The sequence below is a fragment of the Pongo abelii genome, chromosome 7 (assembly GCF_028885655.2).
Source record: "Pongo abelii isolate AG06213 chromosome 7, NHGRI_mPonAbe1-v2.0_pri, whole genome shotgun sequence".
Lineage (NCBI taxonomy): Eukaryota > Metazoa > Chordata > Mammalia > Primates > Hominidae > Pongo > Pongo abelii.
This window is the reverse complement of record NC_071992.2, coordinates 126,945,248-127,004,769: the sequence shown is the minus strand read 5'-3', so window position 1 is coordinate 127,004,769 and position 59,522 is coordinate 126,945,248. Positions and strand designations below refer to the sequence as shown.

Below are 59,522 nucleotides of genomic sequence, written 5' to 3'. Positions count from 1 at the left end.
GATCAGGGAAATGCAAATCAAAACCACAATATGATATCACTTCACTCCTGCAAGAATAAAAAAATGAATAATGAAAAAAATAAAAATAATAATAATAGATGTTGGTGTGGATGTGGTGAAAATGGAACACTTTTAACACTGTTGGTGGGAATGTAAACTAGTATAACCACAATGGAAAACAGTATGGAGATTCCTTAAAGAACTAAAAGTAGACCGATTGTTTAATCCAGTAACCCCACTACTAGGCTATCTACCCAGAGGAAATGAAGTCATTATACGACAAAGACACTTGCACATACATGTTTATAGCAGCACCATTTGCAATTGCAAAAAATGGGACCAGCCCAAATCCCATCAATCAACAAGTGAATGAGGAAAATGTGGTATATATAGACATGATATACTACTCAGCCATAAAAAGGAATGAAATAATGACATTCGCAGCAACCTGGATGGAATTGGAGACTATTATTCTAAGTGAAGTAACTCGGGAACAAGAAACCCAACATTGTACATCCACACTCTCATGTGGGGGCTAAGCTGTGAGGATGCAAAGGTGTAAGAATGATACATTGGACTTTGGGAACTCAGTGGGGCGGGGTTGGGGGTGGTGAGGGATAAAAGACTGCACATTTGGTACAGTGTACACTGGTAGGGTAATAGGTGAACCATAATTCCATAAATCACCACTAAATAACTTATTCATGTAACCAAACACCACCCGTTCCCCAAAAACCTATTGAAATTTAAAAAATTAAAACAATAATAATTATTATTATGACAACTGATTTTAGTGTGTAATAACCAATGTAAAATGAACATATTTGAAAGGGCACACAAAAATATATTATTATATTAAAAGTTTTATTCAAAAACAATCTATTTTAGATGGCTACAAAAATGTTATGTGCAAAAATGTAACAATTTTATTTTAGAATGGCACAATAGCAATTCAATGACAGAAGTAAATCTCCCTACCTTTCAGTATTTAAGTTGAAAAATGATTGTTACTTGCCGGCAACTGAGCTGGCAGAGGGAAAAGGTAAAGCCTTTGAGACATACAGACATGGAAGTAAGAAGTAAAAATAAATAGACCAGCAATGACAAAACACAGACTTAATGTCATACTCTGAGTTTGAAGAATGGCTAAGCAGATATTGTCTACTTTAAAATCAAGAAGAACAAAATATTTCAAAACAGAATATATACATACAATATTTCTACTATCTTTATAACTTTTAAAAATGTTTTGATTACTTAATCTCAATTAAAGTGTAAACACCTGTTGCTGGTGTTTCTTAAGTTTCATTAAATTATCTCCTTTACACACTTCTCTTTGGTATGGAAATTCCAGAGCCTGTGTGATCTGCTTGATTACTCTGTTGCTCTTTCTGAGTCAGTAATGATAATGAGTATGATGACTTAAAGTGGTTCTACATTCACAAAGTAGTGCACAATAATGCAGAAATTGAAAATAATTTGGCTGGGTAATTATCTATCTTCACCATGATAATTTAACATGATTCTGTCACAATGCTCATTAAGCAACTGAGGAATCTAAATCTCAATATTCAGCTGAATTATCTATGCAATATGCTTTGGGTCATTGTCATAAGGCTGAGGCTGAACTTTTGTTCTTTGAGTCAGATTTTCAAAATGACTCATTCATGATACTGCTTTTAGCAAGGCTCTTATTCCTTCTAAAACTCATGGATCAGTGTTGCTAGGAGTTGTTAGAAAATTTATTCACTTGAAGCTTTCAATGTGTCAAATGTCATGCTTCTGTGCATTGTTTCAATTTTTCATTAAATTATAAGAGGGTTAAGAACATTATTGTGTGTAATATTGTCATGCTTTATAAAAAGGGCTGGAGATAGCGATTCTCCATTTACCTCTTCAGCTAACCTGGTACAGAAAAATGATGCAGTAAGGGAGGTAGCTCACCACAGAATCATGGTTCCAGCAGATATTACTAAAAAAGAGAGACAGAGAGAAAAAAAAAAAACTCCATACATATTCCTAAAGCTCTTCCACTGCCACTTTGTTATTGTCTTCCTCATTAAACATGGCTGCCCTGCTTTTCATTTTAGACTGATTTGATCTGTATAATAATGCTCCTACTGAATGCAAAGAAGGTGTTTGAGTCACTGATACACAGTGATGCCTATTCAGGATCTGAAAACCATCTCTAGTAAGAGCTGATAGCTTTGATTATTGATTAAAAGATCGTACACACATTTTCCTCGTATAGCCAAGCTGTATAATGAGTCCAGTGTGAAAGAGTCAAGAATTCTCTTCATGGTTTATTTTATTTGGGATGCATATTTTCATAAAGTTTAATTGAAATGAAAGATCACATAAACAGTGGAAAACTGCCAGTCTGACTCAGACTTTTTAGTTACTGTGTTCTAGAAGGATATACCAACCTGATTAAACTTTGAAAATAAAGATAAAATAAGGTGGGTATAGCATATTTACATTTCAAGAATAAACAAAATTAGACATGTTTTAATATGCCTGGAAAACTGAAAGAGCAGGTCACCAAATCTGATTTACATCAGGGTTAATAAGGCTACTGTGATTCAAGTACACTACATGACCCAGTAAAAATGTCTGGTTGTTAGAGGAGAAGAGAAGATGCTGAGTTTGGTATAGTGCTTGCTGTCCACATTGTAACTTGTTCCCCTCCACTGGGCTCATTCATGCTTTATACGAGGCCCTGTGGTATGTATTCAAGGAAGGAAGAAGTAGACCAACAACAAAAAGGGCACACACCAAAAGCAAGACTCTTGAGTTTGATCTATAGCTAAATAGATATCAACTGTAGAATTAAGATAAAATGTTTCATATCAGAATGTGTACAAGTAGCATTTAAAACATATTTATGCAGCCTGGGTAAGAGAGGGAAACCCTCTCTCTTAAAAAATTTAAAAAATTACCCAGGCCCATGGGGTGAGTACCTGTAATCCTAGCTACTTGAGAGGCTGAGGCAGGAGAATTGCTTGAGCCTGGGAAATTGAGGCTGCTGTGAGCTGTGTTGATGCCACTGTATTCCAGCCTGAGCAACAGAGTGAGACAATGTCTCAAAGAAAAAATAACCGTTTTTAAAATTTTGATTATTTATTCTTAATTATGGGTTAGCATTTACTGTTGAGGTTTCTTAAGTCTTAAATAATGTGCTTTAAATATTATTAGTACAGAAATTATTGAACTTGTAAGAACTGGGGAATAGAAAAAAAGAAAGAAAAGGAATTTTAAAGAGTTATAAAGAATCTGTAATGTATAGGTATTCTAAAATACCTACTTTAATAACCAAGGGAAAGAAAGAAGGAGAGAGAAAGAAAAGTAAAAGAAAGAAAGGAACAGAAAAGGAAAGGGAAAGAAAAATAATCTAAAGGAAAGAGCTTTGTTATCCTGGAAACTCTTCAGCTAGTGCTTGAGCAGAAGATGAGATGCTTGTTGGATAAGACTATCTTTAGCTCCTGCTTTTAGGGATAGCTATGACTGGCAGGAGAAGCCATTCTCAAGAGCACATAAAAGATGCCCCAGAAATATTTAGAAGGATTAGTGTGACAGATGGCAGTTTTTATATCTGAGGTTATAGGAAAGAAGCTATGACATTCTGGTTAATCCTATTATAAAATCCTGTCTGTAGAGACAGTTGAGGAGGCCTGAAAAATGTGGATTGTACTTAATCATTGTGGGAAAAAAAAAAGAAATAGGTGTTTCTCTTTTGGGTCTACAGAATATCTCATATTAAAAACAAAACAAAACAAACTCCCAAAACCCTGATTTTTTTTAAAGTGTTTATTATCAACAGCAACAGCTGGTGGGTCAGATAATGGTTGGTCCATTTAGTCCTTCGTTAGTTTTCACTGTCCTAATTTAACTATTCCTAAACACATTGTTTGGGCGTATTTCAAAGCATATAGAAACCTGTTTTAGAAACAGTTTTAGAAACGTTTTACATATATTTATACCTCTTTTATAAATAAACAGCGTTTCTTCTAGGCTGTTATCATCCAGAATTTAAAGGAAAATCAGAAATTAATGGTAGGGCCAACTATAAATAGCCTAACCCGAATTTTTTTTACAAAGGTAAGGCTAGATTATGATTAATTTACCTGCTTTATTCTTTTCACCACACTGCAATACTCACTGTTTGTCAGTGTCTGCTGATTTTCTGATTTTATAGGTGTAGGGCCTTCGTTTGTTTTTTGGAAACTCTGGAGTACTCAGCACGCTACCGAGACCTCAAGCTCTTATCACCACAAGCAATACTGTCAGTTCTGAAATACTGCTGAGAAGAAGACTCTCAGGCAAAAAGGAATGCAAAACAAGCACTTCACAGGGAAGAGGGGTAGGAGCTGCTTCAAGACTTATTAATGAAAGATTAAATGTGTAAAAATAATGCTATGAGTTCCTAAAGTTTATTTACCACTCAAAAATATGGGATTAAAAATAATCATGTTAGCACAGTTTGCAAAAGTTTGGAGGAGTGCTTTGTGTTAGCTCAGCTAATAAATATTATCATTTTGTTCATTTTTCCTTCATCATATAAGAACAATATAAGCAAATATAATGCACATATTTTTAGCACTTTATATTCCTTTTGTATATATATGGGCAAAGTGAAAAAAATTAAATGTTGCCTTAAAACTTTAGGCAGAAAATAAATGCAAAAATGAGGAATATTACTCTATGAAAAAGATTTAGAAATCTAAAGTAGACTCCAATATACCACTTAAATTTTTGAAACTTCCATCTCATTCATTTTTAAATATCAAGACGTGAATAGAATTTGTCACTGAGGATTTAGAGGACTTACATGCATAGAGTTTTTGGTACCCCAGAGTAGAGCAATCTACGCCTATTTTTGTACAAAATCTCATTTTCTCTGATAGCTTTAGTTATCCGCTTTTAACGTGGGAAAGCGGAGGTCCAAAAATCAAGATTGAGTTTTGCCAGCCCTTGTGGCTTTTTATGGCAGGGTTGCTGTTGTATAAGAAGGAGGACAGGGAAACTCCAATGATAGAAAAAAAAAGGAACAGAAAATTTAGGGTAAAACCACTCTCTCCTTTTCCCCTTACCTCTATGTAATACTTTTTTTTAAATCAGATACACTGACTTTTGTATATTTTCACTCTGGGCACTGATATTCTTCTAAAACTATAATGTCCCATTCCTCAGAGTGTAGTAACAGAGTGATTAGCAGGGAGTTCTCACTGATGAGAAGTCTGCCTAGACCTCTTCATCTGCTTCTCATCCCGTCTTAACATTGCTGTGTTGAAACTCCGGCAGACTTTATACTCCTGGACCAGTGTTGCTGTTTGTCCTTTTTATGTTTTTAGGGAGGGGAAGACTTTCACCTAAACTATCCCCACACTGTGGCATTCAGACCTTCTTTACTCTGGGCTGGGATATTCTCATTTGACAACCTTCCTTCAATTTTCCATGGATTTCTTTGCCTTTTTTATTTGGTTTGAAGATCCACATACTCTCATCTTTCATGGTATCTCTTGAGTTGGGGCAAGATGGGGAAATGGAAGTCGGCATTCTTCGCTAGTTCTTTACATCCTTATTGATTCATCCTTCATATTAATGAAATATATAACACTGTCTTAGACATTGTTTTACAATTAATTTTACATCATGATTACTTTTCAATTTCAGGAAATATTCTTTGATAACAGCATCTTAATGTCTTATAATATTTCACCTATTCTTGTTTGACAATCTTTTCAAGATCTCATGTAAATAACAATGGAGAGAATAGCTTTGCCAAGGAACAGTACTTTGAGCCTCTCATTATCTGAATCTATATACGGTTTTTCAATGATATACCTTTCCTAGACAAAGACCAAAAATGAAATTAGAAACCTACTTTACTTTAAAAATGCAGATAAATGAGCTAATCTCAGATGTGCCTTTACATAGTAAACTGAAATTATTTCAGCTTCTCCAAGAAGTTTACTGTGACTTGACTCACTGTCAAACTTGGATAGATTCCCTGTTCTTACTACAATGTTATTTTCTTTTTCTGTTACTGATGTTTATCTCAACTATATGATAATCTGAAGGGAAACAGCTTTTTTAAAAAAAAATCTGTTCTCTTATAAGTATACATCATGTATTATTCATCTAGGTATTATTAGAGACTGGAATATAAATATACAGTGTGTATTTGTAGAATGAATGAAACTGGCACCCGTACTGTCAACCAGTCAACCTAAAAAAGGAACATCAGAGAAAATTATATCCAAATATGTTAAGTTTACTCACAAATGAGAAATAAGGATTATAATCTGGAATGCATGGAATTACCAGCAGTACATCTGGAGAATAATAAATAGATGCTTTTATTAGCAAAATGGGAAAGTTTCACATAAGCAAGAAACTAAGTTAACTGGTTCCAGAGACTCAAAGATAGAGTTGTTGTCAGTTTATTGATGGAGATGCCATTATTGGAAAAGTATTCTTGTGAGAGCAGCATCTTATTTGAATTACTGCAGTCCCAAAGAATGTCTAGTGATGGACCTTGTCAAAGCAGAAGATGTGTGAAGGGTGTAAAAGGGTTTTCTGGGACATTTTTAAAAAGTCCTTGGAAGCAGTTCTTATCTCAGACATATAAGCACAACACTCCTTTTTGTGACTTCCTGGCTCTATTTTGTCTGGGTGTAACAAAAGTGTTTTCATCCTCGTACCTTTACATTTTACAACATCTCACACATTATGGAAATCTAAATAGTTTATTTAAACTTGAGAGTGTCAATTTCATTATATGTAATATTATTAAACTTCCTTCCAAGTGTGTTCTATTAGTCAGTGTCCCAACAAAATAATAGACAAATAAATCTAAAATTCTGAAGATAATTTAATGAAGATATTATTTACAGAGTAGTAGGAAGAGTTAAGAGAACAGACAACAGGTATTGAATTATCCAAGGACTATCTACAGCCAAATGCCATTTCCTTCACTAGACCTGAAGAAGTAGTAGGAGAAGATGGTGTTACTGGATCCAGAAGTAGCTGGAATCTTAAAACGGAACAGAATAAGTCCATCACCAAGATCCAAAGTGAAGAAACATCACAATATCTCACCCCTCCAATCCAGTCTTTCACTTGCATATTTCCTTTTAATTAAACCAGAAGCTAGAGGGTAATGGCTACTAGTAATGAAATATATGAATATCAACCTTGTAGACAACAGAGGAATGAAACTAAACCACAAGCATTTATTATTAACTACATTAAAAAATCATGCTTGTTATGAAAGAGATTTTTGTAATATTACTTATGAAAAAGTATACCGTCATTAAAAATATAATATAAGATAATGTTTTTATTTTTGCATGTATATATGTGTGTGTGTTTATAAACACATACATATACATTAAAAACAGGTTGAAAGAAGATTGAAATATGCCAGACCCACAGTGCCACAGTGCTCTTGATATTTTTTATATTTTAAAAATATTTGTTTGAAAATGATTCAAATTAGTATCTATTCCATCATTATCATCATAATTATTAGGTTCTGACCATGATATTAACAGCTTTTTAATGTTAATGAGTACCTTAAGTATGTATTTCTATGATTTGTAATCACCCTATATTTTTTATTTTTACCTAAATATTATAATATTCTAAAATCTATATAGAAAATTATATAGAAATGTGAAAGATCTAGAATAACCAAAACGACTTTTTAGAAATAAAAATAGTGGAATACTAACACAATATAATGTCAAGGCTTATTGTAAAGAAACAGTAGTCAAGGCAGTGCAATGTTATATTTCTACACGACACAATAGAGGGTCTCGAAATATACCCACACATTTATGGAGCCTGATTGTTGTTAAAGGAACAAAAGCAAATCAGTTGAGAAAGAATAACCTTTTCAGCAAAGGGTGCTAGATATCCCTATTTCAACAACAGCAACAAAAACATTGGTTTATAACTCTCACCATTTCCAAAATGTAACTCAAAATGGATCACTGACCTAAATATAAAACTTAAACCTATAAGCCTTCTAAATTGGCCTTCTAAATTTGACATTAAATTACTCAAGGATTTCTTTGATTTCTTGAACACGATCACCCATAAATCAATAAATTAATAGATTAAATTTTATTGCAGTGTTAATAGAATTAAGTGAAAAGCCTTAGACTGGAAAAAATCCTCACAAAGCATCAATACAGTAAAGGACTTACATCCAAAATATTTGAATAACTCTCAAATACAACAATAAGAAAACAAACAAATTAATTGTTTTTAACTAGCAAAAGTTTTGAATACACATTTCACTCAATAAGATGTATATCTGACAAACATAAAAAAAAATTCAACATCACTAGTCATTTGGAAATGCAAGTTAAAAACTACAATATGATGCCACTATATAACTATGAGAATGCCTAAAATTAAAATGGCTGGCCATACCAAGTGTTGTCGAGGATGTGGAAAAAGTGGAACTCTCACATACTGTGGGTAAGAATGTAAGATGCTACCATCATTTTGGGAAACTTTTTGGTAGTTTCTTAAACAGTTAAAGATAACAGAAAAAAAAATGAGTGTGTAATGTATTATTTCATCTATTTGAAATCCTAGAAATTGCAAATTTATATGACCTAAAAAATATCAGTGATTGTCCAGGTGCTAGTACATAAAAGAAGAGAGGGATGGGTCACAGGCTTATCAAAATATACATTTGAGATATGTGCAAATGACAGCATGTCCATTATATATCAATAAATATATTAGAAGGACAGTAAGACTACTTTTATGTAAATGACAAATTTTAAGTTCACACATGCAAAGTTTTTCTGATATCACCACTCTATAAATCATAGGACACGTACTTAATTGTGGTGTATTCTGATTTCAAATCTCATTCTCATTCATTATTTCAACAAATTTATTGAGCACATATTATGCTAAGCCACTAATTTAAGTATCAAGGATACAACAAATTTTTGAAGCAAAAAAAGATGAATCCATATTACAGCTGTTATGTATAATACATACTTTTATGAAAAGACATACAATAAGCAGCATAAATAATCAACAAAAATATTACACAGTGATTAGTGCTGAAGGATGAAAAATCAAGCAGTGAAGGTAAGAAAATGTATGTGATATTCAATTAAAATAATTAAGAAAGTCCTTTAGAAATTTGAAATTTTAATAGCATTCACGAATGTAATGAAAGAGACAATCCTGTAGATACCTATAGGAAGAACATTCTGGAAGGCATATGAGAAGAGCAAGTACAAAGACCCACGCATGAGTTTTTCTAATGTGTTGTACACATAGAAAGGAGGCCAGTGTGGCTGGAACAGAATAAGAAAGTGAGAGGGATACAAAGTATGAAGTCGGAGATACAGGAAAATATATAAGAAGGATGGATAAAAGTGTAGAAAGTCATAGTTTTACTTCACGATGGAAGATTTTGAGCAGAGAAATAAACATCTGACTTACATTTTACAAAACTCATAGTCTTCAAAACACACTGGAAGACTCTCTCTCTACTTAAACTTATGATCTCTCACCCATAAATTGTCACCTCGCTGGATACTGTGATCATGTCAGTACACCTAGATCATGATGTTCTGTAAATGTTTGCTGTATCTTTAGCAATTTCTTAAAAAATTTCAGCCTATTTCCTACTCATGAAATGCTTTCTTGATGTGAAGTGTGTATTCATTAAGAACCACTTTAGTGCCATGGGTAATTAAAGCTCAACTCAAGCTGTGTTAAGAATAGAAGGGGGCAGGGTGCAGTGGCTCACGCCTGTAATCCCAGCACTTTGGGAGGATGAGACGGGAGGATCACAAGGTCAGTGGATGGAGACTATCCTGGGTAACACGGTGAAACCCCATCTCTACTAAAAATACAAAACAATTAGCCAGGGGTGGTGGCAGGCACCTGTAGTCCCAGCTACTCGGGAGGCTGAGGCAGGAGAAAGCCTTGAACCCAGGAGGCAGAGGTTGCAGCGAGCCAAGATCGCACGACTGCGTTCCAGCCTGGATGACAGAGTGAGGCTCCATCTCAAAAAAAAAAAAAAAAAAATTGAAGGGGATGTGGCATTATTGAATCATATAAATATGACTAGCTTCATACTTAGATCTAACAGTTCAAAGGAAGGTACCAGTGCTTTCTCTATCTTCTCCTGTAGGTATGTTTGGCTCTGTTTACTGACTTCTTTTTTTTTTTTTTTGACGGAATCTTGCTCTATCACCCAGGCTGGAGTGCAGTGGCACAATCTCGGCTCACTGCAATCTCTGCCTCCCGGGTTCAAGCAATTCTCTGCCTCAGCCTACCGAGTAGCTGGGATTACAGGCGCCTGCCACCACGCCCAGCTAATTTTCACATTTTTAGTAGAGACAGGGTTTCACCATCTTGGCCAGGCTGGTCTTGAACTCCTGACCTCGTGATCCACCTGCCTCGGCCTCCCAAAGTGCTGGGACTACAGGCGTAAGTCCCTGCACCCAGCCTGACTTCATTCTTTAAGAGGTTCTGAATGCCTGGGGAAAATGGCAACTATTTGCAACCCCAAGTCACATTCCAATGGCTTACTAATTCAACTACTTAAAATGTCTTATCTTTCTCAGAGAATATAAATTGAACACATCAAATGGTTTTCACTGGACATACCCAGTTAATTTATCTAACCCCAAGCCCAATACCTTGGCCAAGAGGATACATTGTGTAACAGACATGATCTACTCCTATGGTCTAGGAAAGGCAGGTCACTGTTATTTACAGCAACTTGTCTTGGTCACATACCTTACTCCTGTGGCCTGAGAAGGGCATGCCACTGTGACTTTTAGCCATCGGGCATGAAGAGATGTCAGGTTATGAAAAAACTGCACTTCTGTAAATGAAGACTGGAGTAGTGATATCAAAGAAGATATACGGTAAAGTTTTATGAGCAGAGAAAAACTATCAGTACCATACTCCAAAATGGACAGTGCTCAGGAAATTCAAAGGCAGGTAGGGTTAAGAGGAATTCAAGAAATAGATAATACACAATGTTTTATGTTATATAAAACAATCTTACACATGGTTGGAGTAGCACTTTAAATCTGTCAAAGCTTAACTTACTGTGCCTTCCGACAGTTCACTTCATGTAGGAAGCTTACCTGACCAACTCCATTGAGTTAAGTAAAAAGAGAAGCATGTGGATGTGCATATGTGCATGTAAAATGTATGTTTGTATGTAAATGTAGGCTAAAATATATCAATATGGATATGTATATAGGTGTATACACATTAGTAGAGACAGTGACTTTGTTTTTGAACCTCTAACACCAAGGACATTAAAAAAATAATAAATTTCCAGTGATATATTACTGAAACAAGTAATAAATTATATAAATGTTTCACATGTGACGTAAACTGCAAATATTGTTTTCAATGTAGTCATTCTTATATGCAATACCTTCTTATATGCAGTAAGGCTCTCTTTTTTAAATAAAAGAAGCTAAATACTAAAATGATATACTCTAAAATTCCTCTTTATAATTATTCTGTTTTATTAAAATTTACTTTTAAACTTGGAATTAAAATAAGAATTATTTATATGTTAAATTATGAATACTGAATCAAAAACAAAATTGTAAAGCATGTATGCATGTGTATATTTTAATTAACTTTTTCTTTTATTTAGTTTCTTTTTCATTTTCTTGGAAGAAGTAAAACTAGGTTTTGTATTGCTTTTTTTTTAGTACTATTACATTTAGAATGAATGAGATTTGTACTATTTTATTAAACACATTCACATTCATTTATGTTATATAAACATATTGTGACAATTGTTTCACCACCTTAAATTGTTTTGTACAGACAGAAAACACATCTGCTGAACTTGATGATCCCATCTCTACCAAAACATTTGGCAGCCATGACAGGTTGCAATTTGTTTTGTCCACCTAACAAAGACTAAGATGTGCTGATGTTACATCAGCTTTCTAATGTTCTACTATCTGACGCATTCATTTTACACAAACTATCAAATATAGGTCACTGGCTATTTCTGAGTACATGAAATTGAAAAACAAAATCTTAGTTTCTTTATACTGGGTAGTGTGAAATTACAGTAGTACATTTTATATTTTCCAGTGAAGAAGTCATGGGAATCAGCCTGCACATTAAAATACAGAATTTTTATTGTCAAGGGATTCAGCGGAAATTAAATTATTAATTTCATGGGCTGAACATGTGACAATGTTGCCCTGAAAGATGTGTCTCTATTGATTTATTGATTGCACATTATAATTAAAACAGAAGAAAAAGCAACACACACACACACACACACACACACACACGAATCTTGTTTAAAAACTGTCCTTTCATGCAATAATTCTCTAGAAGTCAAATTAACATTTTTTGTGTTTTATAATTACCTGACATTGTAATAAACCATGTTAGATATGCTTCTGTTTGTGAAGCAAAAATTTATGACCAGTTTTCTTTAAGGTGAATAAAAAAGAGGCTATTTATTCTGTTAACAGATTTCCCCCACTGACTATCGTCTCCCTTCAAAATGTAACATTTTGATTTCTATGTGCTTGCTATATATCTGTCACTAATACATACACACGTGCATTGCTTGTTGTGTGACCTTGTTCTAAAGAATTCATTTGCAGATACTGTCTGTCAGGTATCCTTTCTCAGCAATCTCAAGATACGAACTCAATTGGCAAAAGGCTTTATTGTGAGGAACTTCGTACATTGTTCTCATCACTCTTAAGGCATTTCAGAGTCTGCACAGCTGTAAGATTGTTTTATCTCCTCTTCTTTTTCCCAGTAAGGATTAGCCAAGGTCCAAGGAGTGTTACAAGCCTGATAAAGCCTTGAGTGCTTTTACCCTGAACTTGGAATGAGCCCAAATATTTCTAATTTCAATTTATCAAACTTAAAGTATCACAGAAAGCTCAAGTGGTTCAGAAATCCTCACTGCCTTCAGGGCTGAAGTACTCATTCCTCCAGCTGCTGGGACTATAATCTCTCAGCTGAGTCCCTCTGAGGAAATGATCAGTTTTAGAGAGACACCTCACCAAGGTTATGTTTCCTTTTGGTGATATAGCCCACATCAGATAACTGGCCGACACAGAAACAAGGAGGTGGTTTGGAGCTGAGGAACTCATATAAGGCCTAGTCCTGTCCTTCCATTCGGGACAACCCTGCAGAGCCACCTGGGCTCTAGTTGTATCAGCTGAAGTCTTTGTGGCAACGACACGCAGTTCTAATTATCCCTCTGCCCAATTCTGTTGTTCTGCTCTCCCATAGATGTTACTCCCAAAAGCAATACACTTTTTGTATGCAAGTCTCTGGAGCACAGCCTATTTCCTAGAGACACTGACTTACAACACAACTCATTTAAAGTAAGAAAATGCAAATCTAACTTGTTAACAAACCTGGAAATTAATACAGAAAATCTTCCTTCACTAGCCTCACTATATGAAATTACAGTGAACAGAATGACAATGATGTGGCACTGTGGGATGACATTTTTACAGGGTCTGAATATACTTTTGTTTCCTTGATTTGCCTGTAAATTATAATTCAATGTCTAAAGTACAAGATAGTTGTTATTGAGGTTTATTCTTTGCACTCCTGTATATTGTTTCAGAGCTGACTCTCTTTAACAAAAAAAAAAGTACGATCCCTCTGTCTGTATGTATGTGGATGGGGAGGGGCTGTGGAAGGTGGGAGGTTTAAAATCACAGTTTTACATCATACAACGTTAGACTCAATTATAATATACACTTTTAGAATATGCCTAAAAATTGTTTCTTTGATTTTTATCCATTTCTCATTTACATTTTCAAAGTTCAAGACATGTTAAAAAATATCCTGTGGCCTGTTTTCTCCCTTCCCCTGGGTCACTTGTGGTCTTTTTTGACCTATCTTTTCTGTGTTTCTCCCTGTAAAGTCTCCTGCCAGGTATTAATAAGTAGGCTGCCTCCCATGAGCAGTATAGGAGAGTACCATTTTACAATGTTAATTGTACTCCATATTATCTTGTTTGTTATTTTTTCATTTGTCAACATAATAGATGAAATGCAATATAGCTTATTGTTTGTTTTTCCTGTACAAAATAACTACCAGAATTAAAAATATTTATATACTGACTTTCAACAACACAGTAGAATAACTTGTGGGTCCCTATCACAATATGAATTAATTTAAAAATTATTCCTAAGCTATTGTCCCTAAAATTATTTCTAATCCAGGTGGGTTAGTGTCTTGTGGTTGCCCTATGAAAGGCAGGATAAAATCTTCACCCAAAATATAGTTTCATTATTCGGAGTGATAATGTTACTCAAGCATCAAGAGGATATAGAATATTAATTACTCACACTGTACAGTTTTCTTAGGAAAGAAAAGCAAGATTTTACCGAGGTCCAAAAATGGCTTACTAGAGAAAGGAGAGAAAAATGGATTGGAGTTTTAGAGTGGTTGGAGTGGCTATGCGGTTACAGTTCTTACAGGCATGACTGGATTATGCATGGTTTGAACTTTCCACCAGAGCCAAGGGAGAGAGACTGTGGACTTTTAAATTATCTTGCTGAGATTTGAGACAAGAGGTGTGTAGGGAGGCCTTGGGCTTGGAAGATGTTAGAAGTCGAATATACAAAATGGAATTAGATTCTGTATTACAGTTAGGAATAAATAAAGTGAAGTACCAGCAAGTGCTAGAAATAGAGAACAAACTAAAACAATCAAGGGAAGAGCAGGCTGAAATCCTGGGAAGAGCACATATGTTATGAACCTGGTTATTGTCTATGGAATCTGATTGACTGAGATGATGGGATGGCTTTGTGTCTTTCCCTAAAGGAATTGGGAATTGCCATTTCTCAATAAAAGCATAAACTTTTAAGTGCTGTCTTGTGCCTTAAAAATAAACTAGCAAACCACCCTGCATCCTTCCTAACCTTAGCTAGAAATATGAAATGATGTTTGTCATCTGTCTATGACTTTAAGTTTTAAGAACTTACTTTTTTCAGAGAAACTGAAGCCTTTAATATGAAATAGATATGGATTTTATAACCAGAGATAAACATTTTTATCACACACTCAAGTGTAGGAATTTACATAAAAGACTTACTGTAAAAACTGATTCAGAACGTGGGAAATATATTGGACTCTGGCAGAACAAGCAAAATACCAACTTGTAGAAATATCATGAGATACTTGTGGTGTCACTTTGCCAGCCAGAAACGTTTGTGGATGATGGCGCCTTTGCCCACGTTTTGCTTAGGCTCTCTGGGCTTGTTCTGCCTACTCGGCCTGGCAGGCGGCACTCAACTCATGCTACAAGCCTGGATCTCACACCTGCTAAGGGCAAGCCAGGTGCAGAGCAGTGAGTGGTGCCTGTGCAAATGAGCACAGGATCCAGTCACTGGGCACAGCCAGGCATGCTGGTTTCAGCTAGGTGGGCAGCTCCAGGTTCCTGCATGGGCACTGGCTCCCTGTGAGGCTGAAGCTGGAACAGATGTACTGCAAGCAGCTTCCACTGCTCTCACCAGGGAATACAGTGGTGCCCCAAAACTTGGAGATGCCAGGAACTGCCGAGCCCCAAAAAGGGTGTCACATCCCTAGCCTGGGGAGCTCCCAGATATGGACTTTCCAAAGAGCTTCAGCTCTTCTCTTCTCTCCTTCTAGTGTCCAGCAATGTAGAGAGCATGAGGGCGTGTTTTAGCCCAGTTTGTGTTACAGCTCTTTCAGTCCTGCCATTTGGCAGTTCCCAAGTTTTTGCCCCTCGTCCAAGAAGAATGAGGTACAAAAACAACTGGAGGGTGAGCAAGGTGAAGAGATGCTTTTATTCAGTTACAGTACAGCTCTCAGGAGACCCGAAGTGGATAGTTCCTTTCCACAAGCAGTACATCTTGACATCTGCAAATCTCAGGGGAAACAAGACCATAGTGGTAGCTCCTACCTGTGGACAAGTCATCCCAATGAGTATACAGCTTTCAGCAGAGAGGAGACCCACAGTGGGTAGCTCCTCACTGCAGGCAGGTTGTCCTGACTTCTGCTCAGATCTCAGCTGAGAGGAGATACTCAGTGGATAGCTCTTCTCTGCAGGCAGGTCATTTCGACATCTGCTCAGCTCTTGGCTGAGAGAAACCCACAGTGGGTAGCTCCTTCCTGCAGGCAGGTCATCCCAATGTCTGCCCAAGTCTGGCTGAGTCTGGGGTTGTTATGGGCTTCACAAGGGAGGAAGTGCATGCTGATTGGTCCATAGTCAGTCATGGTCAGGCCTGGAAAACGTACCATAATTTATCACTCCTGTCCACAGAACTGTCCCTCAGGCTTCAGGCCATCCTGGCCTGAAAGTGGGGCTTCACTGGGGACCTGCCCCTTTTGGCCCAGGAGCCTATCTGCCTCCTGCTGCCATCAACATCCTGTCCACAGTTTCCAGGCTGTTGATGCCAAGGAGTGTCTGAAGGCCTACACCAAACTGCCCTCAGCTCCCCTTTGGCCTCCTTCTCATGATCATTGGCATCCAAAGTTTGGAGGGGGCAGACACAGCAGGGGGCTGATGTAAGTGCCACCCTGAGCATATGCACACATAGCGAGGTCATGACAACACCTGGGTTTGGCCATGACTTTGCTCCAAATTCAGAGCAGTTGCTGAGAGTAGGTAGAGGTCAGGCAGCAAGAGCAGGCACTTTCAAGCCTGTAGGGGCAAAGGGCTTCCTGGGCCCCTGAGAGATGCCTAGGTCTGCAGCTGTGGCTGGGTGGCAGCAGCTGCACCCAGGAGTGTGGGGTGCCCCTTCCCACTAACTCAGAAGAGGGTGGGGCCCCCGCCTGTTCCTGGATCCCCCTGGCTCCACTAAGCCTGCAGTCCCAGCCACACCTCCCCTGCTGCAACTGGTATCTTTGCAGCAGCCACTCCAAACAGGCCACTGCTGCCATCAGAAACACATCTACAACTGAGAGAAGGAATAATAAATGAATAAAATGACATCTGATTATGACAAGATTACCTTAAAAATGAAAAACAATCTCAAGAAATGAACCTAACAAAAAAGCTAGAAGAAAACCCCAAAGAATTAGCACCCATTGAACAACTTAGATAAGTATAACATGAGCATGTTTAAAAATACAGAAATAGCTGGGCAGAGTGGTACAAGCCTGTAATCCCATTTATTCAGATGGCTGAGGCAGGAGGATCACTTAAGCCTAGTAGTTTAAGGCTGCAGTGTGCTATAAGAGTGCTATTGCACTCCTTCCTGGGCAACAGAGTGAGATCCTATGCCTAAAAAAATATACTGATAAAATAAAAGTCTTGAAAAAATAAATAAAAATAAAAATACATACAAATAAAACTCAAAAATTATACAATTTCATGAAAAGCACAATATTGAATAACATTGAAGAGAAATTATAAAACAACATATGATTATCAAAATGTAAAACGTAATGAATAGCCATGTTAAATAGAGTGTAAGAAAGTCTCAATGATGAAGAGACTTCAAAAACATTGACCCCCAAATACCTTACAGATACATATCTCAAAGTGACACAGAGGCCATTGAAAGGGCTCCCAGTGGCCAAAGATAGAACAATAAAATTAGTAGGGTAGGAATTATGGCTGAAAGTAGAACACAATTATATAAATATATATTTAAATAAATAAACCAATGAGAGAAAGAGACAAATCTCTGATGCAGAGTAATTTCAAATAATGTATGTAGATATTCTGCCCTTAGGCAGGGAGAATATAAATTCACACTCTTTATGTATGAACTGTGCCCACTGACTTTTTTCCAAAAAGTACATTATGGAAAAGTGGTCAAAAGCCTAACTTTAGAGAACTCTGGCAAATCCTACTTCAGACAAGTCACACTTTGGGTAATCTAGATCAATATCTACAGTGATAAATCCTGTTGATAGCACGCACCCTTGATTTGATGTGCTAAAAACCTCACTTTACCTTTATGGTCTTTCTCCCAAAAACCCTGAGCACCGGTCTAACCATGAGAAAATGCCAGAAAATTTTCAATAGAGGAGCACCCTACAAAATACTTGACCAACATCCTTTAAGGCTATCAAGGTAATTAAAAACAAGAAAAGGCTAAAAAATTGTCATAGCCAAGGGGAATCTGTGGAGACATGATGATGCAAATTAGTATAGAATCCTAGACGAGATCCTAAAACAGAAAGAGGCCTTACTTAAAACTAATAAAATTTCAATAAACTACGAACTTAGTAATAATATATTCATATTGACACATTAATTTTGAGAATTGCATCGTACTAATAATAATGTAAGGTGTTAATGAGAGGGGAGACAGTTTAAAATATTACTCTATATATGAATTATCTGTACTATGTTCCTAATTTTTCTGTAAATCTAGAACTGTTACATAAAATAAAGTCTATTAAAAATAATTTACTGATTTCCACCTTAAGGAAGATGAAGTGTATGCATTTTTCTTAATCTTCCCACTAAATACAACTGAAAATCCAGGATATTATACATAAAATAAACAAGATTCTGAAAGATACAAAGAAGAAGACAACCCTGTACAAACTCCAAGGTCTGAAGGTTGACATGGTGATGAGTTGCCCAGGTATATATCACATTTGGAGCTGAAGAAGCCAAGAGCCCAGAAATGCTCATGATTGAAGACAAAAAAAAAAAAAAAGAAAGGAAGAAAGAAAAAAAAAGAAAAAAAACAGCCCAAATAAAAACTTGCTCTCTCTTACCAAGGATCAAAAAAGAGAAGGTTCAGTAAGACACAATAATTTTAAGCAATAACTTCTCTACCAGCCAAATCTCATAAAATAATTGTTTGGGCACATTCTTACCAACAAACGCTGAGTAGGGAGCATATACAACCATCTTTGCAAGGCATCCCAAATCTCCCACATGAGGGGTGTCAGAGAAAGCCAATTAGGAAGTAAGGAGCAGGACTGAAATCTCAAAAAGTCTGTAATGATCTCTCCCTGACACCCCAGCATCAGTAAAGAACATGGGAGTAACTCAGATCTCCAACTATTAGCAAGAATTAGATGCTTATGTCTCTCCCACTATAGTGGCATGCCATAGGCAACCTAGTGAAGGGTCAGGACTTTCATGTAACCCAAAGGTAAAGAGGCCACACTACCACAATGTCAGTGAAGACTCCATGGAGAGTCATAATTACAATCCCTGCATAGCAGTAATACAAAGTTTCCCCAATATCAGATGTCAAGGTAGGCCTAGTAGAAAACCTAGAATTCCACTTCCATCTGTCAGTAATAAGGCCCACTCCCCTTGCCCTGCCAAAGTGGTTTTAGACAAAATCCATGAACATAGAAATTTTAAGTAAAATCCTGAGACACATAATACTAAAAGGTCCAGGTTAAAATTCAAAATCATTTATCAAATTGAGAACCAGTAAGATTTCAAAGTGAATGACAAAAGACAATTAGTAAATTCTAGCACTGAGATAAAAGCTGTGTTAGAATTATCTATGTCAAAGATTTCAAAGCAGCCATTATAAAAAATGCTTTAAGAAACAATAATTAACACAAATGAAACAAATGAAAAAAAATCTTCAGGTGAAGAAAAAGAATGTCAGCAAACTAACAAGATATAAAGGAGAACTAAACTGAAATTTTTGGACTGCAAAATACAATAACCAAAATAAAAGGCACAGAGGATTGACTCAAAAGAACACATAAGGGTACAGAAGAAAAAATATCAATAAATACAAAGAAAGAACAATAGAAAGCACCTAATCTGAAAATAGAGACAATTGATAGGAAAAAAATGAACTCAGTTTAAGGTACCTGTGGAACAATAATAAGAGATCTAATATTTTCAGTCCTAAAAAACTACTAGAAGAAAATACGTCTGAAGACTGTAAATTTGTAAATAAACATGAACTTTCAAGTTCAAGAAGTCAAGTGAAACTTAAACACAATAAACATAAAGAAATCCACTCTAAGGAGCATTATCATTAAACTTCTTTTAACCTTTATTTTAGGTTCTAGGGTACATGTAGGTAAATTAAATGTCACAGAGGTTTGGGATACAGTTTATTTTATCACCCTAGTAATAAGCAGAGTATCTGATAGGTAGTTTTTTGACCCTCACTCTCCTTCCACCCTCTGCCCTCATGTAGGCCCTTTGTGTCTATTGTTCCCTATTTAAAAAGAATACTCTAGAGACAGTATGATATTGGCATCCAAATAAGACAACTAGATCAAAATAACAAAATAGAGAGTACGGAAATAGATACAAATATATATTTTGATTTTTGACAAACTGATATTTGGCAAAGAACAAAGCCATTCAGTAGAGAAAGGATAGTATTTTTAACAGATTATGTTGGAAAAATTAGGTACATATATGCAAAAAATGATCCATACCTCACACCATATAAAAAACATACACAAATTTGTCCAGTGTATAAATGTTAAATTTGAAACTACAAAACTTTAACATTCAATATGATTTACCACTACTGAAGATTATTTACAGTGGTACTTAACACTTTAATATCTCCAAAAAGCGGACATTAGTTTTGATTTACTATATTGGTAGATACAGGCAATTCTAGGGGCTTCTACTAGGTCTTTCATGTAACGATAACCCTCACTTCACAGGTTAGGGAAAAAATGTGCAGGTTGTGTTTGGGTCTGAGTATGTCTGAAAAACAGACACAGAGAAGACATGGAGACTAATGAGTTCACTGAGAGACAAACCACAACCAAAATTCAATTAATCTTCTGACTTTGGCAGTTTTCTAATTGGTTAATCCCAATGACTTTTGAGGTTTCAGGAATTAGTGTTAATTCTGAACCACTGCCCACAGTTCCATAAAATCATGTTTCCCTTTTTCCCAGTGCTTAGTTATACTAGTAAATGATTTCAGGTCACTTGGAAAAGACCAAAAGAAACACTTAAATACAAATTTCAGCATCATAGCAGGATTATTCTTCAGATTACTGTATTCTTCTTCACTAAAGAGGCTTTGAGTCTGAATTTAAGAACTGATGGTTGGGCATGGTAGCTCTCACCTATAGTCCCAGCATCTTGAGTGGATAAGGTGGAAACGTCACGTAAAGCCAAGGAGTTTGAGATCAGCCTGGGCAACATAGCAAGCCCTGCTCTCTACAAATAATAATAATTATAATAATAATAATTTAAAAATAATTAGATGGTCATGGTGGTATGCACATTTAGTTCCAACTATTTAGGAGGCTGAGGCCAGAGGACTTCTTGAGCCCCAGGAATTCCAGTCTACAGTAATCTATGATTGCACCACTGCACTCCAGCCTGTGTCACAGAGCAAGGTCCTATTAAAACAAAACACAACAAAACAAAACAAACAATTGGTTAATGTCATGTGATCACCTGTTAAAAATACCTGAAGATTTTCCACTTATACAGATCAAGTAACACTACTTTCAGAGAGAGATTGTCCATCATTTTAGCCCTCAGGTGACCAAGAATGATTAGTCAATAACATTAAACATATCTGCTTATCAAACCATTCTGCTTTGTTTTTCAACTCTACTGCCCATTATGGTTATCACAACTGCCTTGTCTGTCACATGTACTTCCTCTATGCATCCAAATTTCTAACAAAATTCCAATCTATCTCTTTATTTGCCCTTGAAAAATTTCAAGTTAAAAAACACTCATCATATTAAATACTGGCCAATTATTATTTTCTTCTTTATGAAATGGCTTCATCTTTTACGTTGTCTGCATCTTGAAATACTTTTTCCAGTACCTATCACTAGGATGTCTTTGGAGAATATTTTATGTCTGATTTCTGTATATTTTATGTCTTATTTCTGTACTGTGTTTAGATGATTTCTAACATCATTTCTAACAATTTCTACTGAATTGTGCTGTGATTTTCTTTTCTAATCTATTCCAAAGTAATTTATATTTGTTGTCATTTTAACTTCAATGTTTTCTTCTGAGTCTTTGATGTAATTGATTGAGTTTATTATTCTGTTTTATAACTTGTTAAGAAAACAACTCAAATTTAAATTTGTAAATTTAATCTTGCCTACCTCAGTGATCTCTAATAAAACTAACATTTTATTTTTATGTCTTCAACATAAATCATTAAAACAGCAGTTATTCTCATATGATAATGTCTTCTACATATTAGAAGACTCAATGCTTATTTTTCAGTAGATCTATAACATTAGTGTGCCATGTTTTAAAAAATAAAACTTTTTCTTTCAAATTTCTATAAAGAACTATACCTTTCTAAACAGGTCCTTGAGTTAGATTTGTTGAAAACTTGCAACATATATTTATGCTTATTGACCATCATTGCAAATATTAAAAAAAAGTCATCTTTGATATTTCATAAAGGTTTTCTTGATACTAAGTCATCATTTTTCCTCATACAGTGAATACCATACCTTTAGATCTTGGGGGCAGGGAGAGAACAATAAAAATAATAAAATAGAACAAAGTAAAAGTAACATTATATTTGGCATTATTGAATTTTCTCTTTATTATCATTGTATCTATTTGATTAGTTATACTTGGTATATTATAGCATTTAGAAACATTTACATTTCCTCCCATAAACTGAAATTCTACATTTTTATTTCATATTCAAATGAATAAAATATGACTATTGGACTTATTGTCTATCGAATATGTATTACAGGTTTATGTAAGTATTCTATTTTCTCAAATTGTGTTATCTTGACATTTTAATGTATCTGAAAAGATGACATTTTTCTTTTTCACGTCTCCTGTCTTGCTCTAAAAACTTGTGATTTCATAAAATTTACTTTCTCTTTTTGTTGCTTTTGTAAGTTGCTATGCAACTAAAATAGGGGCTTTGCTATAATTTTTTTCATTTGAACTATTTTCTGTTACTTCCTTTACATTTTTAAGCTTTCAGTATTTATGAGAGATAATAAAACCTATAATGTCAGCCAAATAACAAAATTACTCTTATCATGCATTTAATGTACCAATAATTAAAATTAACCCATATATTGTTTACTCTATGGATATTCATTTCGGTTTCAGAATTATAAACTATTGAAATTTAATTACTGTGAGAACGTTGTGATTTTATTATAAAATTACAAGAAAGTAAAGTTTTTCAGAGTACTAAAAATGCACAACAGACTAAAATCGAAATCATTCGTTTGTTAATTTTTGCTTCATTTAGCTAGTCTTCCAGGGTCTCATTTTTTTTTCTAATATACAAGCTTTAAGCATATTTGTAATATTATTAAATTAGTGAAAAATTCTAAACGTTAATCTTGTAGACTAATAATCCAAAGGAAGATCAATATATTTTTCACATGGTGAAATTATTGGACTAGCAATTTGGATTCAAAAATAGTTACTACATTTTGATTTAAACACAGACCATGAAAAAAGACAAAAAATAAGTTGAGCATGAGGAACAGTGGAAGGAAACACGAAAAGGGGAAAAGGAAAGAGGCCAGAAAGAGAGCTGAATTTGTAGGTTGCACTAAGCTATTTGATATTTTTTAACACAAACCTGCCCATATGAGTGTGATATGTATAGATCAAACATAGATGCTGCATAGCGCTTACATTATTAAGCCTTCTACAAAAGTGTCATGTAGCAGTAGACCCTTGATTTTATTTTAAAACAATCTGAACATCAGACCTGTAGATTATTAGGATAAAACACCAGACCTTCACAGTGAATATATTAGTAAATGGAGAAATAGCTCTCCATAGCCAGTGGATGGAAGGGACACAGAGAGGCAAACACTATTTAGCTATGACTATATATAAATAGGTCATCTATTCACATAGCATAGAAAAAAGTAGTTTTACCATCTCAAAAGCAAACAGAAAAGCAAATATATTTGCTAACTTTAAAAAACATACACGAATAAGGTAGAAATTGTGTGGGAGCATCTATCTCTTTCTAATTTAGGCAGGTATATTTATAAATATGTCAACACTAGCCCCAAACAGATTGGTTCTCACTGTCAGCAGTTGACTACATCAATGTGAAACTGATTAAGAAGTAACGAAAACACTTTCTGTGTCTCAAAAATAAAGTTTGAGAAGATACATTTTTTTAGCCCTTGTTTTGCACTGTTTATTGTGGTATTAAGCTTCTTTCTTCCTAATGGAGATTAAAGGAAAAAAAACACCAGCATGATAAGAATGCATGTGTAAGGGAGAAAAATGAGAACAACAACAACAAAAACATACAGTGAAAGAATTACTGACCTCTGCTCTCCACAAATATTTTTATGCTACAATTTAATGATTGAGCATAAAAAGTCTCCAAATTTTTACAATTTAATGATTGAGCATAAAAAGTCTCATAATGATGAGAATAAAAAGTCTCCAAAGCATGATTAATTATTCACTTAGCCAACGGTCTTCCTGGTTAATTTTAAGGACCTTTAGTTAGAAGGAAATATAGATATTTCTTGGGCATTTTAAATATGCACCATTCATGCCCAAAACAGGATTAAAATTTAGAACCTTGTAAGTGGAAGCTAAACCATGAGGATGCAAAGGCATAGAAACAATACAACAGACTTTGGGGTCTTTGAGGGAAGGGTGGGAGCAGGGTGAGAGATAAAAGACTACGTATTGTGTACCGTGTACATTGCTCGAGTGATGAGTGCACCAAAATCTCAGAAATCCCCACTAAAAAACTTATCCGTGTTAACAAAATACCACCTGTTTCCCCAAAAATCAATCGAAATATTAATAATAAAAAAACAAATTTAGAACCTGAGACGTACATATCAGCCAACTTGAAGCCATTCAATAGGCAATGTCAAACTGGCTTATAGATTTTCTTTGCCATTTTCCTCCAGCCTCCCTTTAGTCCTCTTGGCTCTACTGTCATTCAGAATTAATGCCACGATTTGATCATATAGATGACATAATGAAAGCAAAACTAAAATTAACCAAAAGGACCAGTATTTAAAAATAAATAAATCTTCAGCTTTTTGTCGTCCCCATACTTAGCACTTTCAAATCATTATAAAAGGACAGTGGGAGTCAGAGAGGGAAAACAAACGATTCATAAAGCAATGTTAACATTTGTTACACATAGTTCCAATTTTCTCTGACTGCAATCATACAGTAGATACCAAACAAAACGCTTGGCAGTGGATGATCCACTGAAATAATCACTCCTGCTCTGAGGACTGCCCTCTCTCAAGACTGGGTGAAAACAACCATGTTTGTACTCCTTGATCTGTCCCACTCTGGCTATGGCTTATGATAACAGGAGGGGATACCTGTTGAAAACGGCAATAGTGATTCATGTTCTAGTGATTTGAAATTGGGAGAGATTCTAGTTTCTTCTGAGTATATTTTTAAAGCATGATTATTTAAACGTGGCAGGTAGTTTTTCACCATGTGAAAAGTTCAGACTACTGGCCGGGTGTAGTGGCTCACGCTTGTAATCCCAGCACTCTGGGAGGCCGAGTCGGGCAGATCACAAGGTCAGGAGTTCGAGACCAGCCTGACCAACATGGTGAAATCCCGTCTCTACTAAAAATACAAAAAAATTAGCCAGGAGTGGTGGCACATGCCTGTAATCTCAGCTACTCAGGAGGCTGAGGCAGGAGAATCGCTTGAACCCAGGAGGCGGAGGTTACAGTGAGCCGAGATTGCACCACTGCACTCCAGCCTGGGCGACAGAGCAAGACTCTGTCTCAAAAAAAAAAAAAAAAAAAATGTTCAGACTACTGAGAAAGACATGGAGAATGAAATTTTGGCACCAGACTGCAGAAGAAAGAGCCTGAAAAAGTGGCTTTCTGCAATCAAGACCAGGTTCCTCATTTCCATATTTTTGGTGGTCAGAATACTCTCTTACATTTAGCCTGGTAAACTTCTAATGATTTTTTTTCTTGCTTAATGAATCTCAAGTTTGTTTCTTGGGACAAACAAATAAAAAATAAAATATATTTGACTTTGTAACTTATTTTGATCACTACTTACTTTTAATAAGTATTAATTGTGGTAGGGAAAATTAATAACCTTAAGTTGATTTGTAAGCTGCTTTTATATTTTAAAATTTCAAAAATAACATATTTCATGTTCAGATGCATCTGAGCAAATACTCTCATATGCAAATACACATAATTAAGAAAATGGCTGTTAATTAAATGCAGGATCACATATAAAACACAATCATTGTCCTGACAATAAATAGGAATTTAACTATAGTCATTAAAATTTCTGCTTAAAGATTTATATAAATGGAAATGTATTCAGATCTTGCCTAAGCTGAACAAATAATAATGTTTCATCCTATTCACTTACAAAACAGGTTTATTCATGTGTTTGTTTTAAGGGGGTAATTGGACATTAAGGGGGGATTTTTTTTCCTGTTAGGCAGCCAAGGTAATAATTTATTTAACAAGAGAAATATTATTTGACTAACTTAGAATTACGTTTCAAATGCCTGAGATTCCAGACTGAGATGGAGCCATCAAGCAGAATGTTCCAAATGACCTGATGCATCCCATGAGAAATAAGGACTTAACTTGATTGGTAAAAAATCAATGGTGTCTTAATTGCTTTTTGCCCAAGAACCTTTTATCGTCATATTAAAACACTATCCAAGAAGCAACGTAGAAAAGTAACAACATGACAGAGTAAAGTTGGGCTATGGAAATCTATTGTACATCTTCTATAAATTAAGCTGAACACTTGGTTCTGTAAGATGAAACACAATGTGGTGATTTCCCTTTTCTGAAGAAATGTTGCACCAATGTAGATTTCCGTGTCTGAAGAAATGTTGCAGCAACGTAGATTTCCATGAAATTTTTTGTGAAAATGTCCATGTGTTCCCTCTTAAATGAAACCTGGCTTCGTGTTTCAGCTTATTCAAGTTTCATTGCATTTTCATTTTACAATAGTGTATTATAATATGCTTCATTATTTTACTTAAAATTTTTATTTCAGTCATTATAAGTGAGGATAAATGTGTTTCTGTGCTTATTTCCTGAAACATACTAGAGACTCAGTAGACGTTTGCTGAGCAAGTGGCTTAATAACTGGACTGGCAGAAGTGGATGAATGGATAATTACTGATCATATTCTTATGTCAACTTTTGAAAATTGCCTACTTAAATCCTTTTATATCTGGACTTTTTTTAATTAATGATGTTTAAAAGTACACTAACTGTGTGAATTTTAACATTCTGACTTTCAATTTTGTTTATATTTATATTATGTGGAATTTTAAAGTATTTTCTTATCATATTTAATCATTTTATTTATTATCACTTTGTTCTTACACTTGAAATGTCCTGCTTTCACTGAGAATAATTATAACCCGAACTATTTGTGTCCTTTAATTAATTTAAAGAATTCATTTACTTCAAATCATATTATTAGGTCAAACAAATTTTTAAGAAACATTAATTAATTAATTCCTAGGGCTCTATCTGGTCATAGTTCCAAACACAGTTAGATAAGTGTACTTTCTATTATACACATATTTGAATTACCACTTTGAGTTAAATATCAAGTTTTTGAAAAGCAATAGCCTGCTACCAGAGAAATTACTTTCCTATGTTGTAAATTAATTTATTTCATGTGGCAATGTGAGAAAGTTTCGTGATATCAAAGGACAGAAATCAAACAATATTACAAGCAATCTTCTTATACATTCTACAGAAAGTGATTTTTTAAGGGAAAATTAGACATTACCTCCACTGAATTTTTTAGGCCTTTGCTGGTGAATTTTCTCTTACTTTCAGATAGCTGAAAAGTAAAGACTAGAGGCAGATGGAATGAAGCTCACTGATAGACAATCTTGCACAGTACACTTTTTCCAGGGTGATATGTCATGGCCACTACCTCAGTAAGCAAGGTGATTGATAGCAATAACACTTGATTCATTTCTCATTAGGGGTATGAAGATCACGCTTCCTTAATGTTCCAATACATTTTTTTCATAAAACCTATGCACAATATCTTAAATTATAAAGCAAGATTGAATCATCTATTCAGAATGGGCCTATACAGTTGAAACACTGAAGAGTATTGTGTCTTTGACAAGCACAGATAATTCCCATGTGGCTTCCAGCCACACCAATTAAACATCATTTTTAGTTTCTTTTGAAAAACCTCCAGCTATCTTCTGAGTTGTTAAAGATACACTGGGTGATTTGAGGCTGAAATTGTTTCCCTACTTATGTTGCACATTTTATATACCTCTCTGCTGCAATGTTCAAGTTATATAACCATTCCCCTTAGTGTTTTTAGAAGATTATGCTAATGTCAATTATTAAAAGTTACCTTATATAGAAAAAAAGAAGGTTGTTACTTTTCAGCAGCATATTTCTTAGCTGTATAGCACAAAACAAAGTTGCAGATTATAGGCTTTCATGTTGTAGCTGAAAATACAGGTAGATTCAGGGTAAAAGAGTAATGTAGTTGAGTCTTTTTCTACTAGTGACAGCAAACAATCTCCTGGGGAGATTTTTATTTTTTCTCTCAATAACTTTGATCTTTGTCCTCTCATTTATTTCTTTCTGAGTCATTTCTGCTCCCGATAGTGATATATCCATCCCTGTTGCATGAATCATCAATGACTGAAATAGAGCAGTAGATGCAGATACTGTGAGTGTACAGTGACAGGAAAGCATAACTGAATTTGGAGTAAAATGTATTTTATTAACAGTCCCTTTAAACCAAGCTTTTCTCCTTCCTTAAAGTAGATGAATACACTTACCTCATATGGCTTTAATTGATATTCATTTAAAACACTTAACCAACTCCACGGCACATAGTAGAAAAAGTGAAAATCAGTTTCCATTTCTTCACTTTCCTATACATTGTATATAAAATTTATTATCAAAATGATGAATAATAGATTGTCCGGTTTCCTACGGAGACATAAATTGGCAACTAAAACTGAAATACAGAACATAGTAGTAATACTGTTGGAGGTTGTACTAATTAATGAAAATTCACATTAAATATTCATAAAATATTTGCTATAGGGGTTGTGGTGCTATATTTGATAATATTCTGTCTTTGATTGCCTACATTCAATGTATTACTATTTTTGAATTTGTTTATTTTATATTGTCACCAATTTTTCTCCTTATAATTTTTCTATTTTTAATTTTTATACATACATAATATTTGGACATATTTATGGGTACATGTGATATTTTGATACAAACATACAATGTGCAATAATTAAATCTGGGTAATTGTGATGTTCATTATCTCAAACATTTATCATTCCTTTGTATTAGGAGCATGCTAAATCTTCTTCTCTAGCTATTTTGAATTATACAATAAATTATTGTTGACTGTGGTCACCCTATTGATCTATCAAACACTATGACTTATTTCTTCTATCTAATAGTATTTTTGTACCCATCAGCCAACTCCTTCATCCACCCCACCCCACTGCTATTTCCAGCTCTGGTAACCACCATTCTACACACAGCCTTCATGAGATCAAATATTTTAGCTCCCACGCATGAATGAAAACATGTGATTTTTGTCTTTCTATGCTCTGATTATGTCATTATGTCTAGTTTCATTAATGTTGCTTCAAATTGCAGGATTTGTTTCTTTTGTAAGGCTGAATAGTATTCCATTGTATGTATATATACCATATTTTTTTTATCCAGTCATCCATTGATGGACACAGGTTGACTCCATATCTTGGATTTTGTGAATAGTGCTGCAATAAACGTGGGAGTGCAGGTATGTCCTTGATATACTGATTTTCTTACTTTTGGATATATACCCAGCAGTAGAATTGCTGGATCATATGGTAGTTCTATTTTTTAGTTTCCTGATGAACCTCCATACTGTTTTCCATGGTCGCTATACTAATTTATATTCCCACTAACAGTGTACAAGAATTCTTTCACTGCATCCTTGCCAGCATTTGTTATTTTCTGTCTTTCTGATGATAGCCAATTTAACCAGGTTGGGATAATACCTCATTGTAGTTTTGATTTGCATTTCCAAGATGATTAGTGATGTTGAGCATTTTTTTATATACTGCTTGTCCCTTTGTACGTCTTGTTTTGAGAAATATCTGTTCAATTATTTTGCCCATTTTTAATTGGATTATTTGTTTTATTATTGAGTTGTTCAAGCTTCTTATATAGTCAAGTTATCAATCCCTTGTTGGATGAATAGTCTGTAAATATCTTCTCTCTTCCTGTAGGTTGTTTCTTCATTTCTTCGATTGTTTCCTTTACTGTGAAGAAGCTTTCTAGCTGGAAACCCCTGTCTCCCACCATATGAAAAAAAAAAAAAATCAAAATGGATTAAATACCTAAATTTAAGACCTGCTACTTTTAACTACTAGAATAAGACATTCAGAAAACACTACTGGACGATGGTCTGGGCAAAGATTTCTAGAATAAGACCTCAAAAGTACGAGCAAGCAAAGCAAAAATTGACAAATAGGATTACATCAAGCTAAAAAACTCTGCACAGCCTCTTAGAATTTATTTCTACTTTTTCTAAAGTAAATTTTTCACTATTGGTTCAAACGTGGTTTTTGTTCAACTTCCAAATTGATACATTTGAAGACAGCATCTTTTCACAATTTTAATTTTTGAACTGCCAGATAATATTTCTAATGCATTTTCATAATGCAGTTTGTGCCTTGCCTACCACATTTATTCCAAATTACTTGGCCTAATACTAACACTTTCCAAATATGGTAACATCTCCTTACCCAAACTCTATCTCACTCTCTCTAATAATATGTTAATCTAAAAAGAAAGTTTTTCACTTCTACATGAAAAATCAATAAAAATTTATATCTTTGGAAATTTGTTTTATTAACATTCTTATCAAGAGATAGCTTTTTCTAAATTACCTAATTCATTCTAGTAATTTTCTTTGTTTCTATCATATTTAGTATCAGTATCATAAAAGTTATATATCACTTTTTATGTTCATTAATGTTGTCTCAAATTTACCTTTGTATATTACATTACATTTTAATTTTGTTTGTATTTATTTATTTTTTTTGAGATGGAGTCTCGCACTGTCTCCTGGGCTGGAGTGCAATGGCAGGATCTCGGCTCACTGCAATCTCTGCCTCCCGGGTTCAAGCGATTCTTCTGCCTCAGCCTCCCAAGTAGTTGGGATTATGGGCGCCAGCTACCACGCCCGGCTAATCTTTTGTATTTTTAGTAGAGACGGGGTTTCATTATGTTGGCCAGACTTGTCTTGAACTCCTGACCTTGTGATCCGCCCCCCTCAGCCTCCCAAAGTGCAGGATTACAGGTGTGGGCCACTACACCTGGCCCACACTATGTTTTAAAATGAGAGAGGCACAATAAATACCTATTGAGTCTATGGATTAATGTAAAATTAATTACTTAATAAATGGCCAGGTGAGCCATGAATAAACAAATGTAATAATTTGTGATTACTCAAACATAATTTCAGTGATAATATTATTAAAAAGATACTAATAATTTGAATGCATATATTTTTTGACCACTTACTTAAGACTAATGATCAAATCACTCCCCAAAGAAACTATATTAAATCATCATAGTAGCTGCTCAGAAATGTGAGCACTTCAATAATAGACAATAAAAGTCATATATAATATTAGAATTATTGTCAATTTCTTTGGTTATGAAGTTCAGAAAAATTACAAGATATTAGTACTACATTTTAAAATTTAAATATACTATTTTTTGTTATTGTTTTACTTATTTTGTGAATTATGATCATTGTAATTCCTTCTAATAGATTTAGCTTATAATATTTTTAAGTATTCTATTTAGCTCTATTACAGATATCTTAAGATTTGCATTTAATATGTAGAAATACACATTGATATATTTATTTTTATATTGTTAATATTATTTTCTTAAGTTTTACAATTATAAAACATAATACCCAAGCATAATCTGAAAATATCACATCAGAATGAAGAGAAACAGAAAAAATTTCATTAATAAAATTAAATTCAATAATTATTATTGAGCATCAAATTCCTTCAATATTGCCTCTGCTTATTTCAACTTCAACCTCACTTTATATCACAAAATATATTATTCAATATGCCTTCTACATAGGTCACTTTTAATTACATTTTTATGGCCTTTTACAACCACTTAGAGTAGAACTATCTGAAGATTTTTAGGCATATATGTTTTTGTTTGTATAAAGGTAAATGTATGTATATTTGTATAAGAGTTTGTATTTTATTTCATGTAAATTTTTGTTATAAAATGTGAAATTAACATATGAAATCTAAATGTATGATCCAACATTCATCATGTGATAATAGGTCTTTGAAACTATCAGATATTGCTGAAGTACGTAATACTATCCCTAACACAATGAAGCTGCTTATCTGGACCAAGATTATCAGACATAAATGTATTTGACAAGCCATTGAAGCAAGTTCAGAATTTCAGCTGTGTTTCTTTTATTTCTTTCTCTTCTCCTTCTATTTATCTTTTCATTCACTCTAAGCAAAGTGTAAAATTTATCTTGACCTCTTTATCTCTCACCTATCATTGCTACATAATGAGACAAAATTATTTGCTTAGTAAATTCATAATGTATCCTTCATGTTGCAAAATCAAAATTTTGAGACAAAGGTCTTCAACTCTTCACATATTTTTACCAGTTCTGTGGTGTGTTTCCATTTACTTAATTTAAAACATGTATTATATGATTAATGGAAGGTAATACATTTACATTTCAGTTTTTTAAATTTTAAGTTACTTAATGACACTGCTTACTGTAAACACAGAGCTCACATACATATGAGAGAACGTTAATTTGAAATGAAGCATTACATTGGGACATAATATTAACTACACAGGTAGTTATAAATATTGATTTATGTATTACTTAAATAAATAAAAATTGTGCTATTTCTAAGATTGTCAGTCATAAAATGTTCTAGTTGATATCTTGCTAAGACATCTAAAATTATTCCATAGCGACATTAATAGAGTAATATTATTCCACAAGTAACATTAAACTTTTTCAGAAATATAATAATTTTTTAATAATGTCAATTTACATAACAGAATAGCTAAAAGATACTGGAATTCCTCTGGTCTATGAGTCTTTATACATTCAAAACTTCATCTTAGAAGAAGAAAGAAACTTCTAATTTTTTATGTCTCTTCTGGTATATGTTTGAAAAATTTCTCTTTCAAGTGTCAAATGTTGGAGTTGACATGGTGACTCAGGACTATAATCCCAGCTACTCTGGAGGCTGAGGCAGGAAAATCTCTTGAGACCATCATGGACTACATGGGAAGACCTTGTATATACAAAAAGCTTAAAAAATTAGCTGGGCATGGTGGCACATGCCTGTAGCCTCCACTACTCAGGAGACTGAGGTGGTCGGACCACTTGCACTTAGAAGTTCAAGGCTGCAGTGAGCTGTTATCATACTATGCATTCCAGCCTGGATGACAGTGAGACGTCATCTCTAAATAAATAAACAAAGACATAAATATCAAACGTTATACATACAGCCTTGTTCAGTAAAATAGAACAGCCTATTTTATTTCAAGTTTGTATGTATTTTACTTTACTCTTGCACATCAAATACTGTGATTTATTATCGGCTCTTCTTGTGCAAACATGCAGCATTATCAGCCAATATCTAGAGGTTAATGGCATGTCCAAGATAAAAAACGACTTTGAATTTTTACATGTATTGGTATAAGAGTTGCAGTACTATACGGAAGTTGTATGTAGAGCTCTTTAATAGATAAATAAAAATATATTCAGAGTTAATTCCCATGGTCACATAACAGAAAGCTATCAATGACTAGACCCAAGGCTGCTCATATAGTACGGTCTTGTTAAACTACAGCATTATAAAGCACATATTGTTTTGTAATCTACTTTTCCATTTTATTTTACCTAATCTTACTTTTTGGAACTATCTTTATAAAAAAATGCATATGCTTCTCATTGTGTCACTCTTACCATTCCATGCTTTAGAAAAGGTCAAATTAAGGACATACATTTTTAAATTTGAGGAAGAACTCACATAAAAGTAACCATTTGTAAAGCCTACAATTTAGTGGCACTTAGTACATTCACAATATTCTGCAACAATCATTTCTATCTGCTTCCCTGTGTATTAAGTATTTCCCATTTCTTTTTCCCCCATCTCTAGTTGTCACAAACTTATTTCTACCTCTATAGGTTTAGTATTCTGGATATATCATATAAATGAAATCATACAGTATGCAATCTTTGTGTTTGAGGTTTTTTCACCTACCATAATATTGCATTTTCAAGGTTCTCTCATATTGTAACAGGTATCAGTCCTTCATTCCTTATTGTGGCTGAACAGTATTCTATCGTGTGGATATACCACATTTTGTTTATTCATTCATCAGTTGATGGATATTAGAGTGTTTCTAAATTGTGAATAGTTCTGCTGTGAAAATTCATGTACAAATGTTTGGGAAATGCCTGTTTTCTGGTTGTTGTTGTTTTTTTTCCCATATAGCTAGGAGTGGAATTGCCAGGTCATGTGGTAATTTTATGTTGGACTTTAATCATCAGGGACATGCAAATTAGAATCACAATGAGATAACAGCTCACATATGTTAGGATGGCTATTATCAAAAACAAAAACAAGACAAGAGTTAGTGAGAACATGCATACATTGAAACCCTTTCATGATGTTGGTAGAAATGCAAAATCATGCAGCCACCATGGAAAATAGCATTGAGGTTCTCAAAAAAAATAAACATAGAACTACCATATGAGCCAGCAATCCCACTTCTGGCTATTTATCCAGAAGAATTAAAATCAGGATCACAAAGAAATATTAGCATTTCCATCATCACCATCTATTCACAATAGCCAAGATGTGTAAGTAATTTAAATGTCTATTGACAGATAAATTGATTTTTTATATGTAGTATTTACATACAATGAAATATTATTCACCATTAATAAAGAAGAAAAAAACTTTTCCTCAGACAGATTCCTTTTTTCCCACTGTTTCAATATTAGTGTCTTGTGTTATTAAGGAAATTGAGTTCATAAATGCTTTGATGGTGATCAGGAAATAAAGTTAAATCAATTGTCCATAAGCAGCAGCTCATCCATGGGAGCGAATTCAACAAACTTTCCATTATATGTTTTTGGTGGCAAGGAAATTTTTCTCAGTTTCATAGCTGTTAGCACACAGATTATGGCTGGAATCTGTAAAGGAAGACATACCATAGAACTTATACATGTATCAAGAGGCTTCACCTAATATACCTATAAAACAGAGGGTGACTTTTCTTCTCCCTTCCCATTATTGTATGATTGCATCTCACTTTCACCCAAAGATTGTTAGTTTATACATGTTATATGTCTATCTATATGCATCTATGTTTCATATCTATGTAAGGAATAGATGTTCATTTTAAGAAAAAATATATAAACAGTTAACACAGGGAAGAAAAGGCATCCAAATTAAAAGAATAATCAGCAAACAAGATATCAGTATTCATATGTTGCTCTATGTCCTTTCAAGCTTTTATATGATTCTGTTTGTGTTACTTTTTCATAAGGATGAAATTAGAAGATATTCTTTAAGAGTGTTTTTTTTTCCACTACAAGAACATGGTCTTTATAGATGTTTTGATTGACTTAGTTACAGTAGATTTTGTGGACAGACTAGAATTTCTTTAACCAGTCTTCCATATTTGGACATTAAGGTAAAATTCATTTTTGTTAAAAGTATATTTGCAATGAATGTCATATTAGAACACAAAAAGGCAAGATCTGCACATGTTATGTTTATTGGTTGCTCCTCAGTGTCTACCTTAGAGTCTGCCTGACATATATTCTTCTGGCATGACAGAATAAATAAATATTTAAGGTATCCTTTTCTACTTGTTTGAACATTTCTTTAGAATTGATTCCTAGAGATGAGGAAATGCATCTATTTTAATGGTTTTGGGAACCATATGTATAACACTGCTAGCCTCTATGTGCTTTGGTTAGCCACAATTCAATTGACAATTAGTAGTATCTTTCTTGCACAGATTTTTGGAAAATTTTATATAATATTGGTAAAATGTTTAGTGACATACTTGCACTCAGTCAATTGCAGCTATTTTGACAGTATTACTAATAGTCTCCTAAATTGTCTTCATGATGCCTGTCTTCTGCAACTCTCCTTATCATTTTCATTTCTGCCAGAATTTTCTTCCTAAAAATAAATTGACTCATGTCAAATTGTTTCATAGTTATCTTTAGGATAGGTATACAAAGGGAAAGAAACTAACATAAATATAATGAATTCGTTTTTGTCAGGTAATACCCCAAACATATCATGTAAGATATCATGTAAGTTATCTAATTTGGTCCTTACAACAACACTCCAATGGAGGTAATTGTTTTCCCAATTTTAACTGTTGAGATGAAGAAATGGAAAGAAGTAAGATGAATCATGTTCTTCTAGCAACATTACTATCTTATTTACTAAGACTTATTCTTATGAAAAATCCCTTAGAGATTCTTTCCTCCTTGCAACTAACATTTTAATTTTATGCATTGAAAATAAATATTTAAAAATGGAAACTATTACAAATATCATTTGTTCAATAAGGGTATGGCACAATAAGAATTTCCTAGTATCAGTCAGCAGCCTGACAAAATGAGAAATTAATGTTAGTATTTCCATCAATATATCTGGGGATAATATCATAAAAAATGATGTGAGGTGCTTAAAAAGGTTATAAAACTTTACAGAGATACAGAAATCTAATATTATATTGTTCTTTGAGGTAAAGCAAATACTCTGAATATGTTAAATTCTAAGACAATTTTCAGAATTAATGCATAAAGTATGATAGTATTAAAATAATTTTAATTTAATAAAAATTATTTATGTGGGATAAATGAGCATCAGCAAGCATAGCTAAACATATCAAGGACAGCTGAACAATACATGGATAACATTAATGAGAAAAGTTCTACCAAATGTTTAAATGCATCATAATAATACAACAAGTAAAAGTGCTATGTACAGGCAGAAAACAACAGCTCTATTAAGTAAACATAGCAGTGAAGAACTCTAAAAAGTTCCAATTCCTTTGAAAATTAATCTTGTATTCTAAGTTTAGTACTTGAAACTATTTATATTATTAACTCGATTCTACTTCTAAGAATATGGCCTAAAGAAAAAATTTCTAAGTATTATAAAAAAAATTAGGCAATGTAAGACATTGGCTTACTTGTTAATTATTCATCACTGGGAATGCAAAGATGAGGGATCATAAATTCCACAAACAAATATGAATTTGTACTGAATACTATTAGAAGTAATTTGCAAAACAAAATTTATTTGGGGGAAAAAAGTCAGTGTCAATGAGTGAAAATGTTTCCAAAGATTGTATGTATGTGTTTGCAACACTATTTAGCAAATGCATCGTTCTCTTATTAATATTTGGTTCTTTCCTATTTTAATAAACATGTACCTTTAACATATAAATACATATATAGAACATATATATTCTATTTATAAATACATACATTTATAAATATATATGTCTATATAAATAGACATAAATATGTATGTCTATTATTTATGTGTGATAGATGAGCATATATATTTATGTCTACTTATATAGACATATATTTATAAATGTGTGTATTTATAAATAGAGAAGTATAAATGCTATATATAGTATATACACGAATGCACACTTACATAGTAATTCCTCTTTTGGAATCTTTTTGATAGCATTTATCTAAGAATCAACGTTTTTTGTTTTTATTTTTAAAAGAATTTTAAAATAAAAAAGCTGTAAAATTTTTATTCTTATATTTGGTTTTGTAAACAAATTGGGTCACAGACCAGATTCAGGATATGTCTACGAATGGCATTAAGAACACCAGGGTACATTTGCTATCTCAGAAGACATAACAACAAAACAAGTGAAAGTAATTATTATGTGAAATTCACCCCCGATATTTCATGTATGTTCTTTTCTATTTTCCCTAAGTGTCGGCCAGTCTGACAAATAAAGGGAAAGAGTACAAAACAGAGAAATTTTAAAGCTGGGTGTCTGGGGGAGATATCACATGTTGGCAGGTTCCGTGATGCCTCCCAAGCCACAAAACCAGCAAGTTTTTATTAGTGATTTTTCAAAAGGGGAGGGAGTGTACAAATAGGGTGTGGGTCACAGAGATCACATGCTTCACAAGGTAATAAAATATCACAAGGCAAATAGAAGCAGGGCGAGATCACAGGACCACAGGACTGGGGAGAAATTAAAATTGCTAATGAAGTTTCGGGCATGCATTGTCATTGATAATATCTTATCAGGAGACAGGGTTTGAGAGCAGACAACTGGTCTGACCAAAATTTATTAGGTGGGAATTTTCTCAACCTAATAAGCCTGGGAGTGGTAAGGGAGACCGGGGCTTATTTCTTCCCTTATCTATGACCGTAAAAGACAGCCATCCCCAAAGCGGCCATTTCAGAGACCTCCCCTTAGGGACACATTCTTTCTCAGGGATGTTCCTTGCTGAGAAAAAGAATTCAACAATATTTCTACTATTAGCTTTTGAATGAAGAGAAATATGGCTCTGTTCCGCCCGGCCCACAGGCAGCCAGAGTTTAAGGTTATCTCCCTTGTTCCCTGAACAGTGCTGTTATCCTATTCTTTTTTCAAGGTGCCCAGATTTCATATTGTTCAAACACACATGCTCTATAAACAATTTGTGCAGTTAACGCAATCATCACAGGGTCACAGGGTCCTGAGGCAAAATACATCCTCCTCAGCTCACGAAGATGATGGGTTAAGAGCTTAAAGTAAAGACAGGCATAGGAAATCACAAGGGTGTTGATTGGGGAAGTGATAAGTGTCCATGAAATCTTCATAATTTATGTTCAGAGATTGCAGTAAAGACAGGCGTAAGATATTATAAAAGTATTAATTTGGGGAACTAATAAATGTCCATGAAATCGTCACAATTTATGTTCTTCTGCTGCGGCTTCAGCTGGTCCCTCCATTCGGGGTCCTTGACTTCCCGCAACAAGTAATATAAGAGTAAAAAGACTCCAGCTCATGCCTGTAATCCTGGCACGTTGGGAGGCCAAGACGGGTGGATCATGACGTCAGGAGATCAAGACCATTCTGGCTAACATGGTGAAACCCCATCTCCTCTAAACAAAGTACAAAAAAAAATAAAATTAGTCGGGCATGGTGGGGAGTGCTTGTACTCCCAGCTACTTGGGAGGCTGAGGCAGGAGAATGGTGTGGACCTGGGAGGCAGAGCTTGCAGAGAGCTGAGATTGTGCCACTGCACTCCAGCCTGGGTGACAGAGCGAGACTCTGTCAAAAAAAAAAAAAAAGAGTAAAAAGATTCCAGATACATGAGTGAGTTCATATATTCACCACGTCTCTTCAGGTATGTGACTTTGGTCAAGTCACATAACATCTCTCAATGTAATATGCTAATGAAAATGAATAGGTTAGTATAAAAGAACTATAAGGCAAATATTCCAATTGAAAATCTGTGATTCCCTATTAGTCTCTAAAAACTACTGAACTATTTATGGGAGAACGTCTCACTTAGGCAGGTATTGAAATATCAGATGAATGATAGACCTTAAGAACTTTGATATAACCTTTGTATTAGGTGACAGGGCAGAGAAGTAATCTAAAGTTTAGAAGATGACAATAATGCTGTAGTTATTAAGTGATATAAATACTGTAAGATATATGTTACATTATTAGAAATGATTCAAAATCTCTTACATATAATCACACTGTAGCTTATCTATAAATAAGTAAATAAATACTACATTTAACTTAAAACCAAAAATGCAAGACTGGCAAAATGTACTTGATATGTAGTTTTCCAAAATACTCAAAGTAAAAAAAAAGTTGTTAAATGATCCGTATTTTAACAATTTTCTTCCATATACTTACATATATAATAGTTTTTCTTTTTAAATAAAATTCAGATGCTGAAAACCTCACTTGGATTTTTTTAATCTATTAGTTATTATGGATAAATTAAATTACAGAAGGTAACATAATCACCTAGAAATATGGGAACTATATGACTACTAAAAATTGAGCAGGACAGATAATCAAATTTAAAACTGTTTAATGAAAACAAGTATATTGAATGAGTTATTTAAAAGAAATTTGTTATTATACCCAGCTAAAAGTTCAGGGATAACGCTGACTTTGGGAATCCTATTATTGATTATCTCAAGTGAGTTTACAAAGAGTAAGTTGGCATTTTTTCATTTCTTAGCTTTTTCTCTGGATTAGTATTATTTTCAAACAGCGTCTCCTCTTACAGCAACAAAACTACACTAGTAATTACAGATCTGACATCTTCTCACATTTACGCTCAATGGGAAAGATTAATAATATATTTTCCAGAAAATCCAAAAAGAAGTATTGATGTGGTTTGCATTTGTGTTCCCTCTGAATCTCATGTTAAAATGTAACCTTCAGCATTGGAGGTGGGTCTAGCAGGAGGTGTTTGGGTCACTGAGGGCAGATCCCTTATGAATTGATTGGTGCCCTCCCAGTGATAGTAAGTTACCGCAAGATATGGTTGTTTAAAAGAGCCTTGTACAGGCCAGGTACTATGGCTCACTCCTGGAATCCCAGCATTTTGGGAGGCTGAGGCAGGTGGATCACGAGGTCAGAAGAACGAGACCATCCTGGCCAACATGGTGAAACCTTGTCTCTACTAAAAATACAAAATTAGCTGAGAGTGGTGGTGTGCACCCATAGTCCCAGCTACTCAGGAGGCTGAGGCAAGAGAATCGCTTGAACTTGAACTTGGGAGGCAGAGGTTTCAGTGAGCTGAGATCGCACCACTGCAGACTCCAGCCTGTGTGACAGAGCGAGACTCCGTCTCAAAAAAAAAAAAAAAAAAAAAAGCCTGGTACCTCCTTCTCTTTCGTTTGCTCCCTCTCCTGCCATAGGACAGGCTATGTCCCCTTCACCTTCTGCCATGATTGTAAGCTTCCTGAGGCCCTCATCGGACACTGAGCAGATGTTGGTATCATGCTTGCACAACCTTCAGAAACATAAGTCAAATAAACCTCTTTTCTTTGTAAATTACCCAGTTTCAGGAATTTCTTTCTAGCAACACAAAACAGACTAACACAAGTATCATTACATCCATTCAATTCTTACTGGATCCTATGCCCATCGCTAGTATGAAACTTTGACCAGAGGAATGTTTCTTGATTCCTTTAAGCCAATCTTACCCTGTTTTCTCTAGAAGAGGACTTGAGCCAAACACTTAAACATATGGGCCATTAATGGAGAAATTCTTCATTCTTCAGGAAATATAGATCTGCATATTGTTTGTGTTTACAATCATTCTCTAGAGTTTGTATAATCATGACTTTAAGTATGCCCATTTCACTGAGAGCTCCTTAAATGAAATCTCCAGTAAAATTCTTAAATGAACTCTATTTTTCAAGTATGTAATATTCTGCCTACTCATATTTCCATGTTTAAGACTAATAAATATCTGAAACATAATATGTTAAAAATGAAATTTTATACTTCCACACCCACTCAAGCACCCTCCTTCCCTAAAGATATAACATTTTCATTTAAGTGAACATCAACTTAATCTTACTATTTGTTCAGGCTCCCAAATTTGCTGTAAATTATTTCCCCAAAACTTTATCTCACATCCCAAATTTGCTTAATTAGCAAATCTTTTTTTCTGTTCCTACTCTCAAAATATAGCAGAATCTGCCCACTTTTACTCAACTGCACTTCGCTACCTAATTCCACACCATCATCATTTCTTTCTTGAATCCTGTAATTATGACCACTGAATGTATGTCAGAATATAATAAAATATATTGTCTCAAGTTTACACATATAAAAATGGATAAACCTATGATCCAAATCATAAATTATAGAATATAAATCACAAATTATAACATAAATCACACACGAGAGCAAACATATTTTTGTTTAGAACATAGGATCACTAAAGAAATGTGCCATGATTTACAAATCACAAAATTAATACTTGAAAATAAGCCACTACTTCTCAAGACAAACATGCACCCCAGGATCTTGGGACACAAATGAGATACTTTCACTTATTTTACTACCAGAGAGCACTGTTGTTTTAAGAAAATTTTATTGCTTTGTTGAGAATAAAGGAGAGTGACAAGGAATGAAACAGGGAACAAGTTGAGATTGCTTTCAATGCACAATTATTGCTAATTTTCTAGTCCTGTTGGTTGGAGTGACTCCTTTCTGGCAGGTGTGTGGGTTATTGCTATCAATATTTATCATATCACATATGAATATATTAATATTTGTGATAATATAAATATGATAAATTAATTTTATTATCAAAATACAAATATAAAAGAATTTTAAATCAATTTTTATTACTGGATTTTAAATAAGTCCATTACATATAAAGATACATATTTGTATGTAAAAACTACATTTTGAAACAGAAAAATTATTGAGGCAAGCAGCATTATTTTACATTTTTGCAAAACTCATTAATACCTGCCTTAAATACAGCTAGATTTATGTATCTGCTTCTGCCTTTGATCTGTTGTATATGATGTTCTTGTTGAAGAATTTGATAATTTGGTCTCACATTCATATGTCATTAGGAAAATGAGGAAAATTGCATAGCCATTTCAGATAATTGTGAATATTCTTCTTTAATATTACACAAAAATTCTACAAGAGGTTACTTCTTAAATTGTATTTATAATTAGAAAAATTGTAATTTTTTTTCTGTTATATAAAATCGGTGAACCCATGTTGCAACTGTTTTCCTCTTACATACTTTTTTTGACAATTTTCACTGGTCATTTGGAAAGTATTGGTTTGCAGAGCTGTGTACACCTTTCAAATCCCAACACACTGTATTATACAGTATTTTTGAAGTCACATTTATTAATATCATTCCCAATTTTGTCAGAAAAATATTTTTGTTGAGGAGCGGTTAAACATAAAATGTTGGATGCATGTTTTCTAAAATTCTAATTTTCTCTTGAAAACTTAAATTGTTTTATTGAAGCAATGGGACTTATTTTTCAAAATCAAATTCTGTCAAATAATCAAGTAGGTATAACTATAAATTGTCTGTACATTGTTCTTCCAATGAAAAGCATATAAAAGTAGCACCTAGTAAAGATCGAAAATCAAATAATCACACAAGTACTTTTCATTGACAGAGACATTATACTTTAGTATACAGCACAAGTGCTTTAGGCATACTTTTCATCCTGTCACATAATATATTAAAATCCATGTACTCAAGGACAAATATTTGATAAAATGTATAATGTTTACTGTTTCATCAGACATTCTTAAGTAAAAGTGGATTATTATTTATAATAGCATCACGAATATAACCAGGAACCATATTCATTAAAGTTATTTGATGGCATCCAAATTATTTTATATGTACATGAATAAGATAAGTAGCCAACACGAAAGTAAATAATGAGGTGGGTGAAAAATATTGAGTTCATCATTAACGTCATCATTGATAATATTCACCTTTAGTTTTGGTTGATTCATATATATTTATGAACAAGCAACGCATACACAAACTGCAGACAAAAAAGGTCTTGTTTTATTGGTAAAAATTTACTATTGAAAGTGTGGAATCATTGGAGTAATCTGAATATTAAAATAAAATAATGGATAAATATAACTAAGCAAATTTGTAAAGTAAAAAAGTTATCCATTTATTAAACATAGCTTTGAAAAATATTTAATGATACAATGCAGGCCAATAACATGTGACATTAAATACTTACATATGAGCAGGGAGTGTGGTAACATCCATACATTACACATCTGGCAGATATCTGGCAGGTTCCAGAAGCTCTTATTGCTGAACTCTATTCCAACTGTTATTCATTTTCCAAAATGTTTATGTATCATGTTTGGTAGTTATAAAAACAATTATGTGAGGGAATTTTCTAAATGCGGAAAAAAATATTACTTTATAAATAGTCTTAATTTTATTAGTGTATATATGGGACATACATATAACTAATTTACATTTAATAGTTGTATGATACCTCATAGATGCTAAATACAGCTTATAGTACTTACGTATACACTAAAATTGGCATTATACGTCACTTGAACTTATATAAAAAATACTGGAGCTGATAAAACAGTATAATAATTGGAGCTTTGAAATTGTAGTAGCTATTAACTTTGATAAAATCATTAATAGCATTTCATGCTAAAGTTTTTGAATATGTACAATGTCACACAAAAGTAGAATACTATCATCAATTTCAAATTTCTTTTTTTTCCAGGAATCACATATTTTTTACCTAAGAAAGGGAAGACTACTCCTATCCCCTCCTTTATTAGGTGATATCATATTTTCATTAACTCCATTCAAAAAGCAATTGTCCATCCATACATTTTCACACAATTAACATGAACAAGTAACTATTTTAGTAATTATGAAATATGAATCCATTTAAAAATCAACTGCTAAGTGCAAGTTCCTGTGTTAACCTGTTTTGCGTTACTATGAAGGAATACCTGAGACTGGGTAACTTATAAAGAAAAGAAGTTTATTTTGGCTCACAGTTCTGTAGGCTGTACAAGCATGGCACACGTATCTGCTTGGTTTCTGTTGAGGACCTCAGGAAGCATACAATCATGGCAGAAGATGGAGGGGAAGCAGGCATATCACATGGCTAGAGAGCAATGTATGGGAAGTCCCGCACTCTTTTAAGCAACCAGTTCTTGTGTGACATCATAAAGTGAGAACTTACTCATTTCACAAGAGCATCAAAACACTCACAAGGGATTCATCCTCATGACCCAAACAATTCCCACTAGACTGTACTTCCAATATTGGGGATCACATTTCAACATGAGATTTGGAGGGGACAAATATCCAAACCCCATCAGTTAATAACAGAACAGAGAATCTATTAGTGTTTGGTTGATATTACTCAAATATAGGATAATTTATACAAGTGTTCTGAATAGAGAATAATATCTAAAGCTTGAAGAAATTGGTGTGGCCAGAAAATCATGTACAATGAAAGAGTCAAATGATTTCCAAAAGTTTTCATCTGTCTTTTAGATATTTTCTATATGTATGTATATATATTATATATTAATATTTTATTTAGGTTACATATATTTAACAAATAAAATATAGAGAGAATCTAAATCATTTTCAATATATTTATTGGCAGGAATAAATGTACAAAATGCACTAGAATCCGTAATAGGATTTCAGGCAACAGCATGCTGATGTGATGCTATAAATAGCTATTTATGTCAAAAGAAATCCATGAGAATCTTTAATCTCCAAGTGAAGAAGTCCAGTTATCAATATGCATTGCTATAGTAAAAGAATGCATGCTATTGTAGTTTAAAGAACTGAAGAATGTTTACTGTGTCATAGTTTTTTGGTTGTTTTCTCTAAATTTTTTCAAAGGGGCCTCTTAAACTGACATACATATACACAGGAAATATAGTAAATTACTCGTGGTGGATGGTAACTTGCTTTTTGGTTCTTTGGTTTTTCCTATGCCTATTATTGAGGACAGGTTCTCGAAAAGTTATTACCACCTTTAAAACACACATTGAGACCGGGCGTGGTGGCTCATGCTTGTAATCCCAGCACTTTGGGAGGCTGAGGCAGGCGGATCACCTGAGGTCAGGAGTTCAAGACCAGCCTGACCAGCACAGGGAAACCTCATCTCTACTAAAAAAGTACAACATTAGCCGGGTGTGGTAGCGCATGTCTGTAATCCCAGCTACTCAGGAGGCTGAGGCAGGAGAATTGCTTGAATCCGGGAGGCAGAGGTTGTGGTGAGTGGAGATCGTGCCATTGCACTCCAGCCTTGGCAAAAAGGGCAAAACTCTGTCTCAAAAAAAAAAATTAATAAAACTATGGTGACTTTTATGTAAATTTTTTCCACCTTCTTAGAAATGTAAATAATATTTACTTTTCTCTGCCATGAATGTAACATCAGAATTCCAACTGCTACCATATTTGTAGAAATACGGTATTCCTGTCTCATCACAGTGTGAGTTTAATATATTTTATTATAATTTTCATAACATTTATTACAAATATTATTTGCATTCATTATTAGTAGAGATCAATCTGATTTTAGATTGTTTCCTGAAAACTTGTGCTTAAAGCAAGTAATTGCATATTTATATTTTCTCTCATTTTTCCAGATGTGCATGTATAAAAAAAGTAAATTTCTGCTAAAAGTAACAAAAACTATATTTATGATTAGCTAAAAAGTACCTTATGCAACTTTCAAAGAATGCTATAAGTATGTAAACATATAACTACATTTGAGCATATATGCATAAGTATTTTAAGTATGTACATATATACATGTATATGATACAATAAAATATTTGTGATGTTCTAGAAAACAGAAGTTTCTACGGGAATCTTTTAGGTTCAATAACCCTTCAAAATCTGAATAGAGAATCTGAAATTGATATATCCTTTGTCTCTCAAAGCAATACCAGCCAATACAAATAAAGAAAATTTCTAACTTTATAATCCCTTTAATAGCCACATTTTATTTTTTAAATACTTTAAATTTTCTAGACTTTGGATCTCACATATCTGACCTTCCCACAAGCAGCCCTCCAACGGCCTTTTTAGATCACCAAAAAAGGTCATATGGTCTCTACATAAAATGTGTATGTAATGCTTTGAAAGTGAAATATGATTGCTAATTATTTAACAGGGATTGAGTAATGAGATTAAAAATTTCAAAAATTGAAGATTGGGTATATGTTAAAATGTACAATACAGTAACTTCATATTTCATTTGATATTATTGCTGACTCCATGAAAAGATAATACTCAAGACATTCTAATTTCATCCGATATCCTTAACTGGAAATGGTACATGGAGCTGAATTTTTTGGACAACTTAGGTTATTGATTGTGATAGATTTATTAGAGTAGTTAATCAAAGGTTCAATTTAAACATACTTACATATAAATTGGATGTTTTTAAACAAAATTGCTATGAGTTTTCTTATAGATTTATGTTTGGTCAGGCAACAAAACCAGAAGAGAGAAGAAATGAGAAACAATATTCTGACAAGCAAAAACGCAAAATTATATGGGTACTGCTACCCGTGGCAAATATTTATAAAGTATAAGCTTCAAATTCCATGAGATTCATCTAAGATCCTATAGTTCAATATAGCCATTTGTATCTAACACTGAATATAATTATTAAGAGTCCAAGACTTCAGACTTTTAAAAGGCTCTCAGCTAGCGGTTTACTAAAAATTATGTCACAATTACGCTCTTCAATTTTCTTAATTTTTGCTTACATAACCATATGACAAGGCAACACATTAGGAAAATAGAAATTACATTATGAGAATTTAAGCTGCTACTCAAAAGTGTTTACTTAATTATGATTCATATAAATGCCCATACATTTTAACACTCACAGCAGAGATTCTGAGGGTCATTTGATAAGAAGAGATAGGGAAATGAATAATCAGAGCTTCAATTCATTAAGAATATTTTATGTAACAAACCTCACATTATGAATAGTTGTTGTCTAACTTCTGTGTGTGACAGAATTACCTAGAGAAATTTTGAAACAATACTGATACCCCAGCACTATGAAGATTCTGATTCAATTGGTTTGGAATGGGGCCCAGCCCATCCTTTCCCTCTTTCTTGCTCTGTGTCTCTCTCTCACACTTGCTCGCTACCTCCCTGGTAATTTAGGTGCATAGGGATATTTTTTAATATTCACACTCACCTTATAACTATAATGTGTCTTGATTAAGGATGAGGGCAACAAAGTTTAGCAACTAATGGTATCATACATAAAAAATACAAAGAAGTACTAAAATTAGAATTCAAATTCATTTCTGCATGACTTTTCATACGTTTGTACTTTTCACTTTTGTGCATAAGATTAATATAACTATGAAAATATTTGAATTTACAATCTGATTTATCAAAGCCCTACAGGGGGTAATTATATAAATATTCCCCCACTATTCTGTGATATTCACCGGCAATGACTGAAGGCTTTCCTACTAGTAGTCGTCGTCATCATAAGTAAATAGTGATACTTAAAAATTGCTTATTTTGCACTTGGTAATCTCTTCATTTGAAAGGAACAGTGCTATGTGCTTGGTAGATTACAAGCAAAAAGGAAAAAAAAAAAAAAAAAAGAAGGAACAGTACTAAGTAACATTGCATTTTCTCTGCCCCATGGATAACAAAGCAGCCTTGAAGTGGGGTGCCTCCATTTCCTGGGGCTTCCATAACAAAGTACCATAAACTGAGGGGCTTACAACAACAGAAATGTCTTCTCTCACAGTTCTGGAGGTCAGAATTCCAAAATCAAGGTGTTGGCAGGGTTGTGGTCCTTCTGAGACTCCTTCCTTGCCTCTTTCTAGCTTCTCGTGGTGGCCATAAAGCCTTGCTTTTCATTGGCTTGTAGTTGTATGACTTCCTCCGTCTTCACAGGGTTTCCTTCCTGTGGGTCTAGTTTCACATTATCTTCTTACAAGGACACCAGTCATATTGGGATACAAGCCCACCCTAAAAACTTCATCTTTATTTTTTCATTGTGATGAAAACATGGATATAACACTTACCATCTTAGCCATTTTTAAGTATACAGTATAGTAATGTTAACTACATGTATGTTGTTGGACAACAGATTTCTAGAACTAATTTATGTAGTAACACTGAAACTCTATACTCATTGAACGATTTTACTTTTCCCCTTCCCTAGTACCTAGCTACTACCTAATACTATTTTCTGTTTCTAAGAATTTGACTATTTTAGAAATCTTATATGAATGGTATCACACAATATTTTTTTTGTGACTGGCTTATTTTACTTGGCATAATGTCTTCAAAGTTCATTCATGTTGTAGCATATGAATGGATTTTCTTCCTTTTTTTAAGACTAAATAATATTCCATCGTGTTTATATGACACATTTTCTTTATTCATTCATCCATTAACAAACATTTAGTTTGCTTATGCAATTTGAATATTGTAAATAATGTTGTAAAAAAACATAAATATGACAATATCTCTCCAATATCTCGTTTTTAATTCCTTTGGATATATATCCATATGTAGGATTGCTAGAACATTATTGTAGCTATAAATTTAATTTTTTGAGGAACCTCTATATTGTTTTCCATAGTGACTGCCCCATTTTGCATTCCCAGCAACAGTGCATAAGAGTTCCAGTTTCTCCATACCTTTTCAAATATGTATTTTCTTTTTGGTTTGGTTTAGTTTGGTTTTTGAAAAGGAGTATCCATCTTAACAGTTGTGAGGTAATATCTTATTGTGGATTTGATTTGTATCTCCCTGATTATTAGTGACAATTAGCATATTTTCATATGCTTGTTGGCCATTTGTATGTCTTCCTTGAACAAATGTTTGTTCAAGTTCTTTTCCCATTTTTAATATTTTTGTTGCTGTTGTTTTTGCTGTTGCTGTGGTTGTGGTGGTGGTTGTTTACTTGTAGGAGTTCTTTATATATTTTGAATTTTATGCTTTTATCATACTCATGGTATGCAAATATTTTCTCCAGTTACGTAGGTTGCTTTTCACTCTCTTTGCCATGGAGAAGTTCTTAAGTTTGATGTAGTCCCATTTGCCTATTTCTGTTTTTGTTGCCTGTGCTATTGGTGTCAAATGCAGGCAATTCTTGCCAATACCAATATCAGCAAGGTTTTTCTCTGTTTTTTCTTCTAGGAATTTTATAGTTTTATGTAGTACATTTTGGCCTTTAATTCATTTTTAGTTAATTTTTATGTTTTTAATTAAGTGTCTAACTTGACTCTTTTCCAGGTGGGTATCTATTTGTTGGAAAGACTATCCTTTCCCCATTTTACAACTTGGCATCATTTTCAAAGATCATCTGACTACATAAGTGTGGGTTTATTTCTAGGTTCTCTATTCTGTTCCATTAGTCTCTATGCCTGTCTTTATGTGAGTACCATACCTTTTTGATTACTATTGCTTTATAATATCTTTTTTAATTAGTCAGTGTGACAACTCCAGTTTTGCTTTCTTTTTCAAGATTGTTTTGGCATTTTGGGTTCCTTTTAAGTCCACATTATGATTGTTAAATTTACCTGTCACCTTGACTGAATTAAGGGTTACCCAGATAGTTGATTGATGTTACTTCTGGGTGTATCTGTGAGAGTGTTTCCGGAAGAGATTAGCATGAATCAGTAGACTGGTAAAGAAGATATGCACTCACCAATTTGGGTGAGCATCATCCAATGCCTTGAGAGCCTTAATAGAATAAACATTTAGGGAAAAGGCAAACCTTTCTTTTTTCTCTTGAGCTGGAATATGCATCTTCACAGGCTCTCAGACATCAGAATTTATTATTTTTCAAAATAAGCTTTCTTCTTTATTTTTTTTTCTCTGCTCCTTGTGAGATACCAATAATGGACACATTTATCAGAATGCTGGTGTTCCATGAGTCCTTTGGACCTCTTTATGTTTTTCATTTTCATTGTTGTTGTTCCTCTGACTCAATATTTTTAAATGACCTTTTAAGTTTAATGACTTATTCATCTGTTTGATCAAGTTTGCTAATGAGTCCTTCTGGTATTTTTTAAAGTTTATATTCTCTAGAATTTCTATTTGGTTCTTTTTTATAGTTTCTTTCTTAATATTTTCATTTTGTTCATGCATCATTTTCCTAATTTCATTTAGTTTTCTATCTGTGTTATCATATCACCCTTAGCTCCTTTAGAATAATTATTTGGAATTCCTTGTTTTATATTTCATAGACAGGAGCAGTTTTGGAGATATATTTTTTTCCTTGATTGGGTCATGCTTCTCTGTTTCTTCGGGTGTCTTTTTATTTTTTGTTATGATTCTTGCCTTTTTAAAAAACAACCTCCTGTCTCAGTCCTCATGAATCAGTTGTATACAGGGAAACACTTCCATAAATCAGCCAAGCTGGAAATTCTGGGGATCTCTCAATTTTTCATGGAGATTCTTCTTCTCTGGGCTTGGAATGTAATTTTTGAATTAGAGAGGTTTGCAGCGTTTTTTTTCTTTTTCCTTTTTTTTTTTTTTTTCTTTTTGAGGCCTTGTAGTTTCTTACTTCCCCTGTTGTCTAACTCTGGCATTGTAGATTCTCTGGTGCTGCAACAAACCCACTGAGCTCTCTTTTGTGCTCAGCAAACACAGGCATTCAAAGTATGTGTTTTTCCCATCAGTGCCATGAAATAGATGAGACAGAAACCAGTTCCTCAGGCATCTAACCCCCAAAGCTAAAACGTTTGAAGCATGCTCCACTCTTTCCTTTCCCTCCTGAGGAAGCAGCCACAAGTTGGGCTTATCCTCCTCAAATGTGAGCTGTTCTGATTTGAGGGAGAAACAGAAACAGCTGAACTGGAACAATTTTCTTGTTCCTTTAAATGAGGCTATTTCTGGCTTTCAGCTTACCTGGTTACTATTAATACAAGAGTTATTAAGAAATTATTTTTAGGCAGCTAGAAAGGGTAAAAGAGTTCTTAGTGGAATTTTCCTTTAATAAAAAGCAGCCCCCAAACCATTTCTGTTCTAACAGAAAGGAGCCTTAAAAGTCAAGTTGCAAGCATAGATATGCAAGCCAGAGGCTTTCATATGTAAATGCAAGCAGCTCTACCTAGAAGCCAGGTACATTCAATATGGTAGTTCCTGCTCCTTTTTTCTTGTCACCATGTGTGCGGGTGTCATGGAACCATGGCATCAGCCAGGTAAAACCACATGTGTAGATGTCATGGTGACCTTCGGGTAGAAGCCACATTTGCACAATAAAAGATTAGGACGAGAAGGCCCAGTCTTTTTGTGCGCGATGTAGACGGCACACCTGGTCAAGCCAATCCCCTGGGCCCTATGTAAATCAATTACTGCCTTCTCAAGCCTCTGTACAAAATCAACTGTGTTCCGTCCAAAACCCTGAGACATCCTCTTGGGCAACTTGCTTTCTCAGCATGAGGAAGCTTTCTCTCTCTCTCCTTCTTTGTCAATTAAACTTTCTTCTCCTAAACCCACTCCTCATGTGTGTCTGTGTCCTGAATTATTTCTAGGTGTGAGACAACAAACCACAGGTAATTCCCCAGACAACAAAGCCGTTTCATTTGGGGACTCTTTTGGGATCTGGATCAGAAGGGAGACAGAAACATTGGAATGGTGAGTATGGAGTGAACCTCAAATCTGCCCTTTAGTCTCAAGACTCTCTTCAAACAAATTTTCTTTCCTAGAGAAGCTGGACATCATGTGTGGGTGGGAGAAATACTGGAGCAACTGAGGATTTTTGGCCAAAGCACAACATGGTGTTATTCAAAGGCCTCCAACAGCCCGTCTGGGTGTTGGTATGGATCTCCAGCTATCCTGTCACAAAATTTTCCCTCTTTTCTAACCACAGTTGCTATGTCTTCTATCCTGTGTTTATGCAATGTGCGGGAAGTTTTACAGTTCATGTAAACAGTTCTGTTGGGAAAATGCCATAGTACTGGTGAGCACATGGTATTTCTCAGCCAATACCACCACCTAATGGAAATAGAAACCCTCTTGATGGGGCACGTTGTAGGTCCTTTGCTGTTAATACCGCAGCTTCCCAATTCTCTCTTTTCGTGCCTCTAGAAAAGCCCCTTCTGTGAATGGGAAAGATTTGCCTTCAACAGTTAGGAGTAAAATGTCCTTTGTAGCCAAATTTTAGTTCCAATACTGTCCCGTCTACGGCAGAAATTGTCATTAGGCCTCTACATTCATTTCAGGCACCTGTTCTGTCTCCAAGTAAAATAGTACTTGATTAGGTAAGGGGATTTTAAGTTTAGAATGTAACCAGAACCATTTTCCTTAAGGGTGAATGTTTTAGCACGGGCCATAATAGCAGGCAACTAGCACATTCCCTCCGTTAAAGAAGTCTTGCTCAAAAGTGACTGTTACAGTCTTTCAGAGATCCATTTTTTCAGAGAGCCAGGCAGATCCCATAAGTTTAGGAAATCAAAAGGGATTCACGGGAGGATAACTAAGGCTGTGTGGGTAAAGCGTGGTTCAATCCCATTACTTAGTTCATCCTCTTCCATGGCTTGGAGGGCCACACTTGCAACCACAGCCAGGACATTTAACATGGTGCCGGGACTCAGGAACCAAGGACAGAAAACGGTCAGGCAGACGCTCCCACTGTATTCCACTCCACCCTGGGTCACAGTGAAAGGAGAGACACTAAAAGGACACTTTTATTCTCATTTATTTTTCTAGATAGAGACACTAAAAGGACACTTTTATTCTCATTTATTTTTCTAGATAGGTAACAAACCAACTTCAGCTTGCACCCCACAGGAGTGCACTCTGAAACACTGGTACTCCTTTAACTTCAGGACTTTGAAGAGAAAAGCAACTCATTTTCTTTTGCACAAAAGCATGGCATTTCTACTAAACCTTTGCAAGCATCGTAAGGTCAACCCAGCCTTTGTAACAGGCATATCAGGCAGGCCTATAGAGAATAATCTCCCAGAATTAAAAAAGCAACTTCCAAGGTATTCATCTGACAATCCCCCTTATTTGGGGCCACCTCAAGTTCCCTTCTCATTACGGGCCCTTAGGCAAATAAAGACTTGGACCAATTTTCTGACAACTCCAATAGGTATATAGCTTTTCAGAATTTAACTCAGATGTTTTACCTCAGATAGAAGGATGTTATGCTGCTCCTAATCCAAACCTTAACCACATATAAAAAGCAGGCAGCTCTGCAGGCAGTAGAGAATTTCAGAGATGAGCAACGTGTCTCCTATAATACACTAAAAGGGAAGAAAGGAGATAGGGAAAGTGAAGAAATAGCAGAAACTCCATTCCCAATAGGAAGTGAAGCAGCTCCTCTTGACAACCTTGATTGGAACCCCAATGGCTCTGCAGATAAATGGAAAAGAAAGGACCTTTTAAAATGCATATTAAAGGACGTACGAAGAACTAAGGCCAAATCTCTCAATTATTCTAAACTGTGTATGATACACCAAAATTCAGATGAGAATCCTGCAGCCTTTATGGAAAGACTGAAAGAGGCATGAATAGTGCCCACCTCCTTATCCCCCGATTCAGCCAAGGGACAGCTCATTCTAAAGGACAAATTTATTGCACAGGCAGCTCCCAATGTTAGAAAGAAACTACAGAAGCAAATTATAGGACCAGAGAGCACCTTAGAGAACTTCCTGAAGGTGGCCACTTTGGTCTTTTATAATAGGGACCAGGAGGAGGCCTAAGAGAAAAAGAGGAAGCTCAGGAGAAGAACAAAGGCTCTAGCAGCTGCTTTGCAAGATTACAAAGTCCAGGACCCCTGAGGTACCTCTGCTAGTCGCTATCAGTGTGGCAAGCAAGGGCATTTTAAGGAGTCCCAAACAGCAAGAGGAAGCCACCTTGACCCTGTCCAGCCTGTGGTGGAGACCACTGGAGATCAAACTGACCCCGGAGGTAGAGGTCACCAGGTTCAGAACCAGTTTCACAGATTGTTCCAGTAGGACCGAAAGATCCCAGGGCTCAAACCCCCGGCTTCAGTAGCTCAAACCGCCATTACAGCACAAGAGCCCTGGGTGATTCTGTAAATTGAAGGAAGTAAAGTAGACCTCCTTCTAAACTCTACAGCTAGTCTCTCTCTCTCTCTTCACTTCTCTAATCCAGGCCTCCCCTCTTCCCATAGAACCATAAGGGGCATCTCAGGAAAAACTCTAATCCAACATTTTTCTCAACCTCTTAGTTACAGTTAGGAGAACCTACTACTTGCACATGCCTCCAAGCCATTGTCACGATGTCTCTACTAGTCAGAAAAGCCTCAAAATTAGCCCTAGGAAATAACTGTTTATACCCGACATAATGTGGCAAAATTACTGTCCTCTAGGGGGAGCCCTTACTTAGCTCACAAACAGCCTGTAAAGCAAGCGATGCGTAAGGCAGGATATGCACTAGTCACTCTAAATAACATCTCTCTCCAGGCACAAGTGCTCAATTAGCTGGACTAATAGCTCTTACAGAGCAGTTAAATTAAGCACGGGAAAGGTAGTTAACATTCACACTGACTCCAGTATTCTTTCTTAGTTCTCCATGCTCATGCTGCCATTTAAAAGGAAGGACATTTTTTTTTACCACTAATGAATCTTCTATAAAATATCACCAAGAAATAAATAGGTTACTGTCCTCAGTTTTCCTTCCACAAGAAATATCAGTGATACATTATACGGCACATCAAAAGTGAACAAATAAAGCAGCCAAAGGAAATAGGTTAGCTAATGAGGCATGTAAGTGAGCAGCAAGGAAGCTTCAAGGCATCAGCACACTTCTAGCCCTTCTAATCTAGGAAGACTCCATAAGACAAATTAAACCTCAGTATTCCCCTACAGACATAAAATAGGCCACTTCTCAGGGGTATTCTTTCCAGCCCTCAGGATGGCTGCAGTCAGAGGATGGCCAACTCCATTTGCTAGCCTCCAGCGAAAGGAAAGTCCTTAAAATCCTTCGCCAAGCTTTTCACTTAAGAAAGGATAAAACTTATCAATGTGCTCAGAGATTGTTTTCAGGAAGAAAACCTCTAAATTGGTTAAGCATGTAGCCTCTCTAGCTCACTTCCAACAGGAATTAACACAACTAGCAAAAGCCCAACCCCAATAAATAGGACCACTTTTACTTAACCCAGGACATTTGGTATTAGTGAAAATCTCCTCTCTCTCTCCTTCCCTAAACCCAAGTTAGAAAGGGCCCTACACTGTTCTTCTTTCAACCCCCCTGGCAGTAAAAGTTACAGGTATCAACTTCTGAATGCATCACACTCAACTCAAAGCCTGAAGAGCTGAGGAAGGAACCCTTGACAGGCCAGGGGAATGTCCTGAATATCGATGTGAAGAAATGGAAGATCTTAAGCTGATAATCATAAAAGATAAGCAACTGAGTGAACGCTACTCATCCGACTCAGTCCCATTCCTACCTTACCAGATACTTCTTTAACATTTCTACCTTTCCTCTCAAAATTCACTGCCAAATATTAGAACTCCTTTTTAAAGCATACATGCAGGGAGATTTTAATTATACATGGGATTGCATTTGTAACATCATAAATCCCCAAAGGGAAATATTATATCTTGGCAAGTAAAGTTTTAAATGTAAATTATTTTATTATACCACTCTTGCAGTAATTGTTATATTTACCCTACTATTTGCAATAGAGCTATACATTGTGGAACCCACAATGTGAAATTCTGGTTGTAAAACTCTGCTTGCTACAATATTTTGCCTAATTATCATCTTTAAACAGGATTAATAATTGCAGGAAAGACTTAATCAAGGTTTTCTGCTTATAGCAGGAGTAATAGTTACAGACAAGTAAGCATGAAAGTTTTACTATCATTAAATTTGATATAACTTTTTATTAAAGATTGGTAATGTAGTGGACTCTAAGCTATGAAAAGAAAATTACAAAGAAAGAGATTTTATATAAGGAAGGATCTTATATGGCAAATTCTTGTCCTAGAAGTAAATGACCGATTGTTTAATGGAAGGATGTGTAGGACAAGTCAGAAAGTTTAAGTATGTTGTAAGATTGTCTATGGAAGTCATGAAAGAATTTAATAATTAAATGAAAGGAATTGCCAAGATTAACACTAAAGTTAACTACCTGACAACGTATTTCTCCCAATCATATTCCAAGTTATAAAAATGGCCTAAATCTAAAATTATTCCCTAATGGCAAGTCAAGGGAGGTATGTATGTTTTTTCTCAAAATGTTACTTCCATATTAATATTTCTGGTACTGTACAGCGGCATCTGGTGGACGGAAACTGATATTACAATCAATTGGTGTAACTAATAGGTATCAAACTCTACTGTCATAGTTATGTTCTATAATAATGCCACTAATAGTGGTAATCTTAAACTCATATTCTAGCCCTATATTTTAAACCTTCTTATAAAATTTGTCTCTTTTCACCTAGAAGCAAACTCCAAATGGTGCTGCGAACAGAGCCCCACATGGACTTGCCATTCTTCTGAGAACCCTTAGATCAGCCTCAGGAGGAGGCCCAGCTGCTGTCCCCTCACGTGATGCCCCTTTTAAGCAGGAAGTAGCCAGAAAGAATCGCCATCCAACACCCCCTAAAAGCAGTTAGGGTTACATCTCCTGAGGGGAGAATAATACAGGAGTTGTTAAGGAATTAAATTTAGGCAGCTAGAAAGGGTAAAAGAGTTCTCGGTGGAATTTTCCTTTAATAAAATGCAGCCCCCAAACCATTTTTCTAACAGAAAGCAGCCTGAAAAGTCAAGCCGAAAGCGTAGATATGCAAGCTAGAAGTTTTCCTATTTAAATGCCAGCAGCTCTACCTGGAAGCCAGGTACATTTAATATGGCGGTTCCTGCTCCCTTTTTCTTGTGGCCAGGTGTGCAGGTATCATGGCACCGGCCAGGTGCAACCACGTGTGCAGGTTTCATGGTGACCATCAGGTAGAAGCCGCATTTCCATTATAAAAATTAGGATGGGAGGGCCAGTCTTTTTTCTGCTATGTAAACGGCACACCTGGTCAAACCAATCTCCTGGTCCCTATGCAAATCAATTACTGCCTCCTTAAGCCTCTGTACAAAACCAATCACTTCCGCCCCTAACCCAGAGACCCTCTCTTGGGCAACCCACTTTCTCAGCATGAGGAAGCTTTATCTCTCTCTTCTTCTTCTTTGTCTATTAAACTTTCCACTCCTAAACCCACTCCTCGGGTGTGTCTGTGTCCTGAATTCTTTCTCAGCATGAGACAACGAACCACGGGTAATTCCTCAGACAATGGAGCTGTTTCACTATGACTTCATAACTGGTTTCTGGAGTTCTTTTAAAGTTTTTTTGGACACATATATGTTGCTAAGTCAGTGCCTCTGTGGGGCAGTGAGGTCTGCGGCTTCTAATACTACCAAACAGCTGACATTATCCCTGATAAAAGCTCACATTTTTAATATCAAAACCAGATTATTCATGTAACAATATGACTTCCATTATTTTGTATATATACATATATATTCGATTTTTTATTCATTTGTAATTTCCTGATTGTGAGATAAATGACATTACATTTTTCAAGAATGTTAAATAGACATGAGCCTCTCATTTATATCACTACTCGGTGAGTAACGATAACTGATAGCATTGATACAATTACTATTTATTGCAGTGATAGAACTTCCTAAAAATCTATTGGGCTTGTTCAAATTCTAATAAGCCTATGAAACATATAGCATATTAAAATTATTGGTCAATTAAGAGCAGGTGACGAAATCCAGTTGAAGAAATTACCAGCCTCCAAATTAAAAATCATATTTTTTCAAAACTGATTAGTTTAATTAAATAGCATTTTTAGCTTTGGAGCCCTGAGGTTTGAGAACCTGATGAGTACATCTAAGTTTTAAATGTTCCAAAATGTTAGCTTATAAACTAACATAAATCTCAAAAGAATTATGGACATTTTTGGGAGAAAAAAGATGACAATTTCAACAGGATGAGAGGAATTAACTTGTACATTTTTTGGACATCAAATTAAAAATTAAATTTTTCTTAGGTAGTCTTCTTGCCTTTCTACTTCTCTTATTCTACTGAAGCTACCAAACCCCACCCCCAAATTTTGCTATCTTCTACCTTCTTTTCCCCTTTAATGGAAACTTTATACTTTCTAATGCCTCACTTTCTCTTTCACTTGCCTTAAGGCTATCATATAATTTAGATATTTATTTTGGTTTTCCTAGCATAAGATTATTATAATATCATGAAGTTGTGTATTTTTATGAATGCACTTAACACATATTTTGTCTTACTCCTAAACAATGCTTTGAAACATACTATACATATTGTACAGGGTACACACATTATGGTATAATGTACATTGTGCATATGTTTTCAAATTCTAAGTTTGTAAACACTCTTTCCAGAAAGAGAAGTAAGACACTGGCTCTAGTCTCTCTAATAGTTGGCAAGTTCATAGTAACTGTATTCACATCTCATCACATCCAAAACAGGGCCATAAAAAAAAAAAATTGCTATACGATGCTTGATGTGGTGATAATAGATTTTAGGCTAGAGAAAATTAAAAATTGCAGTCTTATAATTTTGAACATCATTTCTTATCTCAAAGTTATTACATAACTGCTACAGTCAAGCTATTATGTATGAAATCTATGCTTTCCTAACATAACAGTGTATAATATAGTATTAATCACTGAAGTTATTTTCAGTTGCATATTTTGATTAGATTTCAATTTTTTAAACTACATGAAAGTTCTCTAAACCATTTTCAGATTCAGAAGCCTTATTTTACGTATATATGTTCAGGAATTTCTATTTCTGCTACAGTATGAAGACCTTAGAAGGCATCACTGTCATCGTTCCTTCAAGAAAAAAGAAAAACTGAACAAACTAAAAATCAAAAAGCATTCTTAAGTGCATCAGAGAATTAAGGTTACGTAACGGACTGATGCTCTTAAAACCAGAGAGACTTTCAAATACTGAAAGTTACAGCTCACCAAGAACGGAAGATGC

At 34.6% G+C, this 59,522-nt stretch overlaps 2 long non-coding RNA genes across 5 annotated transcripts in view; one reads left to right on the top strand and one right to left on the bottom strand.

Annotated features, from left to right (window-relative positions):
* Nucleotides 1-20,111: 20,111 nt before the first annotated feature.
* On the bottom strand, nucleotides 20,112-44,713 carry LOC129047511 (uncharacterized). Of its 4 annotated transcripts, none has more exons than XR_008509243.2 (9): nucleotides 44,549-44,713; nucleotides 43,755-43,919; nucleotides 36,043-36,161; nucleotides 34,904-35,161; nucleotides 29,928-30,220; nucleotides 28,695-28,870; nucleotides 28,259-28,554; nucleotides 22,231-22,400; nucleotides 20,112-21,303 (listed from the first exon to the last, which is right to left on the bottom strand). It is a non-coding gene; the product is annotated as an uncharacterized LOC129047511 (long non-coding RNA). The 4 variants fall into 4 exon arrangements; XR_008509241.2 differs by having other exon boundaries at nucleotides 28,695-28,848; XR_008509242.2 differs by lacking the exon at nucleotides 22,231-22,400.
* A 13,143-nt stretch (nucleotides 44,714-57,856) lies between these two features.
* The window catches only part of LOC129047510 (uncharacterized), a 1,996-nt gene continuing 330 nt past the window's right edge, over nucleotides 57,857-59,522 (top strand). The window contains exons 1-2 of the long non-coding RNA XR_008509239.1: nucleotides 57,857-58,116; nucleotides 59,337-59,522. The exon at nucleotides 59,337-59,522 is cut by the window's right edge and continues 330 nt beyond it. This is a non-coding gene — a long non-coding RNA (uncharacterized LOC129047510). The remainder of the gene's footprint in view (nucleotides 58,117-59,336) is intronic.